This window comes from Zea mays, chromosome 6 (genome assembly GCF_902167145.1).
Source record: "Zea mays cultivar B73 chromosome 6, Zm-B73-REFERENCE-NAM-5.0, whole genome shotgun sequence".
NCBI classification, from domain to species: Eukaryota; Viridiplantae; Streptophyta; class Magnoliopsida; order Poales; family Poaceae; genus Zea; species Zea mays.
The window spans coordinates 47,510,640-47,582,728 of record NC_050101.1 but is presented as its reverse complement, the minus strand read 5'-3'; the positions used below and the strand labels follow the sequence as shown (position 1 = coordinate 47,582,728).

At 47.0% G+C, this 72,089-nt stretch overlaps 1 long non-coding RNA gene and 1 pseudogene across 1 annotated transcript; both read right to left on the bottom strand.

Moving 5' to 3' along the window:
• Positions 1–15,871: 15,871 nt before the first annotated feature.
• Positions 15,872–33,889, bottom strand: LOC109940400 (uncharacterized; annotated as a pseudogene).
• A 4,853-nt stretch (positions 33,890–38,742) lies between these two features.
• LOC118472178 (uncharacterized) lies at positions 38,743–40,826 on the bottom strand. Its single transcript, XR_004850141.1, has 2 exons — positions 40,563–40,826; positions 38,743–39,354 (listed from the first exon to the last, which is right to left on the bottom strand). It is a non-coding gene; the product is annotated as an uncharacterized lncRNA (long non-coding RNA).
• Positions 40,827–72,089: the final 31,263 nt, after the last annotated feature.

Sequence of the window (72,089 nt, the reverse complement as noted above, 5' to 3'; positions counted from 1 at the left end):
CCAGGTTGTCCGCACTGTAACCACTGCTCAGGAGAAGGTGAAGCCGTGGAAGGAGACTTCCAGGAGTTCCAAGACTACGACGAATTCTAGGTGTGGGTTGGCGGCAACCCCCAGTCAGCTGCCTGTGAAGGCCTTATCTTTACTGCGTTTCGCTAGTACTTTGATTTACCTGTTAAGACAATGACTTTGTGGATGTCTATGACTCTATGATGTAATAAGTACTCTTTTAATTATTATTCGAGCATTGTGTGATGATGTTCATTTATGTAATCGCTGTGTACGTGAGTTCTGATCCTGGCACGTACATAGTTCGCATTCGGTTTGCCTTCCAAAACCGGGTGTGACACAAGTGCTCAAATCTCAAACACAAAGATCTGAATGCGTGCTTGTGGAGTCTAGGCGTCTTAGGATGTTCAAGAGGTGCTTCGTGTACTGCTCCATGCGCCTATGGGTCCCTTTTATAGCCCCAAGGCAGCTAGGAGCCGTTGGAGCTCCATTTGGAAGGCAATAGTTGCCTTCTGTCCATGGGCGCACCGGACAGTCCGGTGCACCACCGGACAGTGAACAGTGCGCGATCTCCTTCCTTTTCTGGCGAAGTCGACCGTTGCAGCCACGACATCCTTGGCACACCGGACAGTCCGGTGGCACACCGAATAGTCTGGTGCAGCCTGGTGACCATTGGCGCGGGCGCAACTGGCTCACCGGACAGTCTGGTGCACATCGTCGCGTGCGCCAGCCTGGGCACCGAACACAGTCCGGTGCACACTGGACAATCCGGTGCACCGCAAGCTGGTGCAAGTCTGGCTGGACTTAGCCAAATTTCTCCAATCCAATCTCATTTGATTTGACAAGGTTCCTAGCACTTAGAGGAATATGTTAGTACCAAAAACAATTCACTAAGGCTTGAGTCATACCTTGATTCTTGATTTGCATCTCTTTGATACTTAGCACATATCAACCAAAACATTATGTGTTGGGCATCTAATCACCAAAACATTTATAGAAATGGCCCAAGGGCACATTAAAAGCAACTCAAAATGCAACAACATTTTCAAAGAGAAGCTAAAGAGTGCAAATTGAAGACCAATTCATTTCACATAGGATTTGGCATATTTGGATCACTTTTGCCACCACTTGGTTTATTTTCTCAAAACAAATTTGTTTTTCTATCTCTATGTCAAAGACACTTGTTTTAGCAAATCAAGAGATCTTTCTAGAGTAAATTTGATCAAATACCAAAAACTCCCCTTTTCCCATAATCGAATTTCTCCCCCATAAGAAAACTATTTTTGCAATAAGAGGGATGTTGTTCACTTGTTCTCAAATGCTGTGAATCAAGAACAAGACAACACAATTGTTAAAGATTAGAGACCTTCGTCCTTCGGAACATCATCTCCTTTCGGATATAATGATCCCTAGACGAAGGTCTTGAAGGACACACTTTCATCATTCACAAGGATAACAATTCATAGAGATGATAAATATTATTTATTCATATCTCAATTTATATCTTATTTCATGACAAGCATATGGAATGTTACATTGATACCTTTGGCTTGTTCGAAGGTGTTGACGTGAGAGCGATTACAATCCAGCATGAACAGTACGATGGTACTGTTCACCTATTTATAGGCACGGGACGCAGCCCGGGTAAAAATACATTTATGACCTTGACATTTGTTCATAACTGTAGCCTAAATCATTAGAGTCTAGATAATCTTTTCCTCTTCGACTCAACATCATGCTTGATCTTCGACACCACTCTAAGTCGAAGTTGTCACTTTTTGATTATAGCTTCGGCGTTCATTGTTGTCGTTTTTTGGCTATATCTTCGTCTTGAATACCTTCGATAGAGGAGTAAACTCCCATCATGAACCTTTGTTTGTGACGAAGCCCCCTGTAATAATCAACATTATGCTAGAAGCAAATGGTTAGTCGTGTTTTTGAGGACCTTCGGAAGAGTAAGGCCCCCAACATTAGCCCCTCGCAGCATTAGTTTGTTTCTTTGTAACAAATTCAGACTGCGATATAAACAAAGGCCTTTAGCCAAAGGTCCGAAAAAACACCTTCCCTTCGCTAGAATAGTGAATCATTCTAAATCGTGGGACCCACCGCTCAGTGATTGCCGTTTTAGCTTTCATCTTCTGTGAGCGCAACTATTTTTTGAGCTTCGGCTTTTGCTGTGGTCACTGTCGCAATGGCGGAAGATAAGAGGACTGTAGATCCCACACTTGCTGGTTTTTACAAAACTATAGAAAAAAACCAACGTCGAAAAGATCACTAACGAAATGTTGGCTGGGCTGTCTGGGGATTCCAGTGATAGTGACAGTTTCAATGTGGAGAGTGGTAATGAAGATACCGAAGATCGGCCTAGGAGGCCAAGCCATGTTGTTTTCGGGAAATAAACTGTTATGCAAGGGCAAATTGAAGCGATGAAGGGAAAATATTTCCACGACATATCCATAGTGAGAGCTGGATGAGAAAACACCGTTCCACTTCCTGAAGCAGATGAAGTGGTAGTATTTAAAAGTTTTATGAAGGCTGGACTTTGTTTTCCATTGCACAAGATGGTGGTTGAAGTACTAAAGACATTTGAGATATACCTTCATCAACTTACTCCCGAAGCTTTGATTAAAGTGGGGTTTTTATTTGGGCCATGAGAAGCCAAGGGTTGGAGCCAGATGCTAAATGTTTCTGCAACATTCATGAATTATCCTATCAGACAAAAGCAACTAGGAAGGAATAGTACCACAATAACTTCGGGTGCTATAGCTTTGTGCCCCGTTATGATGCGAGGTACCCCATGCTGACATTCCGAAAGAAGTGGTCGGGCTCTTGGATGAAACAATGGTTCTATCTGAAGAATGATCTGAGTGAGAGGGAAGATGTGGAGGGCATTATCCAACGTCCCATACGGTCACGCTTCAGCATTAGAAGTCCGTCCTTTGCAATTGGGAACGAACTGCAAGCGTGTTTGATGGCTTTTAACACTATGTACACCTATATTGGTACCGAAGATTTGGTACAAGAGCATATTGCTTACAAAGTGTGGCCACTGGTGAATGACTGGGAAATACCGAAGGAAACTGCTGTCAGCTCCAAGCGAAGGTGGTCTGGTTACTTAAGATACACCTATCGCTATAGAAGTCAATTTGACGAGCCGAATGATGATTGGCTTGAGGCTGTTGATGCCACCAACGATGAGCTGTTGGGAGCTTATTCAAAGGCAGAAGACGAAGCCATGACAACTGCCTTTGGCGCTCGCGGCAAGAGGAGGCTGAATAGAGTTTTCGATGTGATCGAATTTTTTATCCTGATTACTGCTTTCCTGCTCGAAAACAAGGGTTAAAGAGAAATGTGGCAGCTTCATCCTGTTCCACTGCACCTAAGCTGAAAAGAGCAAAGGTTTTGACTCGCAGGCCGAAGCCACGTCCTTTAGAGAAGACAGCTGTAGTTCTTGATACATAAAAGATGGAGATTGCTGAACGTGTCGAAGCTATCCCCTTAGCTCCGAGACAATTCCTGTTGTGACAGTCGAAGTTAGTATCGGTCCTGCAGAAGAGCATCCAAAGCTATTGAGCCCCCCCCCCCCCGACCGTAACTGAGTTGCCGAAACTAACATCTACTGCAACAACAATAATAACTCCTAAGAAAAGGAGGATGGCCAGTGTTTTGGATGCTATTTTGAAATTCACAAAGATGCCAACTCCTGCTACTGTCGAAGCTTCTGATACAAAATTGAAGATGTAAGGGAAGTGGCCGCTGCAAGCGCTTCTTCTATTCATATTGAAGCAGGACCTTTGGGAGCTACGCCAGCAGAGCTGGTGAAGGAAAGTCTTCTAGAAAAGCCCACATCACTTGCTCCCGAGGCACCTTCCCAGTGTTATTTTGACCATATCGTTCGACATGCTTCGGGAAAGCAACTATCAGAAGAGCAGATTGACGAAGTGCAACATTATGCCAAGGACCTGAAATACCCTCGAGGGTCCTTGGTACATGGAGGAAATGATGAAGATGATTTCCTTTACTGTCTACCAGACAACAAAGAGATAAATGTCTGTCGGGAAATGATGGACAACATAGGATATCCGAAGCTTGAGCTTGGCCTATCTGCAATAACGAAGGATCAACTTGTAGACAACCTTACTTACAACAGCTTGAAGGTTTGTATATTTTTATTTCCGCCTTTACTGATTTTTGTTATGCAATATTTTCGGTAAATAATTTATGGTGATACTTATTAATATTTGTATATATATTTTATTGGTTAGGGTCTTATCCTCATCAAAGCTTTGAAAGCCCAAAAAGATGCAGAGGACAAAAGCACTCAGATAGCTTTTGGGAACCTTCGCTCAGAAGTTATAACACTTAGGAATGAAGCTCTCGAGAAGGATAAAATCTTGCTATCCTTGGTTGAAAGGTTAAAATCCAGTGTCCGGTGGTGCACCAGACAGTGTCCGGTGCGCCAGGCTGGCATCTGCGAACTAGCTGCTCTCGGGACTTCACCGGCGGCGTACGGCTATAAATCACCGGACTGTCCGGTGGTGCACCAGACTGTCCGGTGAGCCAACAGTCAGCCAGGCCAACGGTCGGCCGCGGAATCCGCGCGCGACGCGTGGCAAGTGCCAACGGTCGGAAGGGGCACCGGACTGTCCGGTGTGCACCGGACAGTGTCCGGTGCGCCAACGGCTCCAAGACTGCAATGGTCGGCTTCGCCAAATAAGGAAAGAGATCTGCACCGGACAGTGTCCGGTGGTGCAACGGACTGTCCGGTGCGCCAGGCGACAGAAGGCAAGAATTGCCTTCCTAGAATGCTCTCAACGGATCCTAGCTGTCTTGGGGCTATAAAAGGGACCCCTAGGCGCATGGAGGAGTACACCAAGCATTCTCTAAGCATTCCTAAGCACCAAGACTTCTATTCCGCTCATTTGATTCTTTGTGATAGCCACTAGAGCTCCATTTGAGTTGTGAACTCGTCGGGTTGTGTTGTGAGCTCTTGTTGTGACTTGTGTGCGTGTTGGTACTCTGATTTCGTGTCTTGTGTGCGTTGCTCATCCCTCCCTTACTCTGTGCTTCTTTGTGAACATCAAAGTGTAAGGGTGAGAGGCTCCATGTTGTGGAGATTCCTCGCAAGTGGGATATAGTAAAGTGAAAGCAAAACACCGTGGTATTCAAGCGGGTCTTTGGACCGCTTGAAAGGGGTTGATTGCAACCCTCGTCCGTTGGGACGCCACAACGTGGAGTAGGAAAGTGTTGGACTTGGCCGAACCACGGGATAAACCACCGTGCCATCTCTGTGTTGATCTCTTTGTGGTTATCGTGTTGTGCGAGCTCTCCTCTCTAGCCACTTGGCTTAACTGTGCTAACTCCTAATCAAGTTTTGTGAATTAAGTCTCAAGTTTTTACAGGATCACCTATTCACCCCCCCCCCTCTAGGTGCTCTCAGCTATCAGAAAAAATGAGAAAGAGTCTCATGATGCCTTGGAAGAGGCCAGAAAAAACTGAAGAAGCTGCCGAACATGCAAGACTTACAGGTATATCTACCGTGACTTAGCTTCGTAAATTATTTTAGCTTCGGAACTAACAGACACTTGTACTATGATGTAGCTGAGCTCTCTCCCCCTTAAGAGCCATATGACCCTGAAGTCGATCCATCCCTGAAGGGGGCACTTGACGTAATTAGAATAGCTAACGAAGCCATTGACGAAGCTGTTAACCGGCTACTGAATTAAGCTGCTGACAAAGTTTTGAAAGAAGATGACTAGAGCTTGTTTATTGAGACTTTAGAATTTTTGTATGCAACTTCTTTTTTGTAAGAAAGAATTATCAACTATTTGCACATTAAATGAAGTAATATATTTCTTTGTGAGGCGTGAAATCTTCGTACATACCGTTTTTGAGCCACATGCGAAAAAACACCTTCCCTTCTTTTCACGCTTCATAAAGAAAGAAATCCCCCTTCTTTGCCGAAGCAACTCTGAAGATCTTGCCATAAGTGCTGCATAGCTGTTGTCGAAGGTATAAACCCCATATAAAAACAGCTCCGTAAAGGCATGGGTCTTATATTATTGATACGTTCTTTCGTGACTCTTTGCCGAAGATAGGCTTAACCTCATGGGTTAGCCGATATGATTTGAAGGAGCAATTTTCTTTCTTTTTCGACTGTTTTTATCGATGCAAAATGATGTATGATGTGATGTTATGCAACATGATGTGATTAATTGATGCAAATGATGTTGATGCATGAATTATAAAAAATAAACTTGGCATCCCCTTAGGAACGACTTTGGAGTCTCTTCACCTTTTACTTAGGTGGTATTTTAGCTCTGCATCCCCGTAGGAACGACTTTGGAGCTTATTCACCTTTTACTTAGGTGGTATTTTAGCTCTGCTTCCCCGTAGGAACGACTTTAGAGCTAACGTGTGCATCCCCTTAGGAATGACTTTGGAGCTTCTTCACCTTTTACTTAGGTGGTATTTTAGCTCTGCATCCCCGTAGGAACGACTTTGGAGCTTCTTCATCTCTTCTGCTACACTCGATGGTGTAGCCCCAGATTCATTACAACAAACTGAAGGTTGTACCTTCTTATATTGTCTTTAGGAAAAACATAAAGATAAGTAAAGCAAAGATTACATTGAATATGGAAAATGTTTGATTGAGCCCCTGTATTGTTTCAGTAAATGTGTCTCGGCTCTGGCACAATGTTGTTGACTGTCCGAGCTTTAGACTCTTCAAGCGTATCACACTGTATTGCCTGGCGATGCCCTTCTTTCGGTTGATTATGAGGCAGGATTGGAGCCATGGGTGGTGGTGGTGGTAGCGGGGTCCATGCAGCTTGTGAATGGCTCGTCGAAGAAACTAATGTTGTGGACTGCCGGTTGCCCACATACTCGAGGATGTATGGGGAATAGCACGAAGCAGTATGCAGGACCTGCTTCGGCTGATTGTGCCCTGCTTTGGCTTCAGCTATTTCCTTTTGTTTCTGGATCGTGACTTGGCACGTCCTTGTTGTATGTCCTTTGTCTTCTCCATAGAATAAACAAAACAACCTTCTTGGTTGGGAGCTGAACCTTCCACCGAAGCTTCTTCCTCCTCTGCCTCTTGGAGCTAGTGGCCTGAATGAGCTTTGTTGTGTTCCCGATGAATGAGAGCTGTGATGATGCACTTGAGTATGATTGCCCCTATCATCATTTGAGCTGGGGTTATGAATCGTCCTGACATGCCTAGGGTGGAGCCTTCCTCCGAAGCCCCTAGTCATCTCGGATTATCTGTAGGCCTCTTCCCTTCTTTGTCAAAAGTCATTATCGGCCCTGATGTACTCGTCCATATTTTGTAGAAGCTTTTCTAAAGTTTGTGGTGGCTTCTTGGCAAAATACTGCACTGTCGGTCCTGGTCGGATCCCTTTGATCATAGCCTCGATAACAATCTCATTTGGCACTGTTGGTGCCTAGGCCCTGAGACGTAGAAACCTTCGGACATATGCTTGCAAGTATTCTTCATGGTCTTGCGTGCACTAGAACAGAGCTTGGGCAGTTACTAGCTTCATCTGGAAACCCTGAAAACTGGTTACTAGCATGTCCTTCAGCTTCTTCCATGACGTGATCGTTCCCGGACGAAGGGAGGAATACCACGTCTGAGCCCCGCTCCTGACTGCCATGACGAAGGATTCCGCCATGACAGCGTGTTGCCACCATATGATGATATGGTCGCCTCGTAACTCATAAGGAACTGCTTCGGATCGGAATGCCCATCATACATGGGAAGTTGTGGTGGTTTGTAGGATGGTGGCCATGGGGTAGCCTGCAATTCTGCTGCTAGAGGAGAAGCATCATCAAAAGCAAAGTTTTTTTTGAAAGGAAGGGGCAAAAGACTTGCCGCTCCGATATATATTAGATTAGAGAGAAAAGAAATGGATAATACAAAACCAAAGCGACTGGAGGGCAGAGGAAAAGAAAGAAAAAATAAAAAGAGTAGAACAAAACCCCACTAGACCAGACCAACAAGACCTCAGCTACTAGCAATATCCGATGACTGCAAGGGCCACTTGATTAACGCTTCTATGCTGACTTTGGAAAATTCTGTTATTTCTTTCCAGCCATAAATTCCACCAAAAATGAATTAGCAGGCTGTCGAAGCATCTTCTTGATTGACTGTTGCAAAGGCTACGCAGACCCGTCCACCAATCATACAAAGATGTGTTGCTAAGAATCCCATTCGAGAGAGGAAGGTTGGCCCAGGACAACACTTTGTTCCACACCTCTCTACTAAAGGGGCAGTCCTTGTATAAGTGTAGAATTGTTTCTGGGGCTGAGTTACAGAGACAGCATATTACAATGGTGGAAATCATCATACATACGTCATCATAGCTTGGACTTTCTTGCCGAAGCTCTCTCTGTTGTGGCCTTTGTCCTTGCTCGTCTTGCGTGATATGGCACATTTCTTCGGCAGCTTCGTCAATCTTCTTCTGAAGTTTAGCTAGCCGAAGCATTTTCTCTCTCTTTCTCTGTACTTGTTGGTGAATGACCTCTAGGTCTCTGATCTCTTGGTCCATCTCCTCCTCCTGTGGTGTTGGGCTGGTGGCCTTCCTTTTCTGATTTCGGGCTTCTCAAAGAGATCCCCTCTTGGTTGATGTCCAGCGGCTGTCACACCCAGTTTTGGAAGGTAAACCGAATGCAAACCATGTACGTGCCAGGATCAGAACTCACGTACACAGCGATTACATAATTGGACATCATCACACAATGCTCAAAATAATTAGCGGAAAGGTACTTTAATTACATCAAGATGTCCGAGACATCCACAGAGTCTAATACATATCCATAGTGTTCAACATTAATATCAAAGTGCAGAGAAACGAAACGTAGAAGATAAGCCTACATAGGCAGCTAACCATGATTAACCCAAAAAGGTAAACAAGGGTAAGGTAAATACAGACTAGTCAATCCTTAAGTTTTAATAATGTAATGCGGGACGGTGAATTATAAAGTAAAGTAGGACATGATAGGTCTGAGGACACTTGCCTTCACCAGGTTGTTGCTCAGATGGATCTTCGGCAACACACTCAGGAACCACGAGCTGCTCGTTGTCTAAATAAAGCGATCATACATTCAATACATTTGGAAAGTACAAATGAACATCACATCAAGCATGTACCAACATTAGAACACATCTCAAAAGGTATAGTATTAAATAAAGGATAAAGAGATCAAATTATATAATGAACTAATCTTAATTAGGAGTTGATTACTCTCTTAGTGTTTGGAACATATCTAAAAAACGTAAAGTATAATTTAAACAAAGAAAGAGATTAGATTATAAGATGGACTAATCTCATTTAGGAATTGATTATTCTTTAAGTGTGGTCCATAATTACATAACCTAATTCTATTCATTTTGTTGAGACCTAAAAGTTAAACCAAAGATGAATTCATGTAATGCATATTATTAATCTCACAAGATTAAATATACTTTAACTTCTAGGGCTTTCATTTTATTTATTTCATTAAATAATCAAATTAACATATACATCAATCTTGTATCCTAGGTGTAAAATTAAAGTATACAGACTATAGCTGATCATAATTTATTTGGGCAGAGAATAATTTTATGAACATTTTACAATTTGAACCACTAAATTTGGAGTTCATATGAAAAAGATATGAAATAAACAAGTTTTGAAGTTTGAAATATGAAATTAGGGCTAATTCTGTGATTAAACAAAAGCACAAGGGGCTATTTAAAATAAACCAGGGGCCTGCGCGCTAAAACTTAGGACGGCGGCTTGATTTCCTAAAACCCGGGGGTCTCTTAAGTAAAACTTACACGCGAAGGGGTACGAGGTAACCTCGGCCATTAGATCAAAGATCAACGACCAGGATTAAATCCTGCAGACGCGCGCGCGGGCGTGACTGACAGGCAGGGACAGGACGTCAGCGAGCTATGGCGGACTGGCCAGCCGGGCCTAGCGGCAGGGGCACGGGTGAGGGGGAGAGAGAGGGGCGGTCAGATCTAGATCGAAGGGTTGGGATTAGATCCGTTCAGCTAAGGTTTAAACCGCCCGATCTCGGACGGACGCCCGAGATCTAATGGCTAGGGTCGGACACAAGCGCGGTGGCGCCGCTCGATCCAGCGGCGAGAGCTCGCCGGAGACGAGGGGACTGGCCACGGCGGGGCTCCAGAGGCTTGGGGAATAGCTCGGGCGCGCTCAGGATGGTCCGGCGGACTCGACCATGGGCACAAAGCCGGCACGGGGACACCAGAGGGCACAGACCACGGCGAGGCAGGCTAACGGCGGTGCAGATCAACTCCGGCGAGCAATCGCGCGATGATTAGGGCAATAAACAGGGAAATAGGGGCGCGGGGAGATTGGTCACCTTGAGAGGAAATGCTGGAGTATCGGGACAACGGCGGAAGCGTAGGGACGCCTCGGGGCGACGGTGGCAGAGCTCCGACTGCACAGGAAGAACTCCGGTGAGCGCGGACCGGGCAGACTAGAGGGATTAGGGGCGAACCGAGGGGTGTTCCATGTGGCGGGTGATAGGGCGGAGCTTACCGGGGCAACAGACGTGGCGGGCTGTTCCATGGCGACCATAGAACAGGCGGCGGACGTCGGTGGGTGGTGGCGGAGCTCTCTGGTCACGTGTGCAGAGATAGAGAGAGGGCGAGGGGGTTTGGCTGAGGGCGCAAGTGAGGGAGGGGAGGTGGGCAAGTAGGGCGCGGGGTTGAAAAGGGACACAGGCGCGAGGACGTGGCCGGAGAACGCGTGGTCGTGGGCACGTCCACGGCGGGGGATCATGGGCGGGAGGTTGGGGATGACTGACAGGTGGGCTCGGCGGGACAGAGAGAGAGCGGGCACGGGGAAAAGGAACAGCGCCAACAAATCGGCCCCACAGAGCAGCGAGAGAGAGAGAGAGAGAGGGATTGAGCGTGTAGGCTGGTGCCGACAGGCGGGGCCCGCCTGTCAGGCAACGAGGGCACGCATGCGCGGGCGCGCGCGGGACTGGGCCAACTTGGGCTAAATGGGCCAAAATGGCTTTTTCTATTTCCAGGGAATTTCTAATGCCTTTTCTATTTATTTTCTCTAGGGTTTTCAATTCAAATTCCAATCAAGTTTCAAATTCAAACCAAATCAAACATGTGCAACAATTCAAAGAATAATTGGGGTTCAACATGATGCAACATTTCATGACTCATGTTTTGGGCAAAATAAAATAAATAATCCCTCACTAATTAAACTAACCCTAATCAAAAGAGGAAGAGAGGGAGAGAAACTAGAGAGAGATTTAAACTAGAGTGAGATAGAGAAGACTAACACCTGAATTTGGATGATAGTAAGAAATAAATTTTATACCCCCAAATTCAGGGTTTTACAGACCTATCCCCCTTAAAAGAATCTCGCCCTCGAGATTCAGGGCTGGCTAGCAAAGAGTTCAGGGTATTTGGCTCTCAGATCATCTTCTCTTTCCTAGGTTGCTTCTTCTTCTGAGTGATGGCCCATTTGACTTTGCACATCCTGATGGTGTTCCTCCGAGTGACCCGATCTGCTGTCTCCAGAATTTGAGTTGGCTTCTCAATATACGTTAGATATTCCTGAACTTCAAGGTCTTCTGTTGGCAACTGCTCTTCTGGTACTCGCAAGCATTTCTTTAACTGAGACACGTGGAACACATCTTGCACTGCAGACAGATTCTCTGGTAAGCAGAGTTGATAAGCCACTTCTCCACATCTTGTTTGAATCTGATACGGCTCGATATATCGAGGTGCTAGCTTGCCTTTGACTCCAAACCTTTTGGTTCCTATGATGGGTGACACTTCCAAGTAGACATAGTCTCCTACTTCAAAACTGAGTTCCCTTCTTCTGGTGTTAGCATAGCTTCACTGTCTGGACTGCGCTACCTTCAGATTTTCTCGGACCATCCTGATATTCTCTTTGGCTTCAAGCAAAACCTCTGGACCGAACACCTGTATTTCGCCGGGTTAGTCCCAATGCAATGGAGTTCTGCAATTCCTCCCATAGAGCGCTTCAAATGGTGACGTCTTCAGACTGGCCTGATAGCTGTTGTTCTAGGAGAATTCTGCATACAGTAGCCTCTTGTCCCAGCCTAACTTGTCTTGCAAAGCACAAGCTCTCAACATATCCTCAAGAATCTGGTTGGTTCTCTCAGTCTGACCATCTGTCTGCGGGTGATAAGCTGAACTGAACTTCAAGTGTGTGCCCAAGGCTTCATGTAACTGCTGCCAAAAACGAGAAGTAAATTGGGTGCCTCTGTCTGATACTATCTTCTTTGGAATACCATGCAAGCACACAATCCGAGACATGTATAATTCTACCAACACTGCACTATTATAGGTGGTCTTGACTGGTATGAAATGGGTTGCCTTCGTTAAACGGTGCACTACTACCCAGATGGAGTCGTAACCAGCTTGAGTGTGGGGCAGACCGACTATAAAGTCCTTTCCAATCTCATCCATTTCCACTGAGGAATCTGCAACGGTTGCAACAAATTTGCGGGTCTCTGATATTCAGCCTTGATTCTCTGACAACTGTCACATCTGGCCACATACTCTGCTATCTCTCTTTTCATTCCGTACCACCAGAATCTCTTCTTCAGGTCTTGGTACATCTTCTCGCTACCAGGGTGTATAGAATATGATGTCTCATGAGCTTCCTTGAGAATTAGTTCCCGGATCAATTTGATGTCGGGAACGCACAGCCTATCCTTGAACCATACCACTCCTTCGGCATCTTCACGGAAATCTGGACCTTTCCCATCGATGATTAGCTGCCGGATCTCGTTGATCTTCTCGTCATCTTTCTAACCTTTCCTGATGTCTTGTTCTAGAGTGGGTTCTAGCTCAATTGTCACTCCTTGAGTGTTATTCAGAAATCCAAGACTCATCCTGTCGAATTCCTTCACTAGCTCGAATGGCATCGGGTGAGTGGCCGACATATTGACTTGACTCTTCCTGCTCAGAGCATCTGCAACCACATTTGCTTTGCCTGGGTGATAATGGATCTCCAACTCATAGTCTTTGATCAATTCTAGCCATCTTCGCTACCTCATGTTTAACTCTGACTGAGTGAATATGTACTTGAGGCTCTTGTGATCTGTGTAGATATCACACTTCTGCCCATAAAGATAATGTCTCCAGGTCTTTAGTGCATGAACCATTGCTGCTAGCTCTAGATCATGAGTGGGGTAATTCTTCTCGCGAACTTTCAACTTTCGGGACGAGTATGCCACTACTTTCCCTTCCTGCATTAACACACATCCTAGTCTGGTGTACGAAGGATCACAGTATACTGAGAATGGCTTGTGAACACCTGGCAGAACCAATACCGGTGTTGTTGTCAACTTCTGCTTCAACATTTCAAATGATTCTTGGCACGCTGGGGTCCACTTGAACTCAACCTTCTTTGCTTGCAAGGCTGTCATTGGCCTGGCAATCTTGGAGAAACCTTCAATGAAATGTCGATAGTAACCAGCCATTTCAATGAAACTCTTGATTTCTCAGACATCTTTTGGTGCTTTCCAGTCCAAAATCGCTGCTACCTTCTTTGGATCCACAGCTAGTCCATCTCGGTTTATAATATGATCCAATAATAGAACTTCGCTGATCCAGAACTCGCACTTGCTAAGCTTGGCATACAACTGGCAATCTCGTAGCCTCTGAAGTACTTTCCTCAAATGTTCCTCATGCTCTTGCTCATTCTAGGAATATATAAGAATATCATCAATGAACACCACTACGAACTTGTCGAGGTAGTCCATGAACACACTGTTCATCAGGTACATGAAGTAAGCTAGCGCGTTTGTCAATCCGAATGACATAACCATGAACTCATATAACCCATACTTGGTGATGAATGCGGTCTTCGGTATGTTTGAAGGCCAGATTCTGAGCTGATGGTAACCTGACCTCAGATCTATCTTTGAGAACACACTGGCTCCTCTCAACTGATCAAATAGGTCCTCGATTCGCGGCAGGGGGTAATTGTTCTTGACAGTGACTTCATTCAAAGCTCTGTAATCAATGCACATTCTCTTCGTACCATCCTTCTTTTCCACAAATAGCACTGGGGCTGCCCAAGGTGAGGTACATGGTCTGATGTAACCTTTCTCCAACAACTCATCAATTTGCTTCTTGAGTTCCACCAACTCTGGTCCGGACACTCGATAGGCTCTCTTGGAAATAGGGGCGGTGCCTGGGATAAGCTCTACGGCAAATTCAACTTTTCTTTCAGGTGGCATGCCTGGTAACTCTTCAGGGAATACATCAGGGAATTCTGACACAATCCTAATTGCCTCAATTGGATTGGACTCCTTGTCATCTACTGATAAATTGTGACAGACTCCTTCTAGTTCAGGCAAGTACAACTTAGTTACTACTTCCTTTCCGGATGGGGACACCAACTTAACTATTCTCTTGTCACAACTGAGAGTGGCTTGAATTCTGTGTAGCCAATTCATCCCTAGGATGACATCTAACCCTTGAGTTCTCATTACTACTGGGCTAGCGGGGAAGTCTATCCCCCTTATCTCAATCCTTAGATTCGGACAAATCCTATCGGACTGAACTTTTCCCCCAACTGAATTAACTCTTAAAGGTGGGACATTGGTTCTAAGGGGATGTTATGTGATTCTACCCAAGATGTAGAAACAAAAGAATGCGTGGCACCAGTATCAAATAATACTTTTGCCGGGTAGGATTCGACTGGAAACATACCTACTGCCACGTCCTGAGCATCCTGGATTACCTCAGCCTCCAGGTGATTCACCTTTCCACGGTTGTAGGCTTGACCACAGACTCCTGGTGCTTGCTGTGGCGCTCCCCGTCTTGCTGGAGCATTGACCGTTGGCGGCTGCTGAGCTGCTTTCTTTGGACAGTTCTCCATCCAATGGTTTTGTTCTCCACAGTAGAAGCATGCACGACCTCCTACTTGCGCTGGAATGGCTTGGCTATTCTGGTTGGTTGCTAGGACAGGAAGGCAAGCTACCTGGTTGTTCTGATGCTGGTACTAATTTCGTCCCGGTTGAGTGCTCTAACGGTACTACTGCTGCTGCTGAGGGAACTGCCTCTGGTACTGGTGCTAATGCTGACGCTGGTGCTGGTGCTGGTGACCTTGCTTGAATTGCTGGGGTGAGTTGCTTGAGTAGCGGGGACGACTGCTACTCCCGGCCTGAGATCCACCGATCTTGCATTTTCTGTCTTCCATCTCCCGACGCTTCCTTTCAGTCATGATTGCCCTGTCAATCAAATGCTGGAAGGTAGGGAAAGTGTGATTCATCAGCTGGTAGTGGAGGGGATCAACCAATCCTCTCAGAAAGCGGTACTGCCTCTTAGCATCTGTGTTGACATCTTCTGGGGCATAACGTGACAGCTACAAAAACTTATCCTTGTACTCACTAATGGATAGGGGACCTTGCTTCAGGGCAAGAAACTCCTCCTTCCTCACTATCATCAGTCCCTCGGGCACATGGTAGCGACGGAAGTTGTCCCTGAACTCCTCCCAGGTGATGGCTTCAGGGTTGGCATGGGTGGCGAGGTAAGACTCCCACCAAGACTGTGCTGCTCCCCTCAACTGTTGGGGTCCATACAACACCTTCTCACGATCGTTGCACTAAGCAGTGTGCAACTCACGCTCCACAGTACGCAACCAATCTTCGGCGTCCACGGGATCAGCAGAGTGGGCAAAGACAGGGGGATGGACCCACATGAATTTTGCCCGCTTGTCTCTGGGCACCTGCGGCATCTGGACTTGCACTGGAGGCTGAGGTGGCGGTGGCTGCTGCTGCGCGCACCTGCTGCATCGCTGCTAAGGTCTGACCAATTGCTTGGACTGCCTGAGTTTGCATCATGAGCATCTAGTCAACTGTCATCAGGGTGGTGGTGGCAACTGCTACTGTTGGGCTGCATCCTCCTGTGGTGCCTGCTGTTCCGGCTGAGCATGCCTTGCACCTCTGCGTCTGTTCTCAGACATCTGTAGAAACCACACACATATCAGATCTGACTCTGCAGTCTTTCAGCATAAGAAAAGATATAAGGAAATCTTCATAGCGCTGAACAATTGATCATCTTCACTGACAGCTTCTCAGATAAAGAGGAAAGTGGAAATAAATGGATTACCCAACTAAATAACTGACTTTATTAATAACTACACCAAGTTGCAGGGGATACCCACACCTTGATGACAATCATTACAAAGATCCAACTTCATTACATGTTCATCATGACAAGCATTCCAACGTATGATAAGCAGACTAATTCTAACTAAGACTGACTAAACAAAGACACTGAATTAAGCATTATTACAGACTCTGACTCTGTCGATCTATGGATCTAAATCTATCTGGGTCCTGCAGTCTGGGGTTCCATAGTCGAAGCGACCATGGGGCAGTGAGCGATAAGGGTGCTGAATCCTGACGGGGGCGGGAGAACCACCATCCAGATAGTGGTGTGTTGTGCACTCAGCACGCGATTCCGCAACCTCCGCCCGAACCTTGCCCAACTCGTCAAGGGCGTGGTCCAGCTCGGCGTTGAGCACGGCGCCCAGGTTGACCATACTGTTCAGCCTGGGATTGCCCTCACCAACTGGAGAGACAATCACACCTCCAGCATTGTCGGTTGAACGGCGAGGGTAGTACTTCAGGTCAAGGCCGTCAGCTACCCACTGAACAACGAGTAATACTGAGAAAGTGCCCGTCGTGCTACATCTTGCATGGCTGCCTCGACAGTATCCCTATCAGTAATAGAATAGTGCTCTAAGAAGGCCTCTGCACCACAAAGATCATCGTCTGGACGGCGCACCAAGCAAGTAGCCTCCCACTGGTCTAGGTATAACCCACGATGATGCTGGTAGACTACACAACGGTACTCGACGGACCAAGTGTGTCAGTCGAAGGCCCGACACAACAGGGTGTCGAGAGCGTCGTGGAAGTAACACCCACGAGTGGCGTCACGAGTGATGGGTCTAGCGAACCACCCCTCTGGCTCCGGCTCCTCCGAACACTCCATGTCGTGGCTCGAATTGCCACCGATGTCGTCGTCGTCTCTGTCTCCGTCAGGGTCTCCTCCAGCAGCCGGGATGCCCTGTGGTGGTGTAGGGGGCATCTCTGGCTGGGATGCAGGGGAAGGCGGCCTCTTGGACTCCACCTTCTACTGAGGTGAGGGGGAAGAGTCCTTCTGCTCCTGCTCCTACTCCTAGCATCGGCACTCCTGCTCCTCGTGCAGGCGACGATGCAGTCTCTCCAGGTAACTGGACTGACCTGGCACCGTATGACATAGTGGACGCTCCGCCAGGTGAGAAGGCAAAAAGGGGATCACAGACTTATGTGCAGTGCACCTAATACGAGCCATCTACAAAAGACATCGTAAGCACAAGAGTAAGAGTAGAACTATGAGACCAAAAAGTAAACAGAAAGAAAAGTGAGACGAAACTTTTGAGATAAGTAAATAACATAGAGTTGGTCAAGATGACCAACTTTTGAAAGAACACTAAGGTCAAGGTAAGAGTAGGGGTCTATAGTCCTTAGGGCGACCATTCTAGTCTAGGTTAGCGGTCCTATAGTCAGCAAGGCTTTGATACCACTTATGTCACACCCGGTTTTGGAAGGTAAACCGAATGTGAACCATGTACGTGCCAGGATCAGAACTCACGTACACAATGATTACATAATTGGACATCATCACACAATGCTCAAAATAATTAGCGGAAAGGTACTTTAATTACATCAAGATGTCCGAGACATCCATAGAGTCTAATACATATCCATAGTGTTCAACATTAATATCAAAGTGCAGAGAAACGAAACATAGAAGATAAGCCTACACATGCAGCTGACTGGGGGTTTGCCACTAAAATAAACTAGAACTCATCGTAGTCCTGGAACTCCTAAAAGTCCTCCATGTTACCAACATCTCCTCCTGAGCACTGAGTATAGTGGGGACAACCTGGGGTGGGGTGGTTTGTAAAGCAAGGGTGAGTACACATCAACGTACTCAGCAAATGTCACGTTTGGCTTAAGTGGACTAGCTGTATGTGGAGTTAAGGTTTAGCAGTTGCTTTTAGTTGGTCAAGTTTTATTACTAAAAGTAGAGCCAAGTTTTAGTAATAAACCCAGTTATTACCCAGAAGTACTTCCTCCAAGAGGAAATACCAGAGATCAAAGTTATAACCATCATTGCTAATCATCATCATAAAAGTAATCGAAGTTCTTCTAATCAAAGAGGATCCCAAGGCTGCTCTTAACCGTGAGCACGACTGATATACCAGTTTCTAACACTCTGCAGAGGTTGCACACTTTACCCACAAGTCGTGATGCCCATTCTGCTCGGGTTCTAGCCTCCCCATTGATCACTACCAAGGTGACCTAGCAGGGTCTCACTATGTAGCCTTTACAAAGATTTCCCAGAGGTCATAGTCGACCATTAGGTTTCTCCAGTTTGATAAACATAGTACATCTCCCCAAAGGAAGGGTGACTAACAAAACCAAATCAAAGAACCTCTGCAACCAGCCTCGGCAGAGCAAGTACTGTGCCCGGACCCTATTGATGGCCCTACGACGAAGCCAACTACTCCTCTAGTTCCTCTAATTAAACAGCTAAGGGCGTCCCATGCCACCCTCATGGTTGCACTGTTATCCCGGGTTGTCACTCCCCAAACAGGTCTTTACGGAGAGGTACTCAGGAAACAGCCTGAGCCCCCTAAAGTAATCACAAGAACCTCATCGAGATAACATCATCGTATCATAAATAATCACATCATGTTTATTGATTAAGTTAAAGCAATAGCATAAACTAACCATGATTAACCCAAAAAGGTAAACAAGGGTAAGGTAAATATAGACTAGTCAATCCTTAACTTTCAATAATGTAATGCGGGACAATGAATTATAAAGTAAAGTAGGACATGATAGGTATGAGGACACTTGCCTTCACCAGGTTGTTGCTGAGAGGGATCTTCGGCAACACACTTAGGAACCACGAGCTGCTCGTTGTCTAAATAAAGCGATCATACATTCAATACATTATGAAAGTACAAATGAACATCACATCAAGCATGTACCAACATTGGAGCACATCTCAAAAGGTATAGTATTAAATAAAGGATAAAGAGATCAAATTATAGAATGAACTAATCTTAATTAGGAGTTAATTACTCTCTTAGTGTTTGGCACATATCTCAAAAAGGTAAAGTAGTAATTTAAACAAAGAAAGAGATTAGATTATAAGATGGACTAATCTCATTTAAGAATTGATCATTCTTTAAGTGTGGTCCATAATTACATAACCTAATTCTATTAATTTTGTTGAGACTGAAAAGTTAAAAACAAAGATGAATTCATGTAATGCATATTACTAATCTCACAAGATTAAATATACTTTAACTTCTAGGGCTTTCATTTTATTTATTTCATTAAATAATCAAATTAACATATACATTAATCTTGTATCCTAGGTGTAAATTTAAAGTATACAGACTATAGCTGATCATAATTTATTTGGGCAGAGAATAATTTTATGAACATTTTACAATTTGAACCACTAAATTTGGAGTTCATATGAAAAAGATATGAAATAAACAAGTTTTGAAGTTTGAAATATGAAATTAGGGATAATTCTGTGATTAAACAAAAGCACAAGGGGCTATTTAAAATAAACTAGGGCCTGCGCGCTAAAACTCACGACGACGGGTTGATTTCCTAAAACCCGGGGGTTTCTTAAGTAAAACTTACACGCGAAGGGGTACGGGGTAACCTTGGCCATCAGATCAGAGATCAACGACTAGGATTAAACCCTTCGGATGGGCGCGCGGGTGTGACTGACAGGCGAGGATAGGACGTCAGCGAGCCAGGGCGGACTGGCCAGCCGGGCCTAGCGGCAGGGCCGCGGGTGAGGGGGAGAGAGAGGGGCGATCAGATCTAGATCGGAGGGTTGGTATTAGATTCGTTCAGCTAAGGTTTAAACCGCCCAATCTCAGATGGACGCCCGAGATCTAATGACTGGGGTTGGACACAAGCACGGTGGCGCCGCTCGGTCCAGCGGCGAGAGCTCGCCGGAGATGAGGGGACTGGCCACGGTGGGGCTCTAGAGGCTTGGGGAATAGCTCGGGCAGGCTCAGGGTGGTCCGACGGACTCGACCATGGGCACAAAGCAGGCACGGGGACACCAGAGGGCGCAGACCACGATGAGGCGGGCTAACGGCGGCGTGGATCAACTCCGGCGAGCAATCGCGCGATGACCAGGGCAATAAACAGGGAAATAGGGGCGCAGGGAGATTGCTCACCTTGAGAGGAAACGCTGGAGTGTCGGGGCAACGGCGGAAACACAGGGACGCCTCGGGGCGACAGTGAAGGAGCTCCGGCTGCACAGGAAGAACTTCGGTGAGCGCGAACCGGGCGGATTAGACGGATTAGGGGCGAACCGAGGGGTGTTCCATGTGTCGGGTGATAGGGCGGAGCTTACCAGGGCAACAGACACGGTGGGGAGTTCCACGGCGACCGTAGAACGGGCGACAGACGTCGGTGGGCGATGGCGGAGCTCTCTGGTCACGCGTGCAGAGCGAGAGAGAGGGCGAGGGGGTTTGGCTGAGGGCGCAAGTGAGCGAGGGGAGGTGGGAGAGCAGGGCGCGAGGTTCAAAAGGGACGCAGGCGCAAGGACGTGGCCGAAGAACATGCGGTCATGGGCGCGTCCACGACAGGGGATCGTGGGCGGGAGGTTGGGGATGACTGACAGGTGGGCTCGGTGGGACAGAGAGAGAGAGAGCAGGCGCGGGGAAAAGGGACGGCGCCGACAGATCGGCCCCACAGAGCAGCGAGAGGGAGAGAGGGAGTGAGCGCGCAGGCTGGTGCCGACAGGCGGGGCCTGCCTGTCAGGCACCGAGGGCACGCGGGCATGGGCGCGCGAGACTGGGCCAACTTGGGCTAAATGGGTCGAAATGGCTTTTTCTATTTCCAGGGAATTTCTAATGCCTTTTCTATTTATTTTCTCTAGGGTTTTCAATTCAAATTCAATCAAGTTTCAAATTCAAACCAAATCAAACATGTGCAACAATTCAAAGAATAATTGGGGTTCAACATGATGCAACATTTCATGACTCATATGTTTTGGGAAAAATAAAATAAATAATCCCTCACTAATTAAACTAACCCTAATCAAAAGAGGAAGAGAGGGAGAGAAACTAGAGAGAGATAGAAACTAGAGTGAGATAGAGAAGAGTAACACTTGAATTTGGATGATAATAAGAAAGAAATTTTATACCCCCAAATTTAGGGTGTTACAGCGGTGCAAGGGCAGCCCCTGGCGCCATTGCCTTCTTCGACGGCATGACGAAGGTGAGTGCCTGAGATGTTGCCGAAGGTGGTCGTTTTGTTCACTTGTTCTCAAATGCTGCAAATCTAGAACAAGGCAACACAATTGTTAAAGATTAGAGACCTTCATCCTCCGGAACATCATCTCCTTTTGCATATAATGATCCTTAGACGAAGGTCTTGAAGGACAAACTTTCATCATTCACATGAATAACAATTCATAGAGATGATAAATATTATTCATTCATATATCAGTTTATATCTTTATTACATGACAAGCATATGGAATGTTACATTGATACCTTCGGCTTGTTCGAAGGTGTTGCCGCGAGAGCGATTACAATCCAGCGTGAACAGTATGGTTGTACTGTTCACCTATTTATAGGCACAAGACGCAGCCCGGGTAAAAATACATTTATGACCTTGACATCTGTTCATAACTGTAGCCTAAATCATTAGGGCCTAGCCAATCTTTTCCTCTTCGGCTAAACATCATGCTTGATCTTCGGCACCACTCTAAGTCAAAGCTGTCACTTTTTGATTATAGCTTCGGCGTTCATTGTTGTCATTTTCGGGCTATATCTTCATCTTGAATACCTTCGACAAAGGAGTAAACTCCCATCATGAACCTTTGTTTATGACGAAGCCCCTGTAACAATCAACATTATGCTAGAAGCAAATGATTAGTCGTGTTTTTGAGGACCTTCAAAAGAGTAAGGCCCCCAACAAGGGTTTTGATAAAACAACAAGAATCTAACAATAATTTTTTTAAAATTCCCAAGTGGTTGGCTGATCCAGTTGCTTTGGCCTTAATTTCTCCCCCTTTGGCATTAAGCACCAAAACATGAGAACTATTTGGCCCTTTATCCCCATTGCCTCACCAAAATGTCAAATAAGATCAAAGGCAATGAGAAAACACAAATAAGAACTTGGGACAAGATAAATTGATACCGGAATGCGGTGGAAGCCCTTTTTTGTCCAAGTTCACCTTTTCCTTTTCAATTCAACTTTGAGACTATATCAAAGGTACTCAAGCAAACATGTTAGTCTCAAAGGATCAAGTTGTAGTACATCCTCCCCCTAAACATGTGCATCATGTGTATAGGGACTTGTGAGGTCCGGGGATGGCTTGTACAACTTGAGCAGCAAAAATAAGCAAGTAAAGACATTAATGCTTAAAGTAACATGATCAAAGGCATAAAACACATGTATGCTATAGATCAATCCAAGTTCCGCAAATCAAGGACATTTAGCTCACTACGCAACCTGCAAAACCTTTTCTCATCTAAAGGCTTGGTGAAGATTTCAGCTAGCTGGTTCCTGGTGCTGATATGATAAATATCGATATCTCCCCTTTACTGGTGGTCTCTCAAAAAGTGATGCCGGATGTCTATGTGCTTAGTGCGGTTGTGTTCAATAGAATTATCTGCCAAGCGGATTGCACTCTCATTATCACATAGGAGTGGGACTTTGCTCAGATTGTAGCCAAAGTCCCGGAGGGTTTGCCTCATCGAAAGCAGTTGTGCGCAACACTATCCTGCGGAAACATACCCGGCCTCAACGGTGGATAGGGCAACAGATGTTTGTTTCATAGGGCTCCAGGACACTAGAGACCTTCCCAAGAAACTGACAAGTCCCTGATGTGCTCTTCCTATCAACCTTGCACCCGGCATAGTCGGAGTATGAATATCCGATTAAGTCAAAGGTAGAACCATTTGGATACCAGACCCAAAGCAAGGAGTAGAAACCAAATATCTAAGAATTCGCTTAACGGCCACAAGGTGGCATGCCTTGGGGTCGGATTGAAATCTAGCACACATGCATATGCTTAGCATAATATCCGGTCTACTAGCACAAAGATTAAGTAAATAACCTATCATTGATTGATATGCCTTTTGATCAATATACTTACCTCCTTTGTTGAGGTCCAAGTGTGCGTCCGTTCCCATCGATGTCTTTGCGGGCTTTGCATCCTTCATCCCAAACCTCTTGAGTAAGTCTTGGGTGTACTTCATTTGAGAGATGAAGGTCCCTTCCTTGAGTTGCTTCACTTGGAATCCAAGGAAGTAGTTCAACTCGCCCATCATAGACATATTGAATTTCTGCATCATCACCGCGCTAAACTCCTCATAAGACTTTTGATGAGTAGAATCAAATATTATGTCATCGACATATGTTTGGCATACAAATAGATCACCATTACAAGTCTTAGTAAAGAGAGTAGGATTAGTTTTCTCAACCTTGAAAGCATTAGAAATAAGAAAATCTCTAAGGCATTCATACCATGCTCTTGGGGCTTGCTTAAGTCCATAGAGCGCCTTAGAGAGCCTATAGACGTGGTCGGGATACCTGTCATCCTCGAAGCTAGGGGGTTGTTCCATGTATACTTGCTCCTTGATTGGTCCATTTAGGAAGGCGCTCTTCACGTCCATTTGAAACAACTTAAATGAGTGGTGAGCAGCATAGGCCAATAATATGCGAATTGATTCAAGCCTAGCTACAGGAGCAAAAGTCTCCTCAAAATCCAAACCTGTGACCTGGGCATAACATTTTGCCACAAGTCGAGTCTTGTTCCTTATCACCACACTGTGTTCATCTTGCTTGTTGCGGAACACCCACTTGGTTCCCACAACGTTTTGTTTCGGACGTGGTACCAGGCTCAACACTACATTTCTTTTGAAGTTGTTGAGTTCTTCCTGCATGGCCAACACCCAGTCCAGATCCTGCAAGGCTTCTTCTACCCTGAAAGGCTCAATAAAAGAAACAAACGAGTAATTCTCACAAAAGTTAGCTAAACATGAGCGAGTAGTTACGCCCTTGCTGATATCACACAGAATCTGATCCACTGGATGATTCCTTTGAATTATCGCCCGGACTTCAGTTGGAGGAGCTTGTTGTGCTTCTTCCTCCTTATCCTATTCTCCATGTGCACCCCCTTGATCCAAGCCTTCATCTTGAGGTACCTCTTCCTCATATTGAGTTGGGGGATGCACCAGTGTAGAGGAAGAAGGTAGATCTTATTCTTGTTGTTCCTGTGGTCGCACATCACCTATCGCCATTGTTCGCATTGCGGCCATCAGAACCTCATCCTCATCTACATCATCAAGATCAACTTGCTCTCTTGGAGAGTCATTAGTCTCATCAAATACAACGTTGCTAGAGACTTCAACTAAACCCGATGATTTGTTGAAGACCCTATACGCCTTTGTATTTGAATCATAACCTAGTGAAAACCCTTCTACAGTGTTGGGAGCAAATTTTGAATGTCTACCTTTCTTTACCGAGATGTTGCATTTGCTCCCAAATACACGAAAGTAAGAAACATTGTGTTTGTTACCGGTTAGGAGTTTGTATGATGTCTTCTTGAGGAGGCGATGAAGATAGAGCCGGTTTATGGTGTGGCAAGTTGTATTTACAGCTTCTGACCAAAACTGCTCAGGCATCTTGTATTCACCAAGCATTGTTCTTGCCATGTCGATGAGTGTCTTGTTCTTCCTCTCTACCACACCATTTTGTTGTGATGTGTAGGGAGCGGAGAACTCATGCTTGATGCCTTCCTCCTCAAGATATTCTTCTACTCAGATCCATTATCGCTCCTTATTTTCTTCACCTTGAGCTCAAACTCATTTTGAGCTCTCCTTAGGAAGCGCTTTAAAGTTCCTTGGGTTTCAAATTTATCCTGCAAAAAGAACACCCAAGTGAAGCGGGAAAAATCATCAACAATTACAAGACCATACTTACTTCCCCCGATGCTAAGATAAGCAACGGGCTCGAAGAGATCCATATGTAGGAGTTCCAGTGGTCTTGATGTCGTCATCACGTTCTTGCTTTGATGAGTAGTTCCCACCTATTTTCCTGCCTGGCACACTGCACAAGGTCTGTCTTTCTCAAAACAGTCATCGGTTAGTCCTAACACATGTTCTCCCTTTAGAAGTTTATGAAGATTCTTCATCCCAACATGTGTTAGACGGCGGTGCCAGAGCCAGCCCATATTAGTCTTAGCGATTAAGCATGCATCTAGATCGTCATTCTATTTTGAGAAATCAACTAAATAGAGCTTGTCGTCTAATACACCCTTAAAAGCTAATGAACCATCACTTCTTCTAAAGACAGATACATCAATATTTGTAAATAAACAAGTATAGCCCATATGAAATAATTGACTTATAGACAACAAATTGTACCCGATCGATTCTACTAGAAACACATTTGAAATTGAATGCTCGGCAGTGATGGCTATTTTAACCAAACCCTTGACCTTGCCTTGGTTCCCATCTCCAAAGATGATAGTGTCATGGGAATCCTTGTTCTTGACATAGGAGGTGAACATTTTCTTCTCCCCTGTCATGTGGTTTGTGCATCCGCTATCAATAATCCAGCTTGTGCCCCCAGATGCATAAACCTGCAAGGTAATTTAAGCTTGGGTTTTAGGTACCCAATCTTGTTGGGTCCTACAAGGTTAGTCACAAAAGACTTTGGAACACAGATGCAAGTTTTGTTTCTCTTGCACTTAGGTCCCAAACTTCTAGCAACTTCTTTATCATTTTTTCACAAAAGAACAAATGAAGCATCACATGTTTAATAAAGCATGATTGATCCATTTAATGCCTTCCTAGGCACATGAGAAGAAACATGATGGCGCCTTGGTCTATTCCTACCATGAGTATATGAAGAACTAGATGCAAACATGGCATGAGAATTAAATGTAGCATCATGACGAACAGGTAAAACAACATGATTATAGCACCTATCATGATGAGCAACATTAGAACCATTCTTAACATGAGCATAAAGATAGGCATGGTTCTTTTGGTCATGTGAAGAATAAGAGCTACTAGCCATAGGAGCCTTCCCTTTCTCCTTATTGAGACTAGAGGCCCTTTGGCTTGTTAAGTTATTGGTTACTTTTTGGAAACCAAGTCCATCCTTAATGGAGGGGTGTCTACCATTGGTGTAGGCATATCTAGCAAATTTTAATTTCTCATAATCATTTTTGCATGTTTTAAGTTGAGCACTGTCACACCCGGGTTTTAGGGGTCCAAAACCTGGGCGCGAGCATAATCACCAGGTGTGCTGGGACCAAGTCTCACACATATGATGAATAGTGGTACATAAACGAATGTCACATCTTTATTATATAATAGGAGTTTTGTACAAAATAAATAAATAATTACATCATAAGGAGACAATGATCCAGCAACCCAAATTTGACTGGGAGACGATGGCCTAGACCTCACACAAACTCGTCACAACATCCTCCATACACCTCATCCTGGGGTACTTGTTCTTAACCTGTGGGGGTGTGAGACAACAAGAGTGAGCTCACATACGTTCATCGCTCAACAAGTTGTGGGGAATAATGTGCATGAACTCGCCAAAGGTGGGAGCTCACGTGAAGTGTAAGGCTTACCAAAGAGGATAGTTGAAGCTGAGCATTGCTTTTAAAGTTGGTCAAATTTTATTAGCAATTACTAAGTATAAGTAGATACCAACCCAATTAAGTAGTAGAACAAAAGTGATAACAACACCCGCAATGCAATGCATATGACAAATTGAATTTAGTTCCACAAATTACTCATGTGAGTGTCCGAGCTGCTCATGACCGTGAGCACGACTGATATACCAGTTTTACACTCTGCCGAGGTTGCACATCTTTACCCACAAGTCATGTTACCCATCTGCCAATGGATCGCGACTTCCCATACACCTCTACCGAGTAGGTGAGGCAGGGTAACACTACGAGGCCTTTACAAAGTTCCACTAGCTTCAAAAAACCAGCTACAGTTTCTAGGAAGCTCCAATGTAGGGACCCCTCGCCTGACTTGTCGGTGTTTAGAGTCCGACCACACACCCAGGGTTACCCCTTGTGGTGCTTTTGGGTAGGACGGTGCTGTCGACTGTAGCTCAATGGTTCGTGCTAGATGCACGAGAGAAGGACAGACAATTTTCTACAGGTTCGAGCCGCTTAGAGAGGCGTAATACCCTACTTCCTGGAGTGGATCTTTATGTGGTGGGTTACAGGTGAAGTGTCCTGAATGGAGAAAAGCTAATGAGATAAGTAGATGGTCGATGGAAATGATGGGGTACCCCCTGCACCTTATATACTCGACCGTGGGGTGCTCCATGTGTACATGAGGATCATGTGTCTCCTAAATAATAGTGAACCGGCTGAACTGATCTTCCTACAATATTGCCGACTTATCCCTAATCCGCCCCGATATTCAAGGACGCCATGTGTGGGAAAGTCGGGTGGTTGCTGTCGATAGCGCACGAATTGACGGGTTGCCTGGGCTTGAATCTGTTGCCTTCTCAAGTCAGCCCATCCGCCAATAGCTCTAGCCCGGCCCACGAAGGGATGGCCTTGCGAGGTAACTAGCCCGAGGCCCCGCGTGAGGCCTTCTTGCTTTCTAGTGGACCCGGGGGATATATGTCCCCCACACGCCCCCAATCTTTGAGTTGATTTTGAAATAATTAAGAACGTGGGTACCGACGTTTCTAATACGATAAGTTCAACGGTTTTACCATGGGCCCACGAATTTAATTTAAGAACGTGGGTACCCACGTTCTTAAATTAACTCACGAACAAAACCTAATTAAGAACGTCGGTACCCACGTTCTTAAATTAACCCACGAACATTTATTAGTTTCTTGTAGTGTTAGTTGATTTGTCAAAAGAGAATGTTGATCTACATGCATGCTTAATCACTACGACTAATATAGGCTGGCTCTAGCATCACCGTCTAGCACATGTTGGGATGAAGAATCTTCATAAGCTTCTAAAGGGAGAACATGTGTTAGGACTAACAGATGTTTGTTTTGAGAAAGACATACCTTGTGTAGCATGCTAGGCAGGAAAGGATGTGGAACTACTCATCAAAGCAAGAACGTGATGATGACATCAAGACCACTAGAACTCCTACACATGGATCTCTTTGGTCCTGTTGCTTATCTTAGCATCAGGGGAAGTAAGTATGATCTTTTAATTGTTGATGATTTTTCCCACTTCACTTGGGTGTTCTTTTTGCAGGATAAATCTGAAACCCAAGGTACATTAAAGCGCTTCCTAAGGAGAGCTCAAAATGAGTTTGAGCTAAAGGTGAAAAAGATAAGAAGCGATAATGGATCTGTGTTCAAGAACCTTAAAGTAGAAGAATATCTTGAGGAGGAAGGCATCAAGCATGAGTTCTCCGCTCCCTACACACCACAGCAAAATGGTGTAGTAGAGAGAAAGAACAGGACGCTAATCGACATGGTGAGGACAATGCTAGGAGAGTACAAGACGTCTAAGCGGTTTTGGTCGGAAGCTGTGAATATAGCCTGCCATGCCATAAATCGGCTCTATCTTCATCGCCTCCTCAAGAAGACATCTTATGAGCTCCTAACCGGTAACAAACCCAATGTTTCCTACTTTCGTGTATTTGGGAGCAAATGCTCATCTTGGTAAAGAAAGGTAGACATTCGAAATTTGCTCCCGAAGTTGTAGAAGGGTTTTTACTAGGTTATGATTCAAATACAAAGGCATATAGGATCTTCAACAAATCATCAGGATCAGTTGAAGTCTCTAGCGACGTTGTATTTGATGAGACTAATGGCTCCCAAGAGAGCAAGTTGATCTCGAAGATGTAGATGAGGATGAGGTTCCGACGGCCGCAATGCGAACAATGGCGATAGGTGATGTGCGACCGCAGCAACAACAAGATCAAGATCAACCTTCTTCCTCTACATTGGTGCATCCCCCAACTCAAGATGAGGAACAAGTACCTCAAGATGAAAGCTTGGATCAAGGGGGAGCACATGGAGAACAGGATAAGGAGGATGAAGCACAACAAGCTCCTCTAACTCAAGTCTAGGCGACAATTCAAAGGAATCATCCAGTGGATCAAATTATGGGTGATATCAGCAAGGGAGTAACTACTCGCTCAATTTAGCTAACTTTTGTGAGCATTACTCGTTTATTTCTTCTATTGAGCCTTTCAGGGTAAAAGAAGCCTTGCAGGATCCGGACTGGGTGTTGGCCATGCAGGAAGAGCTCAACAACTTCATGAGAAATGAAGTGTGGAGCCTGGTGCCACGTTCGAAACAAAACGTTGTGGGAACCAAGTGGGTGTTCTGCAACAAGCAAGATGAACACGGTGTAGTGACAAGGAACAAGGCTCGACCAGAAGGTTATGCCCAAGTCGTAGGTTTGGATTTTGAGGAGACTTTTGCTCCTATAGCTAGGCTTGAATCAATTTGCATATTATTGGCCTATGCTTCTCACCACTCGTTTAAGTTGTTTCGAATGGATGTGAAGAGTGCCTTCCTCAATGGACCACACCACTCGTTTAAGTTGTTTTGAATGGACGTGAAGAGTGCCTTCCTCAATGGACCAATCAAGGAGGAAGTATATGTGCAACAACCCCCTGATTTCGAGGATGACAGGTATCCCGACCAATTCTACAGGCTCTCTAAGGCGATCTATGGACTTAAGCAAGCCCCAAGAGCATGGCATGAATGCCTTAGAGATTTTCTTATTTCTAATGCTTTCAAGGTTGGGAGAACTGATCCTACTCTCTTTACTAAGACATGTAATGGCGATTTATTTGTATGCCAAATATATGTCGATGACACAATATTTGGTTCTACGAATCAAAAGTCTTGTGAGGAGTTTAGTAGGGTGATGATGCAAAAAATTGAGATGTCTATGATGGGAGAGTTGAACTACTTCCTTGGATTCCAAGTGAAGCAACTCAAGGAAGGGACCATCTCCCAAACGAAGTACACCCAAGACTTACTCAAGAGGTTTGGGATGAAGGACGCAAAGCCCGCAAAGACACCAATGAGAACGGACGGACACTTGGACCTCAACAAAGGACGTAAGTCCGTTGATCAAAAGGCATATCATTCTATGATAGGTTCTTTACTCTATCTTTGTGCTAGTAGACTGGATATTATGCTAAGCGTATGCATGTGTGCCAGATTTCAGTCCGACCCCAAGGAGTGTCACCTTGTGGCCTTGAAGCGAGTTCTTAGATATTTTGTTTCTACGCCTTGCTTCAGGATCTGGTATCCAAAGGGGTCTACCTTTGACTTAATCGGATATTCAAACTCCGACTATGTCGGGTGCAAGGTTGATAGGAAGAGCACATCAAGGACTTGTCAGTTACTAGGTAGGTCCCTGGAGTCTTGGAGCTCTAAGAAACAAACATTCGTTGCCCTATCCACCACTGAGGCCGAGTTTGTTGCCGCAGGACAGTGTTGAGTGCAACTGCTTTGGATGAGGCAAACCCTCCGGGACTTTGGCTACAATCTGAGCAAAGTCCCACTCCTATGTGATAATGAGAGTGCAATCCGTTTGGCGGATAATCTCGTTGAACACAGCCACACTAAGCACATAGACATCCGACATTACTTTTTGAGAGACCACCAGCAAAGGGGAGATATCGATATTTATCATATTAGCACCGAGAACCAGCTAGACGATATCTTCACCAAGCCTTTAGCTGAGAAAAGGTTTTGCAAGCTGCGTAATGAGCTAAATGTCTTAGATTCGTAGAACTAGGATTAATCTATAACATACATGTGTTTTATGCCTTTGATCATGTTACTTTAAGCGTTAATGTCTTTACTTGCTTATTTTTTGGTGCTCAAGTTGTACGAGTCATCCTCGGACTTCACAAGTCCATATGCACATGATGCACATGTTTAGGGGGAGGATGTACTACAACTTGATCCTTTGAGACTAACATGTTTGCTTGAGTAGTTTTGATATAGTCTCAAAGTTGAATTGAAAGGGAAAAGGTGAACTTGGACAAAGAAAGGGCTTCCACTACATTCTGGTATCAATGTATCTTGTCCCAAGTTCTTATTTGTGTTTTCTCATTGCCTTTAATCTTATTTGACATTTTGTTGAGGCAATGGGGTTAAAGGGCCAAATAGTTCTCCAGTTTTGGTGCTTAATGCCAAAGGGGCAGAAATTAAGGCCAAAGCAACTGGATCAGCTAACCACTTGTGAATTTCAAAATTTTAGTGATAGATTCTTGGTGTTTGATCAAAACCCTCTTATTGCAAAAAAAACTATTCTCTTGTGGAGGAGAAATTTGATTATGGGAGAAGGGGGAGTTTTTGGCATTTGATCAAATTTACTCTTGAAAGATCTTTTGATTTGCCAAAACAAGTGTTTTTGATATAGAGATAGGAAAAGAACTTGTTTTGTGAAAATAAACCAAGTGTTGGCAAAAGTGATCCAAATATACCGAATCCTATTATAATCTTATTGGTCTTCAATTTGACATAAATCTACACTTTTGAGCTCTTTTAATATGTTAGTTCAAAATGAGTTGTTTTTTGATATGTTGGCATAAATCACCAAAAAGGGGAGATTGAAAGGGAAATGTGCCTTGGGCCATTTCTATATTGTTTTGGTGATTAGATGCACAACACAATATGTGTGAACTAACATGATGTTGAGCAAAGGTATATGAAGCAAATTGAGTTCCGATGAGGACATAATGCAAATCTAGATGGATCAAGTATAAAGGTAAGTTCTAGACACTTAGTCAATTGTTTTATGTGCTAAACATGTTTGTCTAAGTGCCAGGAACTCAGTTAAGTCAAGTCCAAAAGGAGCAAAAGAAGTTTAGCTGAAACAAGTCAGACTTGCACGAGCCTGCAGTGCACCGGACTGTCCGGTGCCCAGGCTGGCGCACGCGACGAACTCGCTGCTCTCGGGAAAAGTTAGGGGAGCCACGACTATAATTCACCGGGTTGTCTGGTGTGCACCGGATTGTCCGGTGAGCCAGCTGCGCCCGCGCCAACGGTCGACAGCGCAATCAGCGGGCGACGCGTGGCCCGCGCCAACGGTCACGAGGCCGCACCAGACTGTCCGTTGTGCCAAGGGGGCCATGGCTGCAATGGTCGGCTTCGCCAGAAAAGGAAGGAGATCACGCACTGTTCACTGTTCGGTGGTGCACCGAACTGTCTGGTGCGCCCACGGACAGAAGGCAACTATTGCCTTGCAAATGCAGCTCCAACGGCTCCTAGCTGCCTCTGGGCTATAAAAGGTCCCCTAGGCGCATGGAGCAGGATACCAAGCAAATCTTGAACATTCTAAGATGCCTAGACTCCGTAAGCACGCATTCGATTCTTTGTGTTTGAGATTTGAGCAATCGTCTGAGCTGTGAACTTGCTGCACTGTGTTGTGTGCTCGTTTCTTGACTTGTGTGTGTCGTTGCTGCAACTCTAGCTCTTGCGTGTGTTTCTATTCTTTCCCTTACTCTTGTGGTTTAAGTGTGATCAATCTTGTAAGGGTGAGAGGCTCCAACTTGTGAAGATTCATCACAAAGGGAATAATTGAGAAAAGGAAGAAAACTGTGGTACTCAAGTTTGATCTTTGGATCACTTGAGAGGGATTGAGTTCAATCCTTGACCGAAGGAGGTCACCACAACTTGGAGTAGGCATTGGCCAAACCATGGGATAAAATCATCGTGTCTCTTGTGCGACTTTCTATTGTGATTGCTTTCTTCCTTAGAGTTCTCACTTAATCACTTGCGCTATTGTTCCTAAGTTCAAATACACATTCTAAAGGAACAATCAAGTGAAGTGTTCTTTCCCTCTCTATTCATAGCACCTTGGTTTTGACTTCACTAACATTTTATAAACCAAGTTTGTGTTATTTAGTCTTGATTTTTGTAGGATCACCTATTCACCCCCCTCTAGGTGCTCTCAATATGTTTCTATGTTTTATGATTAGTTATATGTGAATGTATGTGGTTCCATGCAATATAAAATAATATACTATAAAAGACAGGTTTGCAGTACCTGAGATCTTCTATAATAATGTTCCTTGTAAATGTTGGGGTCAATTGGCTCTCGATATGTATGGATTTCAGTTCATGAACGTCGGTGATGACACCAAGAACATCTGCCACCAATTTTGAATTTAGAATATATCAGTTAAGTGAGTAGAAGCAATGAGCACCACATAATATATTTCAAGTTGTGTAGTAATTCCAAGAAAGTTTGGTTTGCTCTGAATAATATATCCAATCTAATGAAACAGTGTTAGACGGCAAACATATGATGGAAACAATGTTGTAGGGTTTAATTCACATTTTATGATGGTATTGAACGTGAATTAAATCATTTGTCGCCATCAACTGCTTTGGATGCAGTTTTTGCTGCGCAAACTCTGGATCTACTGATGTTATAAACTCCTCTCTCCTCAATGTTCCTTTTTGTTTAGCCAAGTTTGCTGGAATTTCAGCATAGATAGCATTACCCTGTCATAGTATTAATTTTTGTTAGGCGAGCTGATGTTAGTAAAATGTATGTATGAAAGCTAAATATTGTGACTTGATACCTCTCGATCAGCTAGAACCATATCAACGTGTTGTAGTGCAGAGTTATCATTAGCACCACGGAAAAGCCACCTCCTAGCCACACGCACTTGAATTGTTGCATGTTTCTTGTGCGGTGTTAAATCAGGTAGCAATGTGTACTCCATTGTTCTATGCTTAGTAAGAGAAAATGTTAGCATCAAAAAATGAACTCTTGTGTAAATAACCAAAAACTAAAAACGTGATGTAGAGTTAGGTTGAATTTAATAACTTGTGAATGTGAGAAGTAGTGACATATAAATTGATGCAACATATGAAATTTGGTAAATGTATTGTGTCTGAAGTAAAGTAGTCACTAGCTAATGACCATTGAACGGACAATGACTGGAGTTTGCGAAAGGTAATGTATTATTTTAAGAAACCATGTTTAGTAAAACAAGAGATGGGTATGACATGTAAAAACTTACCGTAGTGTGTAATGCTAAGATATATAATAAGACATAATGTGTAGCTAAGTAGTAATATTGAGAATTATAAGGATGTAACAGCAACATTTGTGGTAATGTGACTAAATATTTCTTTATAAACTATATTCTTTGTCTCATTGCTTGATCTGCCATCGTCGTCTTCGATCAATATTTTCAAACCCTTCCTTGAAGTCACTCGAGATACAACAACATAAAGTTGTCCATGGGTGAATACAGTTTTTTTGAGATAAATACCTACCAGTGATAGTGTTTGGCCCTGGCTTTTATTGATTGTCATAGCATAACAAATGTTTATAGGATATTGTCTCCTTTCAAGCACAAAAGGAAGTTTGGTTGTCTTGATGTAACACCTCAAATCATATTTTGGGTAATTTAAGTTTATCCTAAGGTTTAAATAATTATGGTTTAGAACAAAAAATTTAAATAAAGGATCCTCATATAAAATTAATAGTGTCATTGAATTATATGTTCAGAAGTATTCTCCATAAGATTTAAATTAAATTATCTCTCCATAAAGATCATACAAAATAAATGGTCATAAAACATTAAGTTTTGAATAAGATTTTAATTGGACAAACAATGTATCTCTTGAAAATTAAAGTTATTTATGTGTGTGCAACACATTTGCATCATTTGAAATATGATAGTTAATATAAAAATATAATAATAATAAGTATATATTGCATCATGTTGGGATTTTGTTTTCTGCATTTGAAATGTGATATTCAAAATCAAACTTTAACTTTGATATGAATTTGAAAGGTTGAAAATAGGAAACATGAAATAAAAAAAATAAACAAAGAAAAAAAGAGGAAGCCAGATGGGCCACTCTTCCACATTTCGGCCCAACTCTGCCATTGGTGCCTCTCACCTGGGAGCCTGGCATGTCGGCCCAGCTTGTCAGGGTCGTCTTCAAGCTGGAGGCTCACCCGAGATCTGCTCGGTGATTTTCACTACTTCGTCCACCTTTCCCCTCGGCCATGTGCGCTCTCTGTTGCCCGGATGGCTGACCGCGAGATGGGGGCGCTAGACATTCTTTCCCCTCTCAATCTCGCACATGGAGTAAACATCGGGGTTGTTTTGTTGTGGTAACAGCCCAAAAATCCCGCCTATCAAGCACCCTTAGGCTCGGACTGTCCTACCCCGGTGATAAATACCTGGGTACCGCACCCCCCTTGGCGAACTCCTGTCGAGCCCCGCCTTAGAGCACGTCGTTGCGGCGAGTAGCTGGGAAGGAGATGGAGGGCCACCATGCAGGGTGGGTGAAGATCTGGTTCACCGGCATTGTGCCCTCGGCGGTTGGCAGGGGGTCTTCCTCGTGTCTCATGGGGGACGCCCATGACCTCATCAGGTGAACTTGAAACCGGTGGTGCATGGAATTGCTCAACGGAATGTATGGCCACCACCATGTCGCAGGTCCTCGAGGCCATGATCCTCTGATGCTCCAGTCCTTAGGTAAGGTCCCCAGACATCTTCGCTATTTTCGTAGCACCGTTTAGAATCAATCGGATCGGGGGTTTGATCCTGGGTGCACGGATTCGGCTTTCTCTGGCGGGCCCTCCACCGTGGGCAGGGCGCCTCCACCGTCGGTAAAGTTCGTGTGGGAGAAGACGCGTGGGGGCCATCAGATCGAAAATGGATGGACACGATAAGATCTCGCGTATCGTTCGGACATGGGGGAATGGTGACCGTCCGATCGTCAGGAACAATGTAGATTTGACTAGGTATGCGCTCTGAACTCCGCGTCCTTCCACCTTTCGATCTTGATCGGTGGGGCGTGGGTAATTAAGGCTTCTATAACATCCTGACCGTCGATCTTCGAATCAACAACCTCAAGCGTGTACCGCTTGGGTTAAAGCCAGATCTAATCCACACCATTGGGATCGGATCTGACAATTGGGAGCACGTTCTGGTTCGTCTGGGGTCCGATCTAATCCTGACGGTGGGCTTGTGATCCAACAGTCCTAGTCGAAGCGTACCTCTTCGGCCATGTAAATTTGCAAAAGAATCCTTAAATGTTTTAAGAATCAACCCGCGCTCCACGGCAATACAAAAGTAATTACAATAGAGCCCTAGAATTTGCAGTTTTGACCCAGAGCTCTGTGGTATTAATGGCCCCAGTCCAGATAGCTGAGTAATTGATTAAAATAAATACAGAAATCATTTTTAGTGCAAAAAATAAAGTCCCAATCTTAGGAAATTCATAACTCTATGAATTTAACTCTTTTTTGATCCATTCCAGTTGCAATAAATTCATATTATAATTGTTTATCATCTGGTAACCTTATTTTGTTATGAAACATAGGTTAAAATTATGCACTAAATTTCTTTTGTATCCAACCTTAAATCTACAGAAAACCACAACTCGTTAACCATAACTCCGAATTTAGTGGTTCTCGAACCTAGGATCGAGTTACGACGCGTAGATCATTATTATGCACTATGTTCTTATGTTTGGTGTGATGTTAATTTTGCATATACCTTGTTTATTTGTATTGCTACGAGTAGAGGCGAGTTTACGAGTCACTTGAAGAACTAGTTGGTACCTAGGAATCTCGAGTCTAAGGCAAGTTATGCCCTTGATCACTTTTTTACCCAATAATGTTCCTGTTAATCACTATGACATGCTCAGGTTAATCTGATGTAACCTAATAGGTTTCCCTAGACTTATTTATCCCACATCTTGTTTACCACTGAACTTTTGGGCAGTTTTGCTATTGCTTTACCTGATTTTGGGATAAATATTATATTATGATCATGTTCTAGTTATACTGTTGTTCTAATTATTGTTCATGACAAGATCATTGTGTTAATTGGAACATGTTGCTTAACTTCAGATATTCGTGCTACCACAAGGGTGGAATGGGACGCCCTTGGCTGACTAATTAGGAAAGCTAGTGGAGGACTACCTTACCCAAAAGGGGCAAGGGCGGTAGAGGAGCTGCGTATAGGGAGGTTCTCGAGTCGATCATGCTGCGATGGCTTTTTGGACGAAGGATTCCTATATTGCCCTTCTCAGAAACCGTAGCGGTGGAACTTTGTAAATGCCTCGTAGTGGATCCCTAGCCATTCACCTCGGAAGTGTCTAAGGGTCGAGCTAAACCTGGCTAGACGGGATACATGACTTGTGGGTAAAGGGCGCAACCTCTGCAGAGTGTAAAACTGGTATATCAGCCATGCTCGCGGTCATGAGCAGCTCAGGACTCTCACATGATTAATTTATGGAACTAAACTTAATCTGTCATGTGCATTGTATCGCGGGTGTTATTATCAATTTTGATCTCTTACTTAATTGGGTTGGTATCTACTTATACTTAGTAACTGCTAATAAAATCTTGACCAACTTTAAAAGCAATGCTCAGCTTTAACCATCTCCTTTGGTAAGCCTTACAATTCACATGAGCTCCCACCTTTGGTGAGTTCATGCACATTATTCCCCACAACTTGTTGAGCGATGAACGTATGTGAGCTCACCCTTGCTGTACACACATCCCCCCAGGTCAAGAACAGGTACCGCAGGATGAGGCGCACGAAGGATGCTGTGATGAGTTCGTGAGTGGTCTAGGTTGTCGTCTCCCATTCAACTTTGTGTTGCTAGATCGTTGTCTTCGCATGATGTAATTATTTAACTATTTTGTACAGAACCCATTATATATTAATGATGTGACATTCGTTTATGTACCACGAGTCATCATATGTGTGAGACTTGATCCTAGCATACTTGGTGATTATTTCGCGCTCGAGTTTTGGACCCCTAAAATTCGGGTGTGACACTTGAGTGGTAGGCATTTACTGGGAATGAGTATAGTTTTTCCAGTATGCATTCTAGTTATTATTTGAGCATCTAAAATCATGTCTCCTAGAGTAGTTATGAGCCTTGTGCCATTACATAATCCTTCTTATTGGTTTAGATTTCGAAGTAACATATTGGGCACCCCTTTTTAGTAGCAACTTATGTTGTGAAAATTGTTACCATTTATCTAATTGAGAAATTCAATTAGGTACAACAGGTCTAATGTCCCTCCTGCATTTGATTGTGGTGCAATTCTGTCACAACTTAGATATTGCTTATGCAGTCCTAGAATGAGGTCAACATTATGATCATTAATTAAGTCGGCTATCTCATTCGTTGGTGTTAAGATAGCTCGCTACTGCAAATAGATGGGATCGCTGTAACTTTATGTTAATTTTGGATACACTTCTACAATTAAAGTTGGAATTTTATTTTCTTCGGGCATTAACAGGAATTCATCAGGTATTTGTATCCAAGTAGGCTTTGATTCTCCTGTTTTTCTATAGTTGGTATAGTACCATTGCCAACATCTAAGATCCATGCACTGAAATATGCAAGCTGAGCTCTTTCGCTTTCTGTTAAGTGTGTTGAATAAATTCTCATAGTTTGTGTAAGATGTAAAATTGTTACTGAATTCCAAAGTGTTGAATTGGTTATAGCAGCATTGATAATTTGTGCCCAGGTGCCACCTTCTATTACATGTAGTATCTGTCTTGGATCACCTCCTAATACAATTGTTTTATCACCAAAAGGAACTTGAGATGCTTGGGAACAATTCAAAGAAAGTAAACCACATACTGAGCGATCTACGGCTTCAAAAGCATTTCTATGTGTCATGAATGTCTCATCCCAAATTATTAAAGAAGTTGCTTCAATGAGCCCGACAAGCATTGTGCCTCTTTAAATGTCATAAATTGTTGTTTCATCAAATTCACAAGGTATTTTAAACCTTGAATATAGGAATCCCTCATCCGAAAAGCCATCACAGCATGATCGACCCGAGAACCTCCCTATACGCAGCTCCTCTATCGCCCTTGCCAGGTAAGGTAGTCCTCCACTAGCTTTCCTAATTAGTCAGCCAAGGGAGTCCCATTCCACCATTGTGGTAGCACGGAAGTTAAGCTCTATGTTCCAATTAACACAATGATCTTGTCATGAACAATAATTAAAACAACAGCATAACTGAAACATGATCATAATATAACATTAATTTTCCAAAACCAGGTAGAACAATAGCAAAACTACCCAATAGTTCAGTGGCAAACAAGGTGTGGGATGAACAATGCTAGGAAAGCCTATTAGGTCCCATCAAATTAACCTGAACATGTCACAGTGATTAACAGGAACATTATTAGGTAAATAAGAGTGATCAAGGGCACAACTTGCCTTAGACTTGAGATTCTAAGGTACCAACTTGGTCTTCAGATTCTCGTGACCTCACTGCTATTCGTAGAAATACATACAAATAGACAAGGATCACATAAAAATAACAGTACACTAAACATGAGAACAAACAGTGTAAAAATATTCTACACGATGTTACGAGAGCGTGGTTTCGAGAATGACTAAAATCAGAGTTTCGTTTAAAAAGATATGGTTTCCGGGAGACCTGCATGATTAATCCATTAGATCTAGATCATTTGTTGATTTTACAAATCATGTGCTAAAGATATTAAAGAAATAGCTGTAATCTACATTATACTTGAGTAGAAATCATATTTTAGTTAGATTATAATCATAAACAGACTAACTTTGATTAGGGAGGTTAGTCTATTAAATATAGGTTTAAACAATATTCTTTTATAAAAGTAAGTGATATGGTACGAATGATGATGTTACTACATAGATAATATTATTACGAAGCTAACACAATTTGAACGAGACGAATCAGAGTTAAAATGAGCAATTATGAATTAAACAAGTTTGAGTTGTTTCTATTATAAATTTTAATGCCAAAATAGATGCCAGGGACTTATCTAAATTTCTGAGGGCTGGTCTGCGATTTCAAAATTTATTTCCAAGGTCACTTCTATGAATAACAGGACGGCGAGTTAGTTTTCCTAAAGCCTAAGGTCTCTTTTGCAATATTCAACGACCGAAGAGGTCCCCGATCAAAAGCAAACGACACATATTAGATTTGCCATCATCCGAACAGGTACGCTACGTAGACCCTTGGATCAAGATCTAACGGCCACAGTTTTAAATAAGCACGGATCGCAAGGCGTCCGCCCGATCGCAATCCAACGGACCAGATCCACCCACGAAACGGTACGCTATCATCTAATCTCGTCCGTCCATTCAGATCGAACGACAAGGAGTCGTTCTTCCCCACCTAGCCAACATAAGGCGGCGGCGCCCTGCCCCACGGCGGCACATTGCCAGCGAGCACCCAGATTTGTGCTCTAGTGCTCTAATCCGACAACTACCCAGTGCAAACGAAACGGGAGGTCATAGCGAACATCAGAGATGAGGTCTCACCTAGAACTAAGGCTGCCATAGCGCACCCCACGCCACGCGACTGCCTGCGGCAAAGCTAATTTTCTAGCAAGAAATTACCGTCAACCTATGGCTCCATAACAAACATAGTGAGGCGCTGCACCAAGCAAGGAGGGTCGAGAAAGCGATAGGGGTATTTTAACCGCTCGTCGTACCGTGGTTCTTTGCGTCCGCAGAGATGCACGGACGAGCAGGCCAGCGGGGAGGGCTCGATTCCGATGAAAGATTCGACTGCTTTCGGGTGGGCTTCCACGACCTCCTAGCAGTAATTGTGTGCAGCAAGCTTGAGGAATACACGTAATCACGCCCCACAGCACGATGACGGCGCACCCACGGTTCGCTCTACACGCACACGGAATGACGAAAGGGCACTCTGCATACCGGGGTCTCTATGACACACACCTAACCGTGTTGATGGCCGAAAGGGAGCTAGGGTGTAGGCGTACATATAGTCGATAGCTAGGGGATCTTGGTTGGGCTTATACGGGGGCGGATGCAAACGAACGGCGTGATCTCTAGCGAGGTTGCCGCACGCGAGTCCGTTTCATCCGAGAAGACGATGACACAAAGGGGCCACCTGACAAGGACTCAGTGGAAATGAACGAAGGAACGAAAAGGGGGGAGGTGGGCTGTGCAGGAGGAGTAAGTGGGGAGTTGGGTCGGTCGCAGGGTGGAGATATTGGGCTGAGAGAGGGTGGATATGGCCCATGGCGCAGGTTTAGGTGAGTTTTTCTTTTTTTTTTGTTATTATCCTGTTTTCCATTTCCCCTTTTTATTTCAAGTTTCCTATCTTCAAATTTAAATCTGTTTTGAAATCAAGCACAAGTTAAATGCACAAACAAAACGTCAACATGAATGCAAACCATTTATTTCATTTTACTATTGGTATTATTTTAAGTAAGTGTCCCAAAACATTTTAATTTGATGTAATACCCAATTAACTAATTAGGGTCCCTTTTTATTCTACTAATTAAATAAAAGGAGTAATAACTTTATTCAAGACTAAATGTTTGATACCTTTTATAGATGATCATGAAATCTCTATTAGGACATCTTCTTTTGTACTTCTTCAAAAAGTATCACAATTTATAGGTTCCAATGAAGGGAATAATTTAACTCCCGAGACACTCTTTTCATTTAATCCCTTGATTCACAACCTTAATATTTTAAATTTTTGAGGTAAACATCCTAAATTACCTAAATTATGACTTTATGGTATTACAAATTCTACCCCCTTAAAAATAATCTCATCCTCGAGATTACTAGGAAAAGGGATGCAACAACTTTTCTTTGCAGTTTACCTTTTAGTTTCTTAATTAGTTGGTTCCAATACGATTTTTAAAGTCTTTAAGGGTTATCTTCTATATATAGAATGAGTTTGTCACACCCGGATTTCGGGGCACCAAGACCCGGGCGCGAACATAAACACCAGGTGTGCTGGGACCAAGTCTCACACATATGATGCATAGTGGCACAGGATCGAATGTCACATCTTTACTATATAACAGGAGTTCTACACAAAATAAATAAATAATTACATTATAAGGAGACAACGGTCCAGCAACCCAAAGTTGACTGGGAGACGACGGCCTAGACCACTCACGAACTCATCACAGCATCCTCCACGCGCCTCATCCTGTGGTACCTGCTCTTGACCTGTGGGGGGGGTGTGAGACAGCAAGAGTGAGCTCACATACGTTCATCGCTCAACAAGTTGTGGGGAATAATGTGAATGAACTCGCCAAAGGTGTGAGTTCATGTGAAGTGTAAGGCTTACCAAAAGAGAATGGTTAGAGCTGAGCATTGCTTTTAAAGTTGGTCAAAATTTTATTAGCAATTACTAAGTATAAGTAAATACCAACCCAATTAAATAGTAGAACAGAAGTAACAACATCACCTGCGATGCAAAGCATATGACAAATTGAATTTAAGTTCCATAAGTTAATCATGTGAGGGTCCGAGCTGCTCATGACCGTGAGCACGGCTAGTATACCAGTTTTACACTCTGCAGAGGTTGCGCATCTTTACCCACAAGTCATGTTACCCATCTGCCAAGGGATCGCGACTTCCCATACACCTCTACCGAGGAGGCGAGGCAGGGTAACACTACGAGGCCTTTACAAAGTTCCACTAGCTTCAGAAAACCCGCTACAGTTTATAGGAAGCTCCAATGCAGGAATCCCTTGCAGGACCGCCATCGCAGCAAAATCCTCCCGAGGGCCTCCCTACACTGACCACTCCCCTACTGCCCTTGCCCCTTTCGGGTAAGGTAGTCCTCCACTAGCTTTCCTAATTAATCAGCCAAGGGCGTCCCATTATACCCTTGTGGTAGCACTGTTTTCTCGGGTGGTCGCTCCATGTTCCAATTAACATAATGATCTTATCATGAACGATAAATAACAACGGATAACAAAAGTATAATCATGAGTAATGTATCTTCATACCCAAAACCACATAAAGCACTAGCAAGTACTACCCAAAAAGTTCAGTGGTAACAAGGTATAAAGATAATCAAACTAGGGTAACCTATTGGGTCCCATCAAAATTAACCTATGTAGATCATTATGATTAATCAGAACATGGCTGGGTAAAAAGAAGTGATCAAGGGCACAACTTGCCTTCCACGAGCTCCTGCTCAGCTACTTCAACTTGATGAACCTCAGATTCCACAGTGGTTTGCTCGTCTACTCGTATCAACACAATACATACATAGCATAGCATAAATTAACATCACATCAAACATAATAATACACTGTGTAAAAATAATCTATGCGTTGCTACGGGACTAACGGAACTTGAACGGATCAAATCGAAGTTAAAACGGAGGAGATACGAATTTCCTAGGGTTTATGTATTTGGTACGAGGTTAATTAAGAGATAAATTTTTAATACCATTTTCATGTTAAAACAGAGACACAGGGTGATAAACAACATTATTACAAAATTATAGGAATTGGAATGGATCAATTTGGAGTTCATATGCATTTTCTGTGAATTATACAAATTCTATGAATTGTTTTTATATTAAAAACTCATTTCCCAATTCATTTTCCTGATTTTATAATTCTCTGGATGGGGCCTCAATTTCCAGAAAGCGCAGGGGCTACGGTGCAAGACTCCACAGACTCAGTGAATAGCGCCCCGGGACGGCGGGTTGGTTTCCTGAAAACTGAGGGGCCTAAATGCAAAACGCGCGCAGCGAAGAGGTATCGGGTGTTATGAGCCGTTGGATTAGGGATCGAGCGCCCAGATTAGATCACGAATCGTTACGCGTTGAAACGATCCCAACCGTTGGATCAACGGCGAGCGGCCAGGATTTAAATACCCGAGAGTCCATCCTATCCGCTGATGAATAGATCTACGGTCACCGCACCCGAGCTGAATCGTTCTTTTGACTTCTAATCTCCGTCGTTGAACAAGAATCTAACGACCCCGAGGCCCCCACCAACCTCCGACAGCGGAGCGCGGCGGCGCACGAGCCCGCGGCGGCGGTGGCCATGGCCGACAATCACCTGTGCCCGATTTCGAGCCGCAACTTCAATTCGAACCGGAATACGCGTAATTCTAATGATGGTGAACATTATAGATGATTCAATACCGGGGATTGGAGTGCCGAAGGACGCGGTTCACGGGATGGAGCGAAGGCGGGACGGATCTCGCGCTCCGGTGAGAAATTCCGCAACCACCAGCGGCGCTTTCGTCGCGAGAACGCCCTGCTCAGCTCCGGTGTGTCGAGGCGGACCCCCCCGGTGTCCACCGAACGTCGAGCGCAAGCGTAGCTGAGTAGCGGCGTGGGCGGGGATGGCGGCGGATTTCTCCCTGTTTGCTTGTCGCCAGCGAGGTCACAAACGAGGCACCGATGATGCGGATCCGGGGTAACGTGCTCAGTTATATAGTGCTACAGCGGAGTTCGACCGGTGGTGCCCGACCGGTGAGGTCCCGCGGATTAAGCGCGGTTCAGTTGCAACAACCCCCGAGCTCAGCGGCGACCCCGGCGTGCGGACTCGATGGAAGGGATGAGCCCGACAGCTTGGGCCCACGAGACAGTCACCCGCGGCAAAGGGAGTGGCTGACGGCGCGGAGAAAATTGGAAGATGAGCCGCGCGGGTGTTAAAGGGATAGTGGGCCGAATTCGAGATCAGGGCCCAGCTGGGTCGGTTTTTGTCTTATTCTTTTCCTTTCTATTTCTTTTCTTTTTGTTTCTTTCCTCTTTATTTTCAAATTCAAATTGTGTTCAAATTTAATTCAAACTCTTGTGACCAAATATTCTCAGATGATATTGCGCCATAAACAGTACTACTTTGAAGATATATTATTATATATATTATTTTTATATCTTTTCTCTTTTTTTTGGTTTCACTTCTAGAATTTCTTTTCCAAACTCTAGAATTTCTTTTAGGATTTAATTTCCCCATTGGGGTATTAACATAATTATTATTTTTTTTTGTTTACCATATTTTTATATCATCACAAAATGCACACAAAGTAAGATCCAGCATGATGCACAGGTTGTTTAGGTGCCACTTGTTAATTATTCACTTTTCAATGTGGTTATTCACATGTACCAATGAGTAAAGGCAACACATATAGGGAGAATAATCTTAGTTCTTATGCTTTTACAAATTTGGGTATTACAAATCCTACCCCCCTTAAAAATAATCTCGTCCTCGAGATTTGTAAGGAAAGGGTATATAACCAAGTTATTTCATAACATATGCACAGACAAAAATCCCATCATGATGCATACTTTATTAGCAACACATGGGGTCGATTAGACCTTATTATTCCTCCTAAAATAATATCATATCATCTACTAACCTAAGCAACATTTAGATCTTACAAATAGTAGTAATTTATATATATGTTTATGTAGCTTGGTGGAGCTTGTGGTGGTGGTGGAGGTTGTTGTTGTTGTTGTCTCTCCAACCGCGCTTGCCTTATTTCTTGGCGGACCTGACGTATTTCCTCTCGTTCTTGTCTTATCTGATTTTGCATCTCGGTCACCAGGTCTGTTAATTGTTGTATTACCATTCTTTGGGCAGCAACCACTTGATCGATTTCAACAGGTGGAGGATTTGGAGGATTCATTTCTGTTTGCTGTTACGTGATAATCTTTCCTTTCCTGGTATTGACCATGAAAGTTAGAAGCATATGGTAATAGTTTTTGCAAAGGAAATTATTCAATATGTGGAATGAAATAAGCTAGTAGCTGGTTATAATCTGAAGATTCTTTAGTAGGGCTTAATCTTTGTTTTTATGTCCAGATTGGGGTAACCAGTCGTATAAGGTGAATATCCAAGGGTAAGATAGAGTCTGTCAAGATGAGACATATATGTGGGTGAGATGGACTACAAGATGTAGGTTGAAAGTTTGTTTGTTGTCCGATGGGAATAGAAAGGTTATACCATTCATCATGGTTCTAGGTTAAGTTAATATATGGCTAGTAGGGTTTAATCTCTTCTACCAGTATCACTAATATGTTTAAGTAGACCACATTAGATTAGATCATATTAGATTAGATGAGATCTAGATTAGATCGGTATGACTAGTTTGACTAGATAAGATCTAATTAATTTGCATTAGATCATGGTTGTTTAAACTAGGGTGGATAAGTATGCTTAAAAGATGGATCCATAAAGATAAGATAGAATCTTTTGAGATCAGTTAGATCTATTAGGATGAGATACAATCTTTTCAAGATAGGATGAGTATCTTTTAAGATGAGATGGATCTATTAAGATAGGGGAGAATCTTTTAAGATAAGATGAATTGGTTAGAATGAGATCTTTTAGGATAAGATAAATCTCTTTAAGCTGGATATGTTCCAATGGGGATAATCTAAGTTGTCTAGTTATTTTATAAATATATTTTTTATACCTATGTGTATATGCAGATGCAATTGTGGACATTACTCCACAACTCATCACACTCAATCAAAGATCCAAATCAAACAAGTATCATAAGAACAAGCATTAAAGCACATAAATATGTATAAAAATAGTTTTTTTTGTTCCTTAAGATTAGGTCTCCTATTCCTAAAAGTCACTTAAGGTGCAGGATTTCAAAGTGTGAAATCCACATTTGTCTTTTAGAAAGAAAAGGTAAGAATAATCAGAGTAAAGCGGAAATAGATGAGAAAAGATTAAGATAAGTTTAGAAAAGAATCAGAGTAAGATAAGTATTTAATGGTTGTCCAGTTCTATCTAGGTTTCGTCCTACAGTCAACATTCCTCTGATACCACTTCTGCCACACCCGGATTTCGAGGCACCAAGACCCGGGCGCGAACATAAACACCAGGTGTGCTGGGACCAAGTCTCACACATATGATGCATAGTGGCACAGGATCGAATGTCACATCTTTACTATATAACAGGAGTTCTACACAAAATAAATAAATAATTACATTATAAGGAGACAACGGTCCAGCAACCCAAAGTTGACTGGGAGACGACGGCCTAGACCACTCACGAACTCATCACAGCATCCTCCACGCGCCTCATCCTGTGGTACCTGCTCTTGACCTGTGGGGGGGGGTGTGAGACAGCAAGAGTGAGCTCACATACGTTCACCGCTCAACAAGTTGTGGGGAATAATGTGAATGAACTCGCCAAAGGTGTGAGTTCATGTGAAGTGTAAGGCTTACCAAAAGAGAATGGTTAGAGCTGAGCATTGCTTTTAAAGTTGGTCAAAATTTTATTAGCAATTACTAAGTATAAGTAAATACCAACCCAATTAAATAGTAGAACAGAAGTAACAACATCACCTGCGATGCAAAGCATATGACAAATTGAATTTAAGTTCCATAAGTTAATCATGTGAGGGTCCGAGCTGCTCATGACCGTGAGCACGGCTAGTATACCAGTTTTACACTCTGCAGAGGTTGCACATCTTTACCCACAAGTCATGTTACCCATCTGCCAAGGGATCGCGACTTCCCATACACCTCTACCGAGGAGGCGAGGTAGGGTAACACTACGAGGCCTTTACAAAGTTCCACTAGCTTCAGAAAACCCGCTACAGTTTATAGGAAGCTCCAATGCAGGAATCCCTTGCAGGACCGCCATCGCAGCAAAATCCTCCCGAGGGCCTCCCTACACTGACCACTCCCCTACTGCCCTTGCCCCTTTTGGGTAAGGTAGTCCTCCACTAGCTTTCCTAATTAATCAGCCAAGGGCGTCCCATTATACCCTTGTGGTAGCACTGTTTTCCCGGGTGGTCGCTCCATGTTCCAATTAACATAATGATCTTATCATGAACGATAAATAACAACGGATAACAAAAGTATAATCATGAGTAATGTATCTTCATACCCAAAACCACATAAAGCACTAGCAAGTACTACCCAAAAAGTTCAGTGGTAACAAGGTATAAAGATAATCAAACTAGGGTAACCTATTGGGTCCCATCAAAATTAACCTATGCAGATCATTATGATTAATCAGAACATGGCTGGGTAAAAAGAAGTGATCAAGGGCACAACTTGCCTTCCACGAGCTCCTGCTCAGCTACTTCAACTTGATGAACCTCAGATTCCACAGTGGTTTGCTCGTCTACTCGTATCAACACAATACATACATAGCATAGCATAAATTAACATCACATCAAACATAATAATACACTGTGTAAAAATAATCTATGCGTTGCTACGGGACTAACGGAACTTGAACGGATCAAATCGAAGTTAAAACGGAGGAGATACGAATTTCCTAGGGTTTATGTATTTGGTACGAGGTTAATTAAGAGATAAATTTTTAATACCATTTTCATGTTAAAACAGAGACACAGGGTGATAAACAACATTATTACAAAATTATAGGAATTGGAATGGATCAATTTGGAGTTCATATGCATTTTCTGTGAATTATACAAATTCTATGAATTGTTTTTATATTAAAAACTCATTTCCCAATTCATTTTCCTGATTTTATAATTCTCTGGACGGGGCCTCAATTTCCAGAAAGCGCAGGGGCTACGGTGCAAGACTCCACAGACTCAGTGAATAGCGCCCCGGGACGGCGGGTTGGTTTCCTGAAAACTGAGGGGCCTAAATGCAAAACGCGCGGAGCGAAGAGGTATCGGGTGTTATGAGCCGTTGGATTAGGGATCGAGCGCCCAGATTAGATCACGAACCGTTACGCGTTGAAACGATCCCAACCGTTGGATCAACGGCGAGCGGCCAGGATTTAAATACCCGAGAGTCCATCCTATCCGCTGATGAATAGATCTACGGTCACCGCACCCGAGCTGAATCGTTCTTTTGACTTCTAATCTCCACCGTTGAACAAGAATCTAACGACCCCGAGGCCCCCACCAACCTCCGACAGCGGAGCGCGGCGGCGCACGAGCCCGCGGCGGCGGTGGCCATGGCCGACAATCACCTGTGCCCGATTTCGAGCCGCAACTTCGATTCGAACCGGAATACGCGTAATTCTAATGATGGTGAACATTATAGATGATTCAATACCGGGGATTGGAGTGCCGAAGGACGCGGTTCACAGGATGGAGCGAAGGCGGGACGGATCTCGCGCTCCGGTGAGAAATTCCGCAACCACCAGCGGCGCTTTCGTCGCGAGAACGCCCTGCTCAGCTCCGGTGTGTCGAGGCGGACCCCCCCGGTGTCCACCGAACGTCGAGCGCAAGCGTAGCTGAGTAGCGGCGTGGGCGGGGATGGCGGCGGATTTCTCCCTGTTTGCTTGTCGCCAGCGAGGTCACAAACGAGGCGCCGATGATGCGGATCCGGGGTAACGTGCTCAGTTATATAGTGCTACAGCGGAGTTCGACCGGTGGTGCCCGACCGGTGAGGTCCCGCGGATTAAGCGCGGTTCAGTTGCAACAACCCCCGAGCTCAGCGGCGACCCCGGCGTGCGGACTCGGTGGAAGGGATGAGCCCGACAGCTTGGGCCCACGAGGCAGTCACCCGCGGCAAAGGGAGTGGCTGACGGCGCGGAGAAAATTGGAAGATGGGCCGCGCGGGTGTTAAAGGGATAGTGGGCCGAATTCGAGATCAGGGCCCAGCTGGGTCGGTTTTTGTCTTATTCTTTTCCTTTCTATTTCTTTTCTTTTCTTTTTGTTTCTTTCCTCTTTATTTTCAAATTCAAATTGTGTTCAAATTTAATTCAAACTCTTGTGACCAAATATTCTCAGATGATATTGCGCCATAAACAGTACTACTTTGAAGATATATTATTATATATATTATTTTTATATCTTTTCTCTTTTTTTTGGTTTCACTTCTAGAATTTCTTTTCCAAACTCTAGAATTTCTTTTAGGATTTAATTTCCCCATTGGGGTATTAACATAATAATTATTATTTTTTTGTTTACCATATTTTTATATCATCACAAAATGCACACAAAGTAAGATCCAGCATGATGCACAGGTTGTTTAGGTGCCACTTGTTAATTATTCACTTTTCAATGTGGTTATTCACATGTACCAATGAGTAAAGGCAACACATATAGGGAGAATAATCTTAGTTCTTATGCTTTTACAAATTTGGGTATTACAGAGTTATGGTTAGAACAAGTCTAAAATGAGGTAAGAAGGATTAGGACAAGTAAAACTTCTATCCCGGACGGTGGATCTTGATGCATCTGGAGATCGGGGTTGTGCCTTATTCTTCCTTGTCGAGGTTGATATCCTCCTTTCTTTCGGTCTTGGTGTCTCCATCCGAGCTAGGGAGATATAGTTAAGATAGCTGGGGTATATGGGTAGGACAAAATCTTGTTTATCAATAGGTTAGCATAGATGGATTATGTAACCTATTGGGAGTGTATGGCTGAGTTGATCTAAGGCACTTACTTAGGCCCAAAACATGTTTATAAGGTCTAATCTATTTCACCAGTATTAACTAACCTATTTATGTAACTCACTTTAGATTAGATCATATTAGGTTAGATGGGATCTAGAATAGATTGGTATGACTAGTTTGACTGGATAAGATCTAATTAATTTGCATTAGATCATGGTTGTTAAACTAGGGTGGATAAATATGCTTTAAGATAGGATGAATCCATAAAGATAAGATAGAATCTTTTAAGATAGGATGAATCGGTTAGAATGGGATCTTTTAGGATAAGATGAATCTATTAAGCTAGATATATTCCAATGGGGATAATCTAGGTTGTCTAATTATCTCATAAACATATTCTTTTTTATATATTTTTTATGCCTATGTGTATATGCAGATGCAATTATGGACATTACTCCACAACACATCACGCTCAATCAAAGAACCAAATTAAACAAGTATCATAAGAACAAACATTCAAGCATATAGATACCTACAAAAATAGTTTGTTTTGTTTCTAAGATTAGATCTCCTATTCCTAAAGATCACTTTAGGGTATAGGATTCCAAAGTGTGATATCCACTTTTGTCTTTAGAAGTGAAAGGTAAGAGTAATCAGAGTAAATCAGCAATAGATGAGATAAGTTTAAGAAAAGTTTGGAAAGAATCAGATTAGCAAAGGTAAGTAAGTAACAGTTGTCCAGTTCTATCTAGGTTACGTCCTACAGTCAACATCCTCTGATACCACTTCTGTCACACCCATGTTTTAGGGGCACCAAAACTCGGGCGTGTGTCTGAAATGTGTGCTAAGATCAAGTCTCACACATATGATGACTCATAGTATAGAAACGAATGTCACACCATTAATATATAATGGAGTTCTATACAAAAGAGATAAATAATTACATCATATGAAGACACCGATCCAGCAACCAAAGTTGACTAGGAGATGATGGCCTAGACCACCCATGAACTCACTACAGCATCCTTCATGCGCCTCATCCAGCGGTACCTGTTCTTGACCTGGGGGATGTGAGTACAGTAACGGTGAGCTCACATACGTTCATCGCTCAACAAGTTGTGGGGAATAATGTGCATTTACTCATCAAAGGTGGTAGCTCATGTTAAGTGTAAGGCTTACCAAGGGAGATGATTAAAGCTAAGCATTGCTTTTAAAGCTAGTCAAAATTTTATTAGCAGTTACTAAGTATAAGTAGATAACAACCCTATTAAATAAGAGATCAAATAGATAATAAAACCTGCGATGCAATGCATATGACAGATTGAGTTTAGTTCCATAAAATAATCATGAGAGAGTCCTGAGTCGCTCTTAACCGTGAGCACGACTGATATACCAGTTTTACACTCTGCAGAGGTTGCGCCCTTTACCCACAAGTCGTGTATCCCGTCTAGCTAGGGTTTGCAAGGCCCTTAGACATTTCCGAGGTGAATGGCTAGGGATCCACTATGAGGCCTTTACAAAGTGTCACTAGCTTTAGAAAACCCGCTACGGTTTCTAAGAAGGGCAACATAGGAATTCCTCGTCCGAAAAGCCATCGCAGCATGATCGACCAAAGAACCTCCCTAAACGCAGCTCCTCTACCGCCCTTGCCCCTTTCGGGTAAGGTAGTTCTCCACTAGCTTTCCTAATTAGTCAGCCAAGGGCGTCCCATTCCACCCTTGTGGTAGCACGGATATCTCAAGTTAAGCTTCATGTTCCAATTAACACAATGATCTTGTCATGAACAGTAATTAAAACAACATCATAACTAGAACATGATCAAAATATAACATTAATTTCCCAAAACCAGGTAGAGGAATAGCAAAACTACCCAATAGTTCTGTCGGGGACCATAATTAGGGGTACCCTCAAGGCTCCTAATTCTCAGCTGGTAACCCCCATCAGCATAAAGCTGCAAAGGCCTGATGGGTGCGATTAAGTCAGGGATCGGTCCATTCGAGGGACTCGATCACGCCTCGCTCGAGCCTAGCCTCGGACAAGGGCAGCCGACCCCGGAGGATCTCCGCCTCGCCCGAGGCCCCCCTCCAGCAGCTAACGTATCTCTGGCTCGCCCGAGGCCCTGTCTTCGCCAAGAAGCAACCCTTACCAAATCGCCGCGCCGACCGACCAAATCGCAGGAGCATTTAATGCAAAAGTGGCCTCACGCCTTTATCCTGACGCGTGCCCTTCAGCCGACAGAGCCGAAGTGACCGCCGTCACTTCGCCGCTCCACTGACCGGCCTGATAGAAAGACAGCGCCGCCTGCGCCGCTCCGACTGCGGTGCCACTTGACAGAGTGAGGCTAGCAGGCAGTCAGGCCCGGCCGCAGGCACCATAGGAAGCTCCGCTTCGCCCGACCCAGGGCTCGGACTCGGGCTAAGTCCCGGAAGACGGCGAACTCCGCTCCGCCCGACCCAGGGCTCGGACTTGGGCTAAGTCCCGGAAGACGGCGAACTCCGCTCCGCCCGACCCAGGGCTCGGACTCGGGCTAAGTCCCGGAAGACGGCGAACTCCGCTCCGCCCGACCAGGGGCTCCAACTTGGGCTCAGCCCCAGAAGACGACGAACTCCGCTCTGCCCGACCCAGGGCTCGGACTTGGGCTCAGCCCCAGAAGACGACGAACTCCGCTTCGCCCGACCCCAGGGCTCGGCCTCCGCCCTGGCCTCAGCCGACGGTCTCCGCCTCGCCCGACCCAGGGGCTCGGACTCGACCTCGGCTTCGGAGGAGCTTCCACATCGCCCAACCTAGGGCACAGACCAGCCACGTCAACAGGAGGCGCCATCATCACCCTACCCCAAGCTGACTCGGGCCACGGGGAACAAGACCGGCGTCCCATCTGGCTCGCTCCGCCAGATAGGCAATGATGGCGCCCCGCATACTCTGTGACGACGGCGGCTCTCAGCCCCCTTACGGAAGCAAGAGGACGTCAGCAAGGACTCAACAGCTCCGACAACTGTCCCTCCGCCAGGCTCCAGCGCTCCTCCGACGGCCACGACATCACACCAGCTGGGTGCCAAAATCTCTCCGGCTGCCACAACGGCATGTACTTAGGGCGCTAGCTCTCCTCCGCTAGACACGTAGCACTCTGCTACACCCCCATTGTACATCTGGATCCTCTCCTTACGCCTACAAAAGGAAGGACCAGGGCCCTCTTAGAGAGGGTTGGCCACGCGGGGAAGAGGACGAGACAGGCGCTCGCGTGAGGCCGCTCGCTCCCTCTCCCGTGTGGACGCTTGTAACCCCCTACTGCAAGCGCACCCGACCTGGGCGCGGGACGAACACGAAGGCCGTGGGATTTCCACCTCTCTCACGCCCATCTCCGGCTACCTCACTTCCCCCCTTTGCGCTCGGCCTCGCGCCGACCCATCTAGGCTGGGGCACGCGACGACATTTCACTCGTCGGCTTAGGGACCCCCGGTCTCGAAACGCCGACAGTTGGCGTGCCAGGTAGGGGCCTGCTGCGTGTTGACGAACAGCTTCCCGTCAAGCTCCAGATGGGCAGTCTCCAGCAACCTCTCCGACCTGGGACGGTGCTCCGTTTCGGGAGCCTTGAGTTCATGTCCCTCGACGGCGGCTACGACATGATACTCCTTCCACCGCCGGACGACAGCGACAATGGCGGCCGACAGCCCGCCCGCCGGCGGCGGAATCGACGACGTCTTCCCCGCGTGGTGGAAGAACAACATTCGAGCTCGCCCCGTCCTCTCCCCCGCCAACAGAGGAGGAGGCGGGGCAACCAAGGCCAAGCGGGAGGCAGCGCCTCGTCGGCTGTCGAGTGAGTCGACGGCCCCAGCGCCCCAACGGGGGGCGCGTCGGGCATCGACCTTGAGTTTGAGACGAAGGAGAGCACCTGTCTCCCTGCGACACGCCAATTCCGAGCAAACGGATGACGCCGGCACGCTCACGAAAGGCTTGCTGGACGTCACCCTCGTACCTGAGACGACGGTGCAGTCAGTCCCCGACGTGACTTTATCACCGCCCGTCGACCAAGAGGTACCGACCGATTCCCATCTCGCGCCTTTCGGATTCAGCCTCGACCCGCCAAGCGGCCTCGCTTTGGCGGACGCTCTCGTAGAGGCGAGTCCGAACCCTCTGGGGTTTCGTATGCGGTCACCTTGGGACCGGCTGACGGACGTCTCGACCTACGGGCCCTCTGGGTCTGAGGAAGACGACGAGCCCAGCTTCTGTTGGGATTTCTCCGGACTTGGCAACCCCAGTGCCATGCGGGACTTCATGACCGCAAGCGACTACTGCCTTTCCGACTGTTCCGACGGTAGCCGTAGCCTCGGCGACGAGGACTGCGGCCCAAGCCGCGAATGTTTCCACGCCGATCTAGGGGGTCCCTCCGAAGGCAACCATCTCGGCATGTCGGAGGACGGTGACCTCCCTAGGCCGGTGCCTCGCGTTGACATCCCACGGGAGCTAGCTGTGGTCCCCGTTCAGGCGGGTGGCCATACACAGCTCGAGCAAATCCGCGGGGTGCAGGCCAGGCTCGACGAGGGAGCAGGAGCGCTTGAGCCGATCCGCCGGGACGTCGGGCAGGAATGGGCGGGACAGCCTCCGGCCGGAGAAATACGTCATCTACCCCAGGGCTTGCAGCACCGCATCGCCGACGATGTCAGGGTCAGGCCGCCACCCGCATCCAGTGGGGTTGGCCAGAACCTGGCTGCAGCAGCAATGCTCCTCCGCGCGATGCCGGAGCCATCAACCACCGAGGGGCGGCGAATCCAGGGAGAGCACAAGAATCTCCTGGAAGGCGCCGCAGTCCGATGGGCCGAGAGCTCCGCCTCCCGAAGGCAGGGGTACCCCTCGGAACCTCATGCCGCGACTCTCCGATTCATGCGGGAAGCCTCGGTCTGCACCGGGCGCACGCGCAACACAGCGCCTGCGACCCCGGGTCGCCTCGGCAACGAGCACCATCACCGCGACCGTCGGGCCCACCTCGACGAGAGGGTGCGCCGAGGCTACCACCCCAGGCATGGGGGACGCTACGACAGCAGGGAGGATCGGAGTCCCTTGCCCGAACCACCCGGTCCGCAGGCCTTCAGCCGGGCCATACGACGGGCGTCGTTCCCGACCCGGTTCCGACCCCCGAATACTATCACAAAGTACTCGGGGGAGACGAGACCGGAACTGTGGCTCGCGGACTACCGTCTGGCCTGCCAACTGGGTGGAACAGACGATGACAACCTCATCATCCGCAACCTCCCCCTGTTTCTCTCCGACACCGCCCGCGCCTGGTTGGAGCACCTGCCTCCGGGGCAGATCTCCAACTGGGACGACCTAGTCCAAGCTTTCGCCGACAATTTCCAGGGCACGTACGTGCGCCCCGGGAATTCCTGGGACCTCCGAAGCTGCCGACAGCAGCCGGGAGAGTCTCTCCGGGACTACATCCGGCGATCCTCGAAGCAGCGCACCGAGCTGCCCAACATCACTGACTCGGATGTCATCGGCGCGTTCCTCGCTGGCACCACCTGCCGCGACCTGGTGAGCAAGTTGGGTCGCAAGACCCCCACCAGGGCGAGCGAGCTGATGGACATCGCCACCAAGTTCGCCTCCGGCCAGGAGGCGGTCGAGGCTATCTCCCGGAAGGACAAGCAGCCCCAGGGCCGCCCATCGGAAGATGCCCCCGAGGCGTCAACTCAGCGAGGCGCCAAGAAGAAGGGCAAGAAGAAGTCGCAAGCGAAACGCGACGCCGCCGATGCGGACCTTGTCGCCGCCGCCGAGTACAAGAACCCTCGGAAACCCCTCGGAGGTGCCAACCTCTTCGACAAGATGCTCAAGGAGCCATGCCCCTATCACCAGGGGCCCGTCAAGCACACCCTTGAGGAGTGCGTCATGCTTCGGCGCCACTTCCATAGGGCCGGGCCACCCACGGAGGGTGGCAGGGCCCGCGACGACGACAAGAAGGAAGATCACCAGGCAGGAGAGTTCCCTGAGGTCCGCGACTGCTTCATGATCTACGGTGGGCAAGCGGCAAACGCCTCGGCTCGGCACCGCAAGCAAGAGCGCCGGGAGGTCTGTTCGGTGAAGGTGGTGGCGCCAGTCTACCTAGACTGGTCCGACAAGCCCATCACCTTCGACCAAGCCGACCACCCCGACCATGTGTCGAGCCCGGGGAAATACCCGCTCGTCGTCGACCCCATCATCGGCGACGTCAGGCTCACCAAGGTCCTCATGGACGGAGGCAGCAGCCTCAACATCATCTACGCCGAGACCCTCGGGCTCCTTCGTGTCGATCTGTCATCGGTCCGGGCAGGCGCTGCGCCTTTCCATGGGATCATCCTTGGGAAGCGCGTCCAGCCCCTCGGACAACTCGACCTTCCCGTCTGCTTCGGAACACCCTCCAACTTCCGAAGGGAGACCCTGACATTCGAGGTGGTCGGGTTCCGAGGAACTTACCACGCGGTACTGGGAAGGCCATGCTACACGAAGTTCATGGCCGTCCCCAACTACACCTACCTGAAGCTCAAGATGCCGGGCCCCAACGGGGTCATCACCGTCAGCCCCACGTACAAACACGCGTTCGAATGCGACGTGGGGTGCGTGGAGTACGCCGAGGCCCTCGCCGAGTCCGAGGCCCTCATCGCCGACCTAGAGAGCCTCTCTAAGGAGGTGCCAGACGTAAAGCGTCATGCCGGCAACTTCGAGCCCACGGAGACGGTTAAGTCCGTCCCCCTTGACCCCAGCGGCGACGCCTCCAAGCAGATCCGGATCGGCTCCGAGCTCGGTCCCAAATAGGAAGCAGTGCGCGTTGACTTTCTCCGCGCGAACGCCGACGTCTTCGCGTGGAGTCCCTCGGACATGCCCGACATACCGAGGGATGTCGCCGAGCACTCGCTGGACATCCGAGCCAGAGCCCGACCCGTCAAGCAGCCTCTGCGCCGATTCGACGAAGAAAAGCGCAGAGCCATAGGCGAGGAGATCCACAAGTTAATGGCGGCAGGGTTCATCAAAGAGGTATTCCATCTCGAGTGGCTTGCCAACCCTGTGCTAGTGAGAAAGAAAGGAGGGAAATGGTGGATGTGTGTAGACTACACTGGTCTAAACAAAGCATGTCCGAAGGTTCCCTACCCTCTGCCTCACATCGATCAAATCATGGATTCCACTGCTGGGTGCGAAACCCTGTCTTTCCTCGATGCCTACTCAGGGTATCACCGAATCAGGATGAAGGAGTCCGACCAGCTCGCGACTTCTTTCATCACGCCCTTCGGCATGTACTGCTATGTCACCTTGTCGTTCAGCTTGAAGAATGGGGGTGCAACGTACCAGCGGTGCATGAACCATGTGTTCAGCGAACACATTGGCCGCACGGTCGAGGCCTACGTCGATGACATCGTAGTCAAGATGAGGAAAGCCTCCGACCTCCTTTCCGACCTTGAAGTGACATTCCGATGTCTCAAGACGAAAGGCGTCAAGCTCAATCCCGAAAAGTGTGTCTTCGGGGTGCCTCGAGGCATGCTCTTGGGGTTCATCGTCTCCAAGCGGGGCATCGAAGCCAACCCGGAGAAGATCGCAGCCATCACGCAGCACCCCGAGCCCTTGTTGGAGACACCCGGGGGCTACACGCACCCCTGGGAAGGGCCGCTTGTCATCGCCAAAGTTCTGAAGCCCGGAACAAACAAACTGGCCGACAGTCAAGGCGAGGTCTGCACCAACCCTTCGAACGTCTAACAGCTACGTTGCTTCTACCCTTAAGATGCTTTCAAGTTGTTCGCTTACCTTGCCCCTACGCAAGTTTTAATCGTCAAGGAAGGGTCAACCTTGCCTCGGTAGAACTCGACCCTCCCTCGGGGGCTAAAAAGGGGGGGACCCCTCTCCCCCCCTCTGCGTCAAAATTTTTAATCGAAAAGGCTTTTGCATTCCTCCGGTTATGTCGGAAGCAGGACCCCAAGGAGAGAACGCGGGTGCATGTAAGTGGCAAGGCCGACTGAGCCGAGGGACTCCTACGCCTCCGGGTTACGGACACCTCACTCGTCACCCGCCACGAAAAGTGACCCCTACTTGGGAAGCCACCCTGCTACTGACAGGCGGGGCCGGACACGCAAAACGAAAGGGAAAGGAGCACGACTTCATGCAACGGTAATAAAGTATTCAGGCCTCAGCGGCCGCAGAAAGACACAAGTGCATCCAACAGAAACTGCTCCGACAGAGTTAGGCATCGCCCCGGGAAGGAGCCGCGCCTTCGGCTTCGTCCCCGCCCTCGGCAAAGTCCATCCTGGCTTCGGACGACGGCGCAGGCGGGAGGATCTCTGCCTCAAAGGTGGTCGCCAGCACTGCGCTCAGACCCGCGGCGGCCGCATCGAGCCTCTGGACTTCTGCCAGGGCGGCTTCATCTTCGTCAGGAAGGCAATACCCCTCGCTGACCCGCTCCAGGTCCACAACATAGTGGGAAGCGAGCACGGCGAAGGCTCGCCTGACGCCATGGTGTAGCGCCTCGCGGAGTCTACCGCGCACATGATCGCCCAAGACCTGCAGGCGACTTTGAGGGGAGCTTCCTGAGGGGATGTCGCCGGAGCCAAGGACCCGACAGAAGTCTGAGACGGCCTCGGACATGGCCGCGTGGTCGGCCTCCCTCTGTTCGACCGCCCCGGCCAGCGCCTCGGCAAGCGCCTTGGCGGACTCATCAAGGGCGGACTCGAGCTCTGCGAATAGCCAGAAGAAAGATCTCAAACACAAACGGAGGAAACAAGCAGAAACGAAAACCGAAGATGGCCAAGGCGTACCTCCGGCTCGAGCACGCTGCTCCGAGGCTGCGACCTGGGCTACGACTAGGTCGGCTGCAAGGGCTCCAGCCCGGCTTTCGGCCTCGGCAGCCCGGCCCCAAGATTGGTCCCACTCATTGACGATCCAGTCGAACTCCGACTGCTGTCGTTGCACTTCTGCGCACGCCGCGGCCGCCTCCGCGCGTGCCGCTGCCGCCTCGGCTCTCAGATCGGTGCAGAGCAATCGAAGGTCCGCCGCCTCGGCGCCCTGCAGAGAGAGGCGCGTAGTAGCCCCGGCGAGCGAGGTCCTCAGGGATCGCAGCGAGCCCCAGACGTCGACCTCGCGGCAGTTGAACGACGACTTGGCGGCGCTCAGACCCGTCAGATCCTGAGGGAAGGAAGCGGGGCGTCACGAAAGACGCCTTGGTCACAAAAGAGAAGAGGTATGCCTGAAACCGTTACCTGGAGGATTTTGGGGATGTCCCTGCAGAAAACCTCCAGCGACGACCGGAGCGACCCCACCGTTGCTTCGGCACACTCGCGGAGCTCGTCCCAGGACTGTTCCTCCCGTTCATCGTCGAGAACGAAGACGAGATCCGAGGCCTCACGGGTCCGGAACCGGAGCAACTGGCACCGACCCTCGGAGCTCCGCCGCATAGCGACAAGGCTGCCGCCCGGCGGGACGGATCGCGTCTCCACGCCCCCTCCTCCGAGGCACCAAGGCGTTGACGCCTCGGCCGTCTCAGTGTCGGCAGCGACCGGTCGCTCCCCGACTGGGACGGCGGCGGCTTCAGTAGCAACAGGTATCAGCACCACCGGCACGTCCGGTGGGGCCAGGGCCACGTCCGCGTCAGCCGCCTCCCCTAGCGCGATGGCCGCCTCGGCAGAAGAGCCGGCCTCGGCAACTCGCTCCATGGCGACTGGTGCCGCCTGAGCCCCCTGCTGTGGAGCGCCTTGCGAGAAGGTCAGCTGAACGGCAAGGCCCGGAGCGGCGCCGGCTGCGCAAGCCGATGCCGTCTTAAGGGCCTTTCGGGGAGCCAGATCGGTCAGGCCATGGCTTCGCTTGCTGAGGGGGACAGAAAAATCACGGTCGGGACATACGAATGAAAAGCCAGGACGAAGACATTCCAAGATACTTACCCGCTCCAGGCCATGATCAACCGTGCCTGAGGGGAGGTCTCTCGGATCTCGACCCCCGAAGGCACCGCCGAGGTCCGCTTCGCTGGCAGCTTCGGCACCACCCTTGCTTTGAGCGCTTTGGACGCCCGGGGGGCGGACTGCCCAGGCACTGCCACGGCGACCTGAGGGTCGCTCTCCTGCGCTGCCGGCGTGGGCGACGGCTCTCGGGGAACAGACGCCTCGGCCTGGCTCCCCGGGGTCGCCTCAACTCCCCCAGCCGAGGGGTCAAGTACCCTCTCAGACTGCCCCCGCTCTTCGGGCCGGGACCCCGGCGTCCCGACTCCGGGGACTGACGGCATCAGCCCGCTCGGGGGCTGACTTAACGGCTCCTGGCCTAACCTCAAGCCAGGGCTGAGGCCAAGGCGGGCAGCCATGTCGTCCTCCTCGTCATCATCTCCATCATCGTCGTCATCATCAGGCGTTTCCGGCGACGGCTCCCTCGGGAGCCCCTCCCTCTCCTGCCGACGACGAAGCTTTTCCAAGGCGTCTCGAGCCTGCATCCGCTCGCGGGCCCGGGCCTTCTCCACGTCCTTCTTTTTCTTCTTCTCCTCTGCGGCAACCCGCCACGCTGCTCGGTCCACCGCATCCTGCGGGACCCGTGGCAGGGAAGGCTTGTGCCACCCTACCTCCTGAAGACGGATGGAAATCCCGACCGTAAGAACCAGGGGCAACCCGATGCAAGAGGAAGGAAGGAGCGGACACTCACCAGAGTCATGCACCCTTGGTCAGGGCGCATCAAAGGCTGGGAGAAGGCGCTGGGGTCCGGTTTCCCCAACGCGACGGCCACCCGCCCGTGGAGGACGTCGAAGGGAAGAGGATCCGAGGACATCCGCGAGCCCTCCAAGTCAGCCTCCGGTGTCATCTCCCAAAGCGGCAACCGTCGCTCCGCCAAGGGAAGCACCCTCCGGCAGTGGATGGCGGCAATCACTCCCGCGGCGGTGAGTCCCCCTTTCCGCAACGCCTCCAAGGCCTTGAGAAGGGGTTCGAGGTTCTTCTGTCTTTCGTGCGGGGTCCCGTGGCGCCAAGCATCGGCAGCGACGGTGACTACTCGCTGGGAGAACGGCGGGAGCAACTCGCCGTCATTCCGGAGGTAGAACCACCGGCGCTGCCACCCTTTGTTCGAGGACGTAAGGATGGCGGGAATATACAGCGACGCCCGCGACTGCCTCAGCTGGAGGATGCAGCCGCCGGCCCGCACTGCCGCGTGGACCTTTCTCTCCCCCGTCGGCGAAGCGAAAAGCTCCGCGAAAAAGAGATGGGTCCACAAGTCCCAGTGGGGGGCGATCCCCAAGTACCCCTCGCACACCGCTACGAAGATGGCGGCCTGCGAGATGGAGTTGGGGCTGAGGTTGTGCAACTCCACCCCGTAATGGTGTAGGATCGCCCGCATAAAGCGGCTCGCCGGCACACTAAATCCCCGCTCGTGGAAGGAGATGAAGCTCACGATGTACCCCGGCGGTGGGGACGGAGCGGCTCCGCTCACGAGGGGAATCCATTCCGGCCACCTCTCATCAGAGAGAGGGCGAAGTAAACCCTCAGCAACAAGATCCTCCAGATCACCCGCCGTCACTCTGGAGAAAGGCCATGGGTCACGCGGCGAGATGATGGTCACCCGGTCGGCCATCACCTAGCAGAAGGGGTGGCGGCGCAAATGACAGGGTGGGCAATTTCCTTTTCTCTGGCTAAGTCTCTCGGGTTGCGAAAACCTAAGAGGGAGGCAGGAAGCGGAGCAAAGAACCATTGCCAGACCCTCCCCCGAGTATATAAAGACCAAAGCGAGACCCGTTCAACGTTCCGCCCGGACCGGCCGCGGGATTCAAAAACACGAAGCGAAACAGCCGTTCCTCGAACGGCTCGCGCACGCGCAATGGCCGCCCCGCGAACCGCACGCCCCGTCGCATTAACTCCACGGCGGGAAAGGCGGCGCCTCTGGCAGGGGAAGCGAGCGACGCTTCGCCTTCGCCATAATGACCGCGTCAAAAAAGGTACGCCGCGTCGTTCGATTTCGTATCCTTTTCCTTTTTTCCTCTTTCTCTCTCTTGCAACAGGGACTGGGAAAGGGGGATACCCCGAAAAGGATCCTTCCCCGTGAAGGAACCAGGCTTCGAGCCTCCCTACTGATCAGAGGTTCGAAGGCTGGCCCCTCGGAAGGGTTCGACAGCCGCCTCAGATCGTGGGCTCTACACCCACTACTGGTCAGAGGTTCGAAGGCCGGCCCCTCGGAAGGGTTCAACGACCGCCTCAGGCTACTCGGGCTCCGCGCCCACTACTGATCAGGGATTCGAAGGCTGGCCCCCAAAGGGTTCACAGCCGCCTCAGACACAGAGCGAGGGATGACCATGGGTACGTTCGATACATAACCAAGGCTCGGGCTGCGCTCCCGAGGTACCCTAGGACATTTCCGAGACCAGCGGGAACGATCTTGTAACGGAATCCCATCGGAGGGAGGCATTGAGCCCTCGGACCCCGTCGCCAGGGGACGGGGTCCGGCAGATCACCCGCAGGTACTTTTGGGCGCGCCTCTGGGCCTCTAGCCGACCCCTAACGAATGGGGCACGGACGTCCACTCGGATTACCCGCCTGCAGCTCACCGGAGACACTATGTTCGGCGCCCACCGAGGGCAACATGGCGCTTTCCCCCCTCCTCCTTGCGGAAAGGCGACGCAGGGGCGTATGTAAAAAAGTCGAGTTTGTCCCTGATCGCCCTCTCGCCCTGTGCAGAGGCTCGGGGGCTGCTCTCGCAAACCCGGCTCCGGCCGAACCGTTGACAGCGTCAACATACCAGCCTGAGAACTTGGGACCCGACCGTACACCCGGGCTATGGCCAGCTCGCATGAGGGAACGACCAGACCAGCCGAAGCATTACGCGAGGAAATAAGACCTCGGAGGAGTCAAACCACTCCTCCGAGGCCTCGGGGGCTACACCCGGCGGGTGCGCTCGTGCGCACCCACCGGAACAAAGCGCAACCGAGAAAGGCTGGTCCCCTTGCAAAAAAGTGCGACGGAAGCCTCCAAGCGAGTGCTAACACTCCCTTCGAGGCTCGGGGGCTACTGTCGGGGACCATAATTAGGGGTACCCTCAAGGCTCCTAATTCTCAGCTGGTAACCCCCATCAGCATAAAGCTGCAAAGGCCTGATGGGTGCGATTAAGTCAGGGATCGGTCCATTCGAGGGACTCGATCACGCCTCGCCCGAGCCTAGCCTCGGACAAGGGCAGCCGACCCCGGAGGATCTCCGCCTCGCCCGAGGCCCCCCTCCAGCGGCTAACGTATCTCCGGCTCACCCGAGGCCCTGTCTTCGCCAAGAAGCAACCCTGACCAAATCGCCGCGCCGACCGACCAAATCGCAGGAGCATTTAATGCAAAAGTGGCCTGACGCCTTTATCCCGACGCGCGCCCTTCAGCCGAAAGAGCCGAAGTGACCGCCGTCACTTCGCCGCTCCACTGACCGGCCTGACAGAAAGACAGCGCCGCCTGCGCCGCTCCGACTGCGGTGCCACTTGACAGAGTGAGGCTGACAGGCAGTCAGGCCCGGCCGCAGGCACCATAGGAAGCTCCGCTTCACCCGACCCAGGGCTCGGACTCGGGCTAAGTCCCGGAAGACGGCGAACTCTGCTCCGCCCGACCCAGGGCTCGGACTCGAGCTAAGTCCCGGAAGACGGCGAACTCCGCTCCGCCCGACCCAGGGCTCGGACTCGGGCTAAGTCCCGGAAGACGGCGAACTCCGCTCCGCCCGACCAGGGGCTCGGACTTGGGCTCAGCCCCAGAAGACGACGAACTCCGCTCCGCCCGACCCAAGGCTCGGACTTGGGCTCAGCCCCAGAAGACGACGAACTCCGCTTTGCCCGACCCCAGGGCTCGGACTCCGCCCTGGCCTCAGCCGATAGTCTCCGCCTCGCCCGACCCAGGGGCTCGGACTCGACCTCGGCCACGGAAGACAGACTCGACCTCGGCTTCGGAGGAGCTTCCACATTGCCCAACCTAGGGCACAGACCAGCCACGTCAACAGGAGGCGCCATCATCACCCTACCCCAAGCTGACTCGGGCCACGGGGAACAAGACCGGCGTCCCATCTGGCTCGCTCCGCCAGATAGGCAATGATGGCGCCCCGCATACTCTGTGACGACGGCGGCTCTCAGCCCCCTTACGGAAGCAAGAGGACGTCAGCAAGGACTCAACAGCTCCGACAGCTGTCCCTCCGCCAGGCTCCAGCGCTCCTCCGACGGCCACGACATCACACCAGCTGGGTGCCAAAATCTCTCCGGCTGCCACAACGGCATGTACTTAGGGCGCTAGCTCTCCTCCGCTAGACACGTAGCACTCTGCTACACCCCCCATTGTACATCTGGATCCTCTCCTTACGCCTATAAAAGGAAGGACCAGGGCCCTCTTAGAGAGGGTTGGCCGCGCGGGGACGAGGACGAGACAGGCGCTCCCGTGAGGCCGCTCGCTCTCTCTCCCGTGTGGACGCTTGTAACCCCCTACTGCAAGTGCACCCGACCTGGGCGCGGGACGAACACGAAGGCCGCGGGATTTCCACCTCTCTCACGCCCATCTCCGACTACCTCACTTCCCCCCTTCACGCTCGGCCTCGCGCCGACCCATCTGGGCTGGGGCACGCGGCGACATTTCACTCGTCGGCTTAGGGACCCCCCGGTCTCGAGACGCCGACAAGTTCAGTGGCAAACAATGTGTGGGATGAACAATGCTAGGGAAGCCTATTAAGTCCCATCAAATTAACCTGAGCACGTCACAGTGATTAACAAGAACATTATTAGGTAAATAAGAGTGATCAAGGGCACAACTTGTCTTAGACTTGAGATTCCTAGGTACCAACTTGGTCTTCAGATTCTCGTGACCTCACCGCTATTCGTAGCAATACATACAAATAGACAAGGATCACATAAAAATAACAGTATACCAAACATGAGAACAAACAACGTAAAAATATTCTACGCGATGTTACGAAAGCGTGGTTTCGAGAATCACTAAAATCGGAGTTTCGGTTAAAAAGATATGGTTTCCGGATGACCTACGTGATTAACCCATTAGATCTAGGTCTTTTGTTGATTTTATAAATCTTGTGCTAAAGATATTAAAAAAATAACTGTAATCTACATTATACTTGAGTATAAATCATATTTTAGTTAGATTATAATCATAAACTGACTAACTTTGATTACGGAGGTTAGTCTATTAAATATAGGTTTAAACAATATCCAATTATAAAAGTAAGTGATATGGTACGAATGATGATGTTACTGCGTAGATAGTATTATTACAAAGCTAACACAATTTGAATGAGTTGAATCGTAATTAAAATGAGCAAGTTATGAATTAAACAAGTTTGAGTTGTTTTATTATAAATTTTAATGCCAAAATAGATGTCATGGACTTATCTAAAAATTCTGAGGGCTGGTTTGCAATTTCAAAAGTTATTTCCGAGGTCACTGCTGTGAATAACAGGACGGCGGGTTAGTTTTCCTTAAGCCTAAGGTCTCTTTTGCAATATTCAACGGCAGAAGCGTATGATTGGATCTCGGTCGCCCGGTCAAAAGCAGACGACACGGATTAGATTTGTCATCATCCGAACAGGTATGCTACGCAGACCCTTGGATCAAGATCCAACGACCACAGTTTTAAATAGCACGGATCGCAAGGCATCCGCCCAATTGCAATCCAAAGGACCAGATCCACTCACGAAACGGTACGCTGGCATCTAATCTCATCCGTCCATTCAGATCGAACGACAAGGAGTCGTTCTTCCCCACCTAGCCGACATAGGGTGGCGCCGACCTGCCCCACGGCAGCACATTACCAGCGAGCGCCCAAATTTGTGCTCTAGTGCTCTAATCCGACAACTACCATGTGCAAACGAAACTGGAGGTCATAGCGAACATCAGAGATGAGGTCTCACCTAGAACTAAGGCTGTCGTAGCGCACCCCACGCCACGCGACTGCCTGCGGCGAAGCTTGTTCTCCGGCGAGAAATTATCGGCAACCTATGGCTCCATAACCAACATAGTGAGGCGTTGCACCAAGGAAGGAGGGTCGAGAAAGCGAGAGGGGTATTTTAATCGAGCAGGGAGGGCTCAATTCTGATGAAAGATTCGAGTGCTTTCGGGTGGGCTTCCACGACCTCCTAGCAGCAATTGTGCGCATCAACCTTGAGGAATACACGTAATCATGCCCCACAGCAATGTTTACTACCTTTTATAGATTATCATGAAATCTCTATTAGGACATCTTCTTTTATACTTCTTCAAAAAATATCACAATGTATAGGTTCCAATGAAAGGAATAATCTAACTCCCGAGAGAATCTTTTCATTTAATCCCTTGATTCACAACCTTAATATTTTAATTTTTTGAGGTAAACATCCTAAATTACCTAAATTATTAATTTAGGGTATTACAGTGATGGACCATTCGATATCCTAGATATGATGTGTGAGTGAGGTAGTCCTCATTTTTGGAACTAAATTGTGTAGAGCATTACATGCACAAGATGATGGTACTTGTGTTAGTTTGTGTAGTACTTGTACAACACTGGTTTGTTATTTTTATATATGATTATATATGTGTTGTTGAATACGAAAGTCGTCGTACCTACAACGCATGAGCCAAAAATAGATCCATTTCTTATGACGTGCATTAAATCTTCTAATTTCATATGGTATATTCGAACTATAACATCGGATCTATTTGGAGGGTTCTGTCCACGTTCGAACATGCTGTCCAAAATTTTAGGCCAGTTTGAATTGCATGTAAAGGTGACAAAAAATCAGGTGGGCCATAAACTTGGTAGATAGTTGTTCTGTCGTGGTAATTTTGGATCATGTATCTTCGTCCACCTGTATGTGACACATGGAGTATGATAGTTTTTCCAACTTCATCACCACTAATACAACCACGACTAATTGCATCTGTAATGCCTTGTATGCTTTCCATTCACAAGTTTTTTGATTGCTAATAATATAGTTCAATCTATTTTCGTCAATGCACGCTCTAGCATCCACTTTAGTCTGCTTGATAATAAACCATAACACATATATGGATTGGGCTAATTTTTCTATAATGAAATTGGTACCAATAGTATTCTTGCATGATCATGTTTCTCCGTGCATTATTTTCGGTTAGACTTAAGTCATTGTGTAGAATCCCAACTTGGAAGCCACGTTCACCAAAAGGAAAGAGCAATGGATACTGGAGAGCCATATAAGCTAGATGAAGCGAGGATATTCGTTTGAGCTCGTTGCTTCGAGTTTCAATGACAATATCACGTTTGAATGTGTCCAAACTAAAATCCCCAACAATCAACATGGCAAGTTCGTCTGTTGTGGGCAAATTATATTGGATAGGATCGTCTTCCTTAGCTCCAATAAGTCTAATAACAAAATATTCACTTTCATCATCAGATAGATGGTCTCTTGCCATGCGATTTGTTTTTTGCGAATGGATTGTGGTCATCTATCATCTTCATTAATCCATTGACTATATGAGGATCCAAATTATCTTGACTATTGAGTCATTTTCCAGGCATTGCATTATATTTTGAACCTCATTGGCAGTGTCATAGATCTACAGCTGAATGAACTTGGTTGAGGAGCCATCTGGAGGTAGTAGAGATCCAATCCAGTGATGCACTTGTCCACATATTTTAAACAACGTTGGACCATGACCATCATTAACTGAATTATCTATTTGTGCACCCATTGATGTGAAAGCAAATAAGCAATTGTATTGCCTCATGCTTATGATGAATCTCTTTAAAGTTGTATCACCATCAAATCTGTCAATGAGGGATTCATCATTTTTATGTTGTATTTGTATCCTATTTTTTAAATGAACTTTAATTAAATAGTAGGTCGATAGATAAAGTGAAACAAATAGAGAGCGAAGTAGAGTTAACCCGATGGTTAATCTTCTTGGAAAGAAGGGCAATGAGAGTAGGTATTTTTTATTTTTTCTGATCAATATAAATACACATGTGTGCATATTATATATGCATATACATGCATTGTACATACTTATGTAATTATGTGCGTATTGGCGATGCTAATCATCTATGCTTGCACAGTTTAATTAGTAATATACATGAATATGTGGCAACATTATCATTCCTTCATATACATACCTCTGTACTTATGTACGTATTGGCAATGCTAACCATCTATGCTTGCACAATTTAATACATTACCATACATTCATTGATATGTTTAATTGAATAGCATATTCATGGAGCACAAAGGTGAGCGCATTATATCAATTGAAAACTCATACCTGTTATGGTAGTAGATGCAGTCCTTTTAAACAAATTTTGTAGTAGGTGGAAGAGTGTGAACACCCTGTAATAATTAGGAATGAACTTGTTAAAATTTGTTGTGTCGATGTTCACGAATCACGAGTATCGAGGAAAACATGAAAAATAGGGGCATCTCCACATAAAACAGCAGTATCAGCACAAATGATATTTCTTTTCTTTTTTTATCTTGAATGCATCGCCGATATCTTTTTTGTATCTGAGTGTATATGTTTACCCAAATTTGTGTTTGTGTGTGAGAGGATTTGTATATGTAGAGACATGTACACACTAGGATATGCATAATTGTTGTGTAATAAAATATAAGTGGCAGATTGCTTCTATTTTGCATGTGTGTGTGAGGATTTGTGTATGCAGAGACATGTACACACACTACCGGAATCGACGGCTTTTGCCGAGTGCACTCGGCAAAGCCTTAAAAACACTCGGCAAAGTCTTTGCCGAGTGTCGCACTCGGCAAAGAGGGCTCGGCACACAGTGCATCGGCAAAGCCTTCTTTGTCGAGTACTTTTTCTCGGGCACTCGGCAAAGAAAAGCAGTCGTTATGGCGCCAGTTGACGGAGGCGGCGTCTTTGCCGAGTGTCTGCCTGACAGCACTCGGCAAAGAATCCGCCAGAGGGGTCCCCATGTCAGGTACTTTGCCGAGTGCTTGGTATGGCACTCGGCAAAGTGTGCTTCTTTGCCGAGTGCCAGAGCCATTACACTCGGCAAAGAACCTATACTGGTGCCCAGGTCTTGGTTCTTTGTCGAGTGCTATGGTTCTGACACTCGGCAAAGTGACCAGTACACACCTTTTTTATTTGTTTTCCCTATTCCATCCAAACAAACAAAAGATATTTCACAAATATCACATATATACATCACAGATCATCACAGACATATATAGCCAACACAAAAAAGTATTAACACAAATTCTGACATAAGTATTCAACATAAGTTGAGAGGTTCTCAACACAAACAGTATTAACAGAAGTTCAGAAGTATTAACACAAGTTCACAAGCTCTGACAAGTATTCAACATAAGTTTTGTGTTCGAAACACTAAAAACATAACTCTCATGGAGGTGGGCAGTTGGACTGGTGCTGCGTTCGGCTGAACCCTTCATGAGGGTTGTTGGATGCCGCCCCAGATTGGCCCTGCACAGAGAAGAGATTGCATGTGTTATACCAGATGCATTACCAACATGTAACTACAATTTTGATACTCACAGGAGTATGGAACAGAGCAGGGTCAACTGCAGGGAACAATTTTGATACTCACTGCAGGGAACAATGCAGGGAACAATATGTTCTACCATGGTCTTCTTTGGTTTTCTTTTCCGGTTGGCACATTTGCTGCACGGGCATGGCACTAGACTCGCTCCTTTAGCAGCTTCGCCATATGCTCGTTCCACAAAATCATCGGTCTTTCTAATCCATTCAGTGGTGACATTGTTCCTTCCTCTACGGCCCGTGTACATTCACTCACGGTTCTCCATCCTCTAACAGAAGCCTAGCAATAGAAAATTTCGGCAGCACCTCCCCTACATGGGGAGGTTTCGAAATCCTACAAATAAAACTATCAGCACGATGGCTGACATACACGCATAATTCAACGGCACGATGGCCGGCAATCACATATAACCATAGCCACATACACATATATTAGAAATATAATTTCCTATAGACCAATCATACAAATATATTAGAAATGTAATTTCCTATACACATGCAAACTACGTTTAACCACATATAATCAATCACATGTAATTTCCTATGTACCAACCATATGCATATATTAGAAATGTATACCTTAGTCGGGGAAGATGGCGAAGATGGCGTGGTGTCCAGAGATGGCCGAAGCGACGGTGATTGACAGAGATGGCGCGGCGTTCGCGAGCGGCAGTCACAGCGTGTGCGAGCGAGCGGCGGCGGCGCACGGTGTGGCGGGGCGCGGGGCAGGGCGCGTACGGCGACGGGGCGCACGGGCTGGCGGGAAGCGGGGCCAGGAGCGCGCGGGCGGGGGCGGCGTAGGGTGGCACGGCGAGCAGTGGCGGCACGGCGAGAAGTGGGCGGTGGCGCAGGTGGTCGCGGGGGGCGGGGGCGGGGGCGCGCGCGGGCGTGCGCGGGCGACGGCGGGCGACGCGGGCGGGCGCGGGTGGCAGCGGTGGCGCGTGGTGGTGGCGGGGAGACGGCGGCGGCACGGGGTGAGAGAGAGTGACGCGAGTGAGTGAGAGAGAAGAAGGAGAACTGGATATCGGTTAACATTCACTTCTTTGCCGAGTGCCCGCGATCTGGCACTCGGCAAAGATTTTTTAAAAATTTTAAAATAGGCTTTGCCGAGTGCCTCGGATCCGGCACTCGGTAAAGGTGTCTTTGCCGAGTGCCCACTGACAGACACTCGGCAAAGAATTGACTTAGGGGTTTTAGAAATACTTTGCCGAGTTTCACACGGATGGCACTCGGCAAAGGCTTCTTTGCCGAGTGTCCAAGCCTGGATACTCGGCAAAGTATATTTTTACTTTTTAAATTTTGTCGACCAAACTTTTTGTGGTATGTTCCTATACTATGTAGACCTACGTGTACCATTTTGGGATAATTATAACAGTGTTTTCAATAGCTAGTAGATTTAGTTCGTTTATTTCAATTTCTTCGGAAAATTCAGATTTGAACTGCAAGTCACTCGAAACTTGGGAAACCGTGCATAAAAATGATGCACATCCTATTTAGCACAAGTTACGACCGATTTCAGGAGCGGACCGGAATCTTCGAGCAACATGCTAACTAAACATGGCCATGAACTTGCCATCTACATGTTTAAAAATTGTATAAAACACAAACAAAGTCAGAAAATCATGAAACTTGTCCACGTCTCATGATATCATATATAGAGCGTATGATAAAAATTTGAGAAAGTTTCGAAAAAGCTATGACACACTATGTGTACAAACCTAAGAGATCCACATTGAAACTCTATGATTTCATGTGTGGATCTCTTAGGTTTCTACACATAGTGCGTCACAGCTTTATCAAAACTTTCTCAAATTTTTATCACAGCCTCTATATATGATATCATGACACGTGGACAAGTTTCATGATTTTCTGACTTTATTTGTGTTTTTATACAATTTGTAAACATGTGGATGGCAAGTTCACGGCCATGTTTAGTTAGCATGTTGCTCGAAGATTCCGGTCGCTCCTGAAATCGGTCGTAACTTGTGCTTAATAGGATGGGTATCATTTTTGCATGCACGGTTTTCCAAGTTTAGAGTGACTTGCAGTTCAAATCTGAATTTTCCGAAGAAATTCAAATAAATGAACTAAGTCTACTAGCTATTGAAAACTGTCACACCCGATTTTAGAAGACAAACCGAATGTGAACCATGTACGTGCCAGGATCAGCAATTCACGTACACAACAGTTACATAACATGGACATCATCACACAATGCTCAAATAGTATTAAAAAGGGAAATAATAGTCGATTACATCATATGTCTGAGACATCCGCATAGTCTTTACAATAATCAAAGTGCAAAAACGAAACGTAGATAAACGCGGCCTTCACAGGCAGCCGACTAGGGGGTTGCCGCTAACCCACGCCTAAAACTCGTCATAGTCTTGGAACTCCTGGAAGTCTCCTTCCACGGCTTCATCTTCTCCTGAGAAGTGGTTGCAATGCTGACAACCTGGGGATGGGGGGGGGGG